The sequence below is a fragment of the Argiope bruennichi genome, chromosome 7, assembly GCF_947563725.1.
Source record: "Argiope bruennichi chromosome 7, qqArgBrue1.1, whole genome shotgun sequence".
Classification (NCBI taxonomy): domain Eukaryota; kingdom Metazoa; phylum Arthropoda; class Arachnida; order Araneae; family Araneidae; genus Argiope; species Argiope bruennichi.
The window spans coordinates 98,671,049-98,743,137 of NC_079157.1; the positions used below are offsets into that span (position 1 = coordinate 98,671,049).

General features: G+C 30.4%; 1 protein-coding gene and 1 long non-coding RNA gene across 9 annotated transcripts; one reads left to right on the top strand and one right to left on the bottom strand.

Annotated features, from left to right (window-relative positions):
• Positions 1-25,893: 25,893 nt before the first annotated feature.
• Positions 25,894-57,447, bottom strand: LOC129976066 (uncharacterized). 7 transcript variants are annotated; one of them, XR_008785073.1, is made up of 5 exons: positions 53,743-53,857; positions 37,713-37,815; positions 34,520-34,650; positions 28,435-28,666; positions 25,894-27,319 (listed from the first exon to the last, which is right to left on the bottom strand). XR_008785073.1 is itself a non-coding variant. In XM_056089434.1 (4 exons), the coding sequence occupies exons 2-4, from the start codon at positions 37,719-37,721 to the stop codon at positions 26,320-26,322; spliced, it is 333 nt and encodes a 110-aa protein (XP_055945409.1). In that variant the 5' UTR covers positions 37,722-37,815; positions 57,377-57,447; the 3' UTR covers positions 25,894-26,319. The 7 variants fall into 7 exon arrangements, 3 of the variants coding, with proteins under 3 accessions (XP_055945409.1, XP_055945408.1, XP_055945410.1); XR_008785075.1 differs by lacking the exon at positions 34,520-34,650; XM_056089434.1 differs by lacking the exons at positions 34,520-34,650; positions 53,743-53,857 and adding an exon at positions 57,377-57,447 and having other exon boundaries at positions 25,894-26,473; positions 28,435-28,604.
• A 9,919-nt stretch (positions 57,448-67,366) lies between these two features.
• LOC129976303 (uncharacterized) lies at positions 67,367-72,087 on the top strand. 2 transcript variants are annotated; one of them, XR_008785120.1, is made up of 3 exons: positions 67,367-68,000; positions 68,125-68,280; positions 71,083-72,087. It is a non-coding gene; the product is annotated as an uncharacterized LOC129976303 (long non-coding RNA). The 2 variants fall into 2 exon arrangements; XR_008785119.1 differs by having other exon boundaries at positions 68,125-68,255.
• The last annotated feature ends 2 nt before the right edge of the window (positions 72,088-72,089 follow it).

Here is a 72,089-nt window from a genome sequence, read left to right on the forward strand (position 1 = left end):
TCAAAACGAAGTCTGACATCGCCCCCTCGGTAATAGCTTATTATTGTATTTAAAGCAAGTGATCACTTAAAATAAACACTTCATTAAAGCAAAAATATTACGAACTCAAATTCATGAAGCCAATTTCATACAGAATAATTTTTAAAAAAAAATTTGAGTAAAGGAATTGGAATAGTACTCAATTTGATGGAGAGAGGAAATGACGAGCAAGCAGGAAGGATGACGCCGCAAAGAACAAATATCTGAAAAAAAATGAATTTTTATGAGTAAAAAGCAAATGCTTCTGATTTCAGGGGGGGGGGGAAATCAAAGCTAACGCTTAAATTATCTTGGATATAATAAAACAGAAAATAAAATTATAACACAAAATGATTAAAATGGAATTTATACGATCATGAGGCATTATTGCAAATTAAAGCGTTAGTGATGCAATTGTTTTATGCTATGTAATTAAATGAAATTTTATGATTTGAAAAGGTGCATTGATTCAAATAACCACCAAAGGCACAACTGAAATACTGATTAGAACTGATACTGATTATAAATCGAATATTAAAATCTGAACAGCAATTTAAATTTTTAGATAAATAGTTATTCGATGCACGAATAATAATTTGATATAGAAATATTTGCACTTAAAAGTTCAATCCCTACCTAAATAAATCTCGCTGTGATAAAAATTTATTTGTCCATATTGTTTTTGAAATTTTAGTTTGGTATGTTAAGATATTCCTGGATAGAATTTTAAAGTATACAATTGTAAGACTTTAACTGTGGATTTCATGAAACATCGTGTGGATCGTGCAATTTTTTTAACACTTTTCTTTTTTAATTCTTTCAACATTTGGCTAACAAGCGATATCTTAATACACTGATGTAAAAAGATTGGTAGATTCGGTGAAATTTCTACAACTTCCCAATATCCAATGTGACTGGTAAATGATTTTGGTGGAGGATTTTACTTACCAAACACATGCTCCATCTTTCACTTCCCTCAGTAACAAAAAGTAGAGAATCAAAATAATCGTTAAAAATTTTATCGCAAGCTTTAACTTCTTCGCTACATCAGCGAGAGGAAGTTTGATAATCTACCTCAAAATTAAAGTGCGCTAGACGTACATGCCCACTGAATATTTCATGAAATCTGGTTTCGAATCTGAAATTTTGGACTTTGGAAGGCGAGACCATGTCTAAAATAAAATATAAACAAAATACAAGGCGATTCCATTAGTGTCAACCATTATTTTGGATGTTGTTTCATTGCATTATTCCATACAAGTAAAAGTTAAACAATCCACAAAGTTTTCTTAAAGTGAGGTTTAGATTATCTGGATAAAAGACATAACAGGGCATTTAACCCTTTGCACACCGAAAGTAATTCGATGCATAATTCACTTAATACTAGGACCTTTTTAATGCTCTGAAAAATATGTTTTAATTTGAATTCCTCCGAAAAATTAATCAACATCTTAACTCTTAAGCAATTTTAACAATCAAAATTTAAAAATATTAAAACATCAAAATACTGCACTATCGAATGGTACCTGTGAGAAGCCATCCGATTGCAAAGGATTAATATAAACAATGGCAGATTTAAAACAAGGCAAACTAGGTAGGTGCCTAAAATCGACAGAATGAGAGAGCGAGCGAAAGTATATAAATTAAAAAACTAATTTTTCTTCTTGCTAAATAAATTGAAAAACTCTGCAAATGATAAAACATTAAGAGAATATACTTTATCAAATATAACTGATCAATTTCCCAAGTGTTTCATCCCATTCACTTAATTTTTATATTTATTAAAACCGAACACCTGCTTAAATAATATCGGGCTCAAACGCGGATGTCAAAGTCTGAAGTCATAATACATATATAAACAAGTAATATAAAAAAAATTTAAGTCGATTCCTACTTTCGCAAGAATTGAACTAGCGGTCCTCACCTTCACATGAAAAATACTGAAATCATTGCATTTTACCAATTGAGCTACTGCCTGGTGATTTCAATTTTCATTACAAACTGCTAAAACTATTTAAATTATTAAAAATTAAATTTAATAATTAATGAAATATTTTTAAAAAACTATTAACATCAAGTATCATCCATTACAAGTTTAAAAATTGTATTTGAACCTGAGTGGATGAATAAAAAGTATTTTATTAACGATTGAAGATTTGAACAAGATATATAAATATATATAGGGAGAGTGAACTAATAGTAGGAATTGAAAAAATACTATTCCTCAAACGGAGTGGATTTAAAAAATATCATCCTAAAATAAATCATTTGCATGTTAAAGATGAACTGAAGTGTGGAATTAAATTGACTACCTTAGTAAAAGAAAGGCTTCCTGGCGTACATTGCTTAAGGACGCCATATATCCAAATCCCACAGTTAAGGACAACATTGTGAAAAATCGCCAAAAACTGCGAATTTTTTTTTTATTTTTTTGTGAATAGTTAGAATGTGAGTATTCGTTTACAAAAGAAAAATATTTTTATATCTTTGTTCATTTGCCGGACATTAGTTATTTTTTTTATTAAGATTAGGATTCCACTCCCACTTGTTTAAATTTAAACAGTAGCAGTATGACAATTTCGTTTTCCTCCAAATGCTGGAATTTTAAAATACTCCATGTCCATCACATTATTAGTTACAATTCGGAAACTTTTGCATAAACAGATTACGAATCTTAGAATTTTTTTTTAGTAAAGGTTTTGAGAAATATTAGTACAATGTGTGTTTTTTTAAATTCAAAAGTGAAAGAATTTAAGTTTTGAAGTAAAAATTATGTTTTGAATAAAGTTAAGCAAGCAAAATATTTTGTAAAATTGTAAAAATGTAAATAAAATTGTAAAAAAATGAAAAATTGTAAAAATATTTTGTAAATTTCTAAAATGTAAAAATAGCCAAGAAAATCTGAAAAATAGATTTATGATCCATTTTAAATACGCAGGGAACAATGCAAGTTTCATAATATTTTTTCATTTCTTTTTTACCAAAAACTCGAAAAGTTAGTAGTGAATATAGGTGAAAATTTTGTAATAGCATTAGACTAATATAATAAAATTTCCATGAAAATTCAAAACAATCTCAGAAAACGTGAAATTTGATTTCGACGTACATCGTACTCTTAACCACATTTAAAACAGATGCCTTTAATAAAATTTATATTATATATATATATATATATATATATATATATATATATGCACATGAAAAGAAATGCGTTTCGCATTGATAAATGAGTCTGGATTGAAATCTAAGAATAAGGATTAATTGATCAATTGTTGCGAATTTGCCGAAACGGCCCCGATTTCTGACTAACTGGGATTGAAAGGACTAGTCGAATTTGAATTAAATATCCTGCTTTTTCTATTAGTTGGCAGCTCCTACCAAAACAAAATTGAATAAAGATTCTACGCTAATATTCATTTAATCACCTTATTCACTTTTCATAATATTTATAATGATTTTTCCACCAAATTACGTCAGAAGTGCTTTAATAACAAACAGAATTGCAATAAGAAAATCCTAGCATTTATAAAAAATGATTTAGAACAAAAGATGAATTGGAATCTTTCAAACCTTCAAACGGGAAAAAAAATATATTCTTGAAACATGACTAAAGGGTGTAAAGTGATCATATACGGCAAATTTTCAGCTTCAATATAAAACATTACCAATGTGCAAACCAAAAAGAAAATAAAAATCACTTTAACAAGTTATTTTTTGAATATCAAACTGACTCCAATAACGTCCAGTCATTGCCTTTCCAAATTCATAACATGCGAAACGCTGCAGCTGTGCTCCAAACCATCTGCAACTCAACTGAAAACGGGAATTGAAATGAGAATCAACACAGTACAAGGTCACAAATACAGCTATTGTTTGTAGTAACATAGAACGGACATCAAGGACCGCGAGTGCGCTATGTAGCAGCCAGAACACAAGCGGTTCGAAAAATTTATGATTTCCTTAAGTTTCAAAATTAACTTCAGAGAATGTTAATCTAGCTCAAAGAAATGGCGCTTATTAAGAATCTGCAGAAAACAAGTTAAAATTGAATTTGAAATCAGATTTAAAATTCCTACACCCTTCGAAAGAAAAATTTTAATTGTACGATAAATATAGGAAAAATGCAAGTGGAAGTAATATGGTGCGATTTGAAGTCGGAAATAAAATTGAGTGATATTCGTGAAAATGAGTTTCTCCAACAAGTGAAAATGCTAAAAAACTCCATAATTTCAACTATGGTAATAATTTCGTATGAATTCGTTTAGATGCCCGTAAAAAAGATTTAAAATTAATGACATTCACCTTATATTAGTTCGAGAAGAAACAAATGTAAACGAGATTACTTCAGAAAAGGATTAATAAGGAATTGACACCAAAGTTGCACAGTAAAAAAATTGAATCTTTTGCAGTCGGAAAAGTAATTCGATTCATAATTCACATAATAAAACGGTTTATTGCTCTGAAAAATAAATATACATGCAATTGTTTTAAGTTTAGTTCCCCGAAAAAATTAATCGACATCTTTTTTACCATTCTATAGACATTTTTAAACAATCAAAACTGAAAAATAAATAAATAAAACATCAAAAGGATGCACCGTCTTGAATGGTGAGCGAGACGCATCATCCGAGTGCAAAAGGTTAATCTTTACAATTTTTTTTTTTTTAATCTTACAAGTATAACGTGGAAAAGGTTTCATTTAATGTTTTGTTTTAACATTGTACGATCTTTTGCAGCAAATATTGCATAGAACACCGAGAGGAAAAAAATGAAAATGAATATCTTAAAATATTTCATAAATGCAATAATAGTTCTGTTTTTCGATATATGAAGTATTCTAATTTTTGTCTGCATTTAATTTCAAACTAATCTTAAATTACAAAGAAAAATTTCTATGAGATAATTTTAAAAAATTCATTTTATATTTGATTTCAGTTATTTCATTAAAATTTACATATAGATAATGTTGTAAATTAATTCTTTTGTGAATCTTTGTAAATGAAAAACTGATAAATAGCAAATGCATCTACTTTCACGACCTATTCTTATTAATTGCTTAAATATTTCGTTATAATTTCAATGATTCTATATTTAATTTACATATTTTTTTTCCATTACCCTACCTAATTTTCAGATAAGCACGATTTAATTCTAAAAACTTCCTAGGGGGCATAACAAATATCTGATGGTATTACTGCATTAGAGTAAAATGGGATATACTGCTGCAAACCACAACCTAAACTAGCCTGTTCTACGAGCTTACCAACTCTACATGGGAAATGATTTCTTGCATTGCTTCGCATCTCGTGTACCAATGCTACGGATAAATAACCATTCATGACAAAAAAAAACTGTAAAAGCAGTTTTAAGTGGTGAATAAATTGTATTTTTACATTATGTTCGATTTCCAAATTAAAATGAGCTGCTCTGCATGGCCAGCATCTGGCATTCGTTTGTTTAAAGTACGCAAAATATTATGTCTATATACGAATCATCACAATAGAAAGATGCTTTATTAAGATTCTATCCAAACTTCAGGTCGAGGTTACTTCCACTGGAGTTAACCATAGCGCAGCTGCTTTGCGTCAATAATTTGACGTGAGCAGATGGAACGTTATTCATTTTACAAAAGTGCTGCTTCAACAGTTTTTAGATTCAAAACTAAGCAGATGGGAAGCAAAAATTTCACCAGATTTTTCCCTCCAAGAAATGTTTTGTCAAATGGATTTTGGTACGTTATGATACAAAGCTGCTGCAGCAAAGGTTTTGAACTATGCAAGAAAACAAATTTATTTGCGATAATTTTATTTAAAAATGAAACAACGAACAGTTTAAATTCGTACAGTGATTCTAATAGTAATTTGTATCACAAAATATATACAAATTGTACTTTAGGGATAACACAATTAGTAGGACGACTATACTCTGCTTTTATAGAAAAAAAATTGAGATGCAGAATTCTTCAGAAATCGATCTTTTAAAATTAATTTTGTTGAAAAAGTTAAAAACTTTCAAATGTTTATTCACTTATATGTGAAAAAAAGTATCAATAAAATAAAGATGAAAACAAAAAGAAAACGAATTGCTGACATGCTGTTCAACTTAGATTTTGCATTTTACTAATTAAACTCTTAAGCAGAATGAATTTAAATACACTTTTAATTTTTCAGGATTAAAAGGGCACTTATTCAACACACTTAGTACGTGTTTTAATCGAATCTCACTTTACAAATTGTGTTTGCTCTTTTACATCATTTATCAACTGCCCATAATTGTCAAAATGTTTCAATGCATGGCGCAAATAAGATTGTAAAAATTAAGTTTTTCAGAAATTCATTTTTAAAATTTATATTTTTAACACATATTTATTCGACATTAAATAGAAAAATCCAAATGATTTTTTTCAGAAAACGCTTATTATCCAAGAAATTAGGAGAATTCTAAAATATCCAAATTTTTGATGAAAATCTAAATTTTTATGCAAGATCCCGTTTATATTTGTAGCACTTAATATAATATACCATAAAACATATAATACTACTATTAGACGTCATTAACCATTTCAATGGCTAACTCGAGGGTAAATGGTCAAGCAACGGGGGGTTCTTGCATGTGGAGCTAATTGATTAATCTCCGACATAGAAATACGGTATTTGATGCATTCGAAAAATATTTCTTTCAAGTGACGAATTATGTCTAAATTTTGAAACGGCACATTTTCGAATTTGCATTGCTATATGTATTAATCTGATTAAATATTATTAGAATATATATAAAGAACAATGGATAGTAATTGTGATGAACATTTCTTTTGCATCTGCCGGTGACAGTTCTACAATGGTACATGAATTGAATGGGACATTTCTGGGACGTCATTGTATATTAAGCGATTAAAATTATGGAATCCAAAACTTCATGACTAGAACAGTTTTAAATGCAGGAGTTCGGAATTTGATTAAACTATCAGTGTACCAAAAATATTAAATACGACTAATAGGATAGAAAAACTAAAAATTTAAGTACTTGTCGGTTTAACGGCGACCAAAAAGCACCAAGAAAAATTTTCGCCAAATTATAAAAATATACTCCAAAGCATATTAATTGGTAAAAGTGAATTATAGTGTGCACACTGCTGCGCAACAATGCCAAGTCACCAATAAAGATGGCGGATAAAATAAACAAATACTTCCGCGGAACAGTTATGGTTACCATTTTCCGCCATATAATTAGAACTTTTTACTGATAAGTATTTTTTTTTTCATTCTGCCCGGTGCCTTCTACAGATGCCGAAGGCACCGGGCAGAATTTTTTAACTTAAAAAAAACATCTTACGGCTTCGCTAGCAGTGGGAGTGGGAACCTAGTAACTTCGCTAGCACATTGAACTCAAGGACTGTGTGGATAATTATGTGCAGGAACAGTACATAACCAAAAGAAAAGAAAAAAAACTGAGAAAGTAGCAATCGGAACATTCTCCATACAAAATTTCAAACAAAAATCCTTTTCCAACTTCATCAACTAGTAAAATTATAAACAGTGGCTCAAAAAATTGAGAGTACGCCTTATTTTTATTTGATAAATCTGACTTTCAATATAAATAACTCATTACCGAGAAAAACAAGGATTTTTTTTTTTATTTTTACCCGTAACAAATGGTTTAATTTAAAGTAAAAATAAAGAAAAATCAATAAAAAACTTCTAAATTGAAAAATTTCGGAAGCATTTTAAATAAACATACTCAGATTTTTGCCTCAAAAAATTGAGAGTACACCACTGAAATTATTGCAATATCTCGCATAGAAACAAAGTGTCACTCTTAAGTTGTATGTCTTTTGGCTCCTATAATGGCCTCTAAACGTCGTGGTACCGCTTCGACCCATTTTTGGCGGTATCTGAAGATATTTCATCCCATTCTTCTTGCAACACTTGTTTTAAATAGGTTTTGCTTTTAATTTTGTGTTTTTGAGCCACTTTTTAGAGTATGGCCCACGAATATTTGATGGCATTGATGTCGGGGTACTGTGTGTAACTGCTGTTTGCAATAAAAATGACACCATATTTTGACATTACTTGCATTCTGTTTGGGTCTTGTCCTGCTGGGAAAGGGGATTTCCATTTAAACCCACATTTATAACACTTCCCTTTAAACTGCTGTGACCATATGGTTCTTCCAATATGCTGTAGAAACTTCTCAAATCATAGGCAAAAGTGTAAGTGCTGAAACTATGCGAAATGACAGACAAGCTGGATATAAAAGTCACATTGTTAGAGAGAAACCGTTCCTCAGCTTGCAAATTCTGATAAAGCATTTAAAGTTTGCAAAAACTCATTAATTGAAGAGAAATTACTTTTGAAAGTTATATCAATTAATGGAAGAAAACTCAGCATTTCTGGCAGTGACAGCCATCGTACTGTATGGAGAAAGCCTAATACTGCTTTGGATCCAAAAATTTACGTCCTATAGGTAAACATGCTGGTGATTAAATCATGAATTCGGGTTGCACGGCTTCATCCGGGGTTGGAAATTTAATTCTTATAGATGGCATTATAAACATGGTTTACTTGGATATACCTCGCAGCAATCTAAAGGAAAGTGCTAAAAATTTGGGTTTAGATGGGAATTTTATTTTACAGTAGGGCAACGATCCCAAACAGAATTCAAATAACGTCGAAATATGGTGTCTTTTCATTGCAAACAGCAGTTAAACACACTACAACAGTACCCCGACATCAATGCCATCAAATATTTGTGGGCCATACTCGAAAAAGTGGCTGAAAAACACAAAATTAAAAGCAAAACCTATTTAACCCTCTAAGGGTTCCACACGTATTTCGACGTAGCCCCATAGATGTCTTTAAAGCGCACTGCACGGATTTTAACGTAGGGTAACGAACGATTCAAATTCGTTTTGCACTGAAAATCACGTAGGGGTGTTACTGCACCGCAGATGGTGTCGACGTATTTTAACGTATTTCTTTCCCCCTACCAGTTTCGACATCTTGATGAATTGGAGGGGAGACAACACAATGAAGTTTTACGGCCATTTAAGGAAGTTACAGGATCTGAGAACCCGAAGATTCCTTTAGGCATAGGGCATTGTGATGGTGCCGGCGTTATGGAGGAATGAGGGGTGAAAAAGGAAAGGGCCCGCCCAAGAAAAGAGGAACAGGAATTTTTCCCCAATTGTGTCTCCCATAATGGCTCTATGTGGACTTAAATTTAAATTGCATTTTGTTTCAATAGTTTTTGTTTGATATCGATAGGGATAGGATTTCTTTGATCTAAGCGTTGCCACAAAGTTCCATTGAGTTATTTTTTTCTAAATGCAGTTTTATGCTTACTTGTGATTAAACATCACATTGAAGTACTAGCAACTCGAAAGGGATATATTTGAAAAATTGCCATCTATATATAGTTAAAATATTAAATATATTTTTCATTCTTAGTTCAACTGTTATTATGATTCAAATTTATATTTTTATGCTAATCTATACCTCCAATTATTTTTCACGAAGTAAACAGATGCAAATGAATTTTGCGTTTTTAAGCAGTCTAAATTTCACAGAATATAATAAAATATATTATTATATTGTTTCTCTTATCTTGTAAAAATTTGGAATAATGTGTCGTTTTTTATAATGCGACTCCTTTTCAAAGTTTTTTTTTAAAGAACTGAATAGAATAATTTCATTCAAATTCATAAAAGAAACAAAAACATTTTTTTAAGAATTATGTCTATTCAGAAAATTATTAATATTTAGTCTTAATATACCTTGATGTAGATGAAAGCAAATAGTAAAATAAATTTAATTCAGGGTTTGATTTATTTTGTTAGGAATATTAAGAAACGAATCGCATTGTAAAAGTCATAACATTGTAAACTATATGAAGATATTTTTTCAACAGTTTATCAAAGAAGATATATTTCTTAGATAAAATTATAGATCTCTAAAACACTTCTAAAAAAAATAAGTAGGTAGTTCAAAAATTCTGTTCTTATTTTACAGGTCTTTGAAGCAATATTTTTTTTTTTTTTTTTTTTTTTTTTTGTAGATAAGTTAATGAGCATTCTTCAATATAGAATAAAATCTGAGTGGATAAATGAGATAACTTTTGGTGAATCTTGCGCTAAGTACAGAATGAGTTTTAACTATACGTTTTTAAGGATGTTCTAATACAAAATGGTGCAGATAAATTCCTGAATGGTGCATGGATAATAAATTATTTTTGAATATTCAAAAGCTTAGCATTCATAGTTATGCCTTGAAATCACAACCTGCTATTTTCTCCTATCAAATAAATGACTTTGCTTTACTTTATTCAGATTTTGTTACTGATGCTGGTGTTACTTATGGAAGAAAACTTCATAAACTGCACACTAATGCAGGATCGACCTTAAAGGTTGTTGGGCCCAAACAGGAAAACAATTATTATTATTATTATTATTATTATTAAAAGCAATCCAAGGTTTACAATCAAGGTAAAGATCAATGTTAGCATCAGCATTCTTACTTTTTCCTATTCATATGCTTATGCAGTGTAGCGTTATCCATATTTCTTAGCACATTTTGAATAGAATCAAGTATGAATTTGGTGCGTCTTCCTATCCTTTCAGACTGGAGCAAAAATTCGACACATTCGCAATAACGATATCAAACCAACTTACCAAACTTCATTTATCTATTTTGTATGTGTGCGTGTGATTTCAAATAATTATTTAAACACTCATGTGTAATAAATCCTTTGTCAGAATACCTTTAAAAAAATTAATACAAATCTACATTTTGATAAAATTGCATGATACATTTAATTTATCTCGATGCTTCCGTTTTGGGATATCATGTACATGCATACATGACTTTTACATACACATTTCTCATCAGTCAGTTTATCTAATATTTGAAGATAAGATTACATATAAATTAATTACAATTAATTATAGAAAGGTTGCTATATGTTGATTTACGATAAAAAAAGAAATCGTTTCTCAAATTCTTTGACTGGAATGATTCCTAGTGAATGCTCAGCCTTTTTAACCCAAGCTATTGAATGGGGAGGTTAAAAAAAAGTTAATAAAGGGTTTTAAAGGGTTGAAAAAAGGGATTAAGCCATATCCAGTATGTTATATTAAACTGAAATTTGAGAAACAATTGTTTATTTTTTAAACCAATTATATAAATAATATTGTCAATCATATATTAATTTTGTTTTTATATGAGGGCTAATGACTATTGATATATCATCAATGATCACCTATCATATATATATAATATATATATATATATATATATATATATATATATATATATTCAGTTGATACGTCTATGGCGGAGTTACTTCCAAAACCTTTTGGTATTCTACTTGCCCCAGTCATTCGACCAAATCTGTCAATTTATATTTCATAATAAAACCATTGGCCATTAGATATATCATCAATGATCGTCTGCTCTATATAATTTTTCAATTTCGAAAAAAGAAAAAAACACCTTTTTTTAATGTATTTTCATTTTGAAATAAATAAATTCTTTCTTTCCACTATTTGGCTGCATGATTCATCAACAATTCAATCAAGTTTATTAATTTTTTCTACCGCTTGGAGATATATTTGATAAATTATAAAAATAAAGTATCAAGCGTTGTAGATGGGTACAATTTGTTTCAAACTTTTTTTTTTTTTTTTTGTAACCATGTTTCTCTGCGCGCTGGGGAACGTGAATACAGAATTTCTGCGAAACATGCGAATAACTTTGTATAATAAATTTTTCGAAAACCAGTTCTGTGATACTTGAAGTTTATAAATATTTTACTGAAGCAGATATGTATTGTAATGCTTAAAACTAGTTAAATGAATATTATAATTCGGTATAACTATACTGCATAATATTTTAATTATTCTAATAATTTATATATTAAAAATTTTCTGTTCTTTATATAATATATATTATAAAGTGACAAAAGAAAGCGACAGGAATTTGAGGTTGAGTTTTGAGGTTGAAATGGATTTCTCTTCATGATTCCTCTATGAGCTTATTCTGCGGCCATGAATTTATACTTTTGTTCCTTTTGCTTGGCTCCTTTTTAGTATTGGTTTCTATATAAGTATTTCCTCTTAAAAAAATTAAAATTACTGAATTTGTGTATTTTAGTAATGCGTTTATTATTCTTGTTGTCACGTGAAGTATTTCCTTTTAAAATATTTTCATTCTATTACTTTTTTTAATGGATTTTGCTGTTGAATTTTGTTCATAAGTGTCCTTATTGTGAGGATATAGAAACAACGCAAGAATAAGCAACACATTGAAAATATTTAAAAAGTATATCAACTTTTTTTATTGAAATGGCTGTTATTTAATTATATAAAGTTTTTATAAAGTAAAATGCGTTTTCCTGTATTAAATCCAACATCCTACACAACTGTGAAAAAGATTTCAATTTTTGGTTAGTTCTTTTGGAAGTTATCAAGAAGTACAGTAAGAAAAATGTTCTGTTGAGTAAAATGTTGAGTTGAGTAAAATGTTCGGTCTGTAGAAAAACGGCGGCCCAAACTCATAGCGGCACGGGTGGCATTTGAATCCGTATAGTGTGAGACGAGCCTTAGGGCCACGCGGATGGTTAATCGCGAGATGGTCTTTCTGATTTAAAGGGGGGGGGATCCATAAATCAATGGAATAGCTTACAAATTAGAAAGTAACTGCTTTATAAAGGCTTTTTTTTATCAAGATTTAATTTGATAAGTTTGTGAAATTAAGTCAGTAGATGTAATCGTTTAAACACTATTATTAATTTTCGACAAAAAATATGATTAAAAACTAAAATCAACTTTTGATAATAATATGACGTGATGTTCTAAGACTGGGCATATTTTGTAAGTATCAAATTTCGAGAATCTGTGAATTATTCTTTTCAATAACGAAATACAAAGAGTGATTATTTAGTTATGGTAAAAGATAGTTTCATACTTAATGAACTAAGGTATGCGATTAATATATTCCTTCTAATATTGAATGTGTTTATTTACTAAATGCGATCTTCAGATTTATTTTGAATTGCTCTGAATAATCATATCATAAATCACCATAGCATTCATGACATAAATCATCATAAAACAGATTTCAAAACAAACATCATAATATTGATTTATTTAGAGGAAAGAACAGGAGATGTAAATGTTATTTATGATTTTCAGGTATGTTAATTGCTGTAATATAATTTAGAATACGGTTTATTAAGTTATAATCAAAATAAGAAGTGTTTACGTCCTACGCGCAACTACTAAACCTTTTTTTACTAATAAAAAAAAAAGAAAGAAAAGAAAAAAACTTTATTTTTGTATATTTCAAAATCGATTCAAGGCTAATGTCAATGATTCTGGATACAACAAGGCTACTTTCATAAATGAAAGTAATTGCTTACACCGGTAATTACTTCTAAATAAGGAACCAGTTACCTCTTACGCTGGTTTTCGAGAGTTTTCAAACTATGCTGTCAAATATTTGTAAAATTTATACATCCCAATTTCACTGAAATACGAATATCACTATTTCTTCACTAAATCCATTTACTTATATAGTTTGATATTTTTACAATGTCTATGGAGGTAATCAAGAAAAGTAAAAACTTTTCTAGTAAGCAATTAAAACTTCCAAACTTTGTTTCAAATACAGTTCTAAGACATAAAATTTCTAAATTCAATTGTGGAATTGTTGCGGTTCCTACCAAAGCAAGACGCTTATTCTTTTATTGAATCCATCGTCTTGAATTATTGTTAAAAAAAAATGTTTTCGGTGATTGTTATCTTCACTCCTAGCAATCATTAGAAAGAGAAAGAAAATGGAATGTTGCAAAGATACGTTAATGCAACATATGCTTTACAAGTTTAATTTTACATATTTAAATCATCAATTACTTTTCCACAGTAAATTTTATAAAAATATGTAAGCACAATTGAAACTTTTGTCATTAAAATTTTTTTTTTGATAAAACTAGCAAAAATAGCAATGAATAAATAGTGTTTTCTTTTTTAGAATGTACGAAAATTAGAAAATTATTACGTCCATTGTATTTTTTTAAAGAACATCATAAATGTATCGAAATTTACGAGGAATGAAATACTCCTGTATAATATTTTAAAAGAATCATTTGTTTGTTCCTTTGAATATTTTTGAAGATAGCAATTTCTTTGAATATGCACACAAAATAGTGAAAAAAGGTGGGAAAAAAATAGCAAAAAAAAGTCGATAATTTTAATAAATTTCTAAAACATTTTAAAATCAATAGAAAAGTCTATAATTTCAAAAATAAATTTTAAATAAAGTCATTTAATCTGCATTTACCCTGATATATTTGATAAGGTTTTAATTGAAATTTTCATTATTTTGAAACATTTAAAAGCGAATATGCCATTATTTTTCAATAAAAAAGTGATTAAAAAAAGTATTGAACTTTAAAAAAATTGATGTGATATATTTTAGAGCCTGGGTCATTAATACATAAGTAGCAAATCATATGGCTCTAGATTTGTATATTTTTTAAGCTACTCAATCAATTTGCTGATTTGCATATTTTATTATAATAGAAGATAATGCTATTTTAATGATAAATCGGTTATATATTGTTATTTATACACATCTGATTGACATAACTATTTGTGATTAGTCCTAATTTTAGACAAATGCTATTCAAATATTGATTACTCAGTAAAAAATATTACAGTGATTTATTTGAAAGAATAATAAAGGAATATGAATGGAATTTGAATCCTCATTAATTACTTATTTCATATATATATATATATATATATATATATATATATATATATATATATATATATATATATATATATATATATATATATATATAATATAGTGAGACCGATGAGAGTTTCTGAGCTTAAAATACCTAGCAAAAATTAAGAGAAAACCCTTCTGCTTATATTTACTCTGTACAACTTTTTACAGAGCGATATTATCTACTATCGGGGTTAAAAAGCAACAAAACTGGATCCCCATACACTATTCCTAGAAACCATCTGACTTTTGTAGCCATAAACGAAAGCTATAAGATCTGACATGAATGAGCGGTAATTTGCGCATACCCCAGGGTGTGCAGACCACCCGTGAAGAAGAAGAGGGGAAAAAAAAAAGTGCTCGCGCTTGCTGTACATTTCTTTAGGAAAACCGAAACGATTGTGAGAGAGAATACTAGTCAAGTTTAGTTCCCTTTTTAGAGGTTTCAGACGTAGAATGAAAACGCTCAGAGGGTTAAAACAAGTTTTGCAAGAAGAATGGGATAAAATATCTTCAGATACCGCCAAAAATTGGTCGAAGCGGTACCACGACGTTTAGAGGCCATTATAGGAACCAAAAGACATGCAACTTTACAGTGACACTTTGTTTCTATGCGTGATATTGCAAAAATTTCATTGGTGTATTCTCAATTTTTTTAGGCAAAAATCCGAGTATGTTTATTTAAAATGCTTCCAAAATTTTTCAATTTAGAAGTTTTTCGTTGATTTTTCTTTATTTTTACTCTAAATTAAACCATTTGTTATGGGTAAAAATAAAAACATGTTTGCTCATCTCAGTAATGTGTTATTTATATTGAAAGTCAGATTTATCAAATAAAAGTAAGGTGTACTCTCAATTTTTTGAGCCACTGTAATATTATATATATATATATATATATATATATATATATATATATATATATATATATATATATATATTAAACTCACCCTTCACCCATTCTACAGGTTCAAAATACTCCCAATATAACAAATTATGAAAGGAACCAACCGTTAGAACTCCAATAAGAATTACGAGAACTGCGAAGAATTCCATTGCGGCTGTCTTTTAAAGTGAGAATGCAGACGATTTTTTAAAGCGCATACTGACAATTAAAAATTGCAAAAGAATAAATATTTTCTATTCGTATTCACATTAAAAATGAGAAAGAAGAAAATAACTTAATTATAAACTTAACTTTCTTGATTTAATAAACTTTTAATTATAATAAAGAACAAAATTAAAATCTTTAATCGATATTTTTTTTAATTTAACATTTTTCATAATATAGTTGTAGTTTATGTACAACTCAACCATTGAAAAAGTAGTAAACAAAACAGCAATAGGGTTGCTAGAAGAGCGTTACGATGGGTTGCAATATTGGCGACAAACTCGGGAGCACACTATTCTTCACTTTATCCTATTTTATATATTACAAAAAAATCGACAAAAGGACGAAGTTTTTTCTTGGTACTTTTTGGTCGCCGTTAAACCGAAAAGTACCTAAATTTTTATATTAGTATTTTTCGGATATCTATTTACTGACTTAAACAACGTAAAAGAATTTTTACGTCATTTAAAGCATTTTTGCAAATAGAAATGTAATTTTATCTTTAACGGTTCTCGGATATTGTCTAAAAATTCAGCGTTAGTAATTTTTCAATAATATATTAAGTAAAGTAATTTTCGACCTTACGATTCTTCATTTACTCAAACATAATTCCTGACGTCATTTCAAACATCCCCCGCCCTCTTCCATTGGGAAGTACGTATCCGTCGAGCGGTTCAGGAAGTACCCATTAGACATGATTAGAGTGGACCCTCTATATATTCGTGATATTTTTAGATAATATTTCAATTTCATCGACAATATATGAGAGTACAACAAGAACGGATTTACAAAAATGATAGCGAGAATTAACGAAAAGTATTTTTAAAATCAAATTCTCAATACAATGAGTTAACAGGCGGAACTAAAGAAAGAACAAGGTAGATTTTTTTTTTTTTTTTTGTCTGCCAAATTGTGCTAAATAAAAACTCGTCAAATATCAACTAAAGAATACATTTAAATTACCATATTTGGCAGATTATTGCTTTTCTTTTTTTTTAACAAAAAAGTGAAGTCTGGCAATTTTATCGTATTCTTAAGTTAGGTAGTTCCCCTTTTATAAGACTGACATCGATTAATTTCTACCAACAAATTCGTTGAGAATAATTTTACAATAAAATTGCCTCCAACTGAACACGTTTATACAAACAAAAACCCCGATGCGTACCTATGATTTTTACAAAAACAAAGTCGTATTCCCATTGTTCCAAAATGATTGCATTTTATGCAGTCTAAACGAATACTAAGTGAAAGTTTATTTTCGTACAGAATAAACACATTTCGGTACAATTTATAAATAATGCCATAATTCAATATCGGTATAACAGGAGAATCTAGTTCTAGAAATTTAAGAAAAAATTTAAACAATTCGCGCTTTAAATGTCTTAAAATGACATCTTGGCGATATTCGATACCTATGTCGCCAAATGGAGATTAACGGCAATCGAAAAATTCACTTTCAAAATAATTTCATTATAAAAACAACGGCATTGATTAAGAAAACATCGTCGATTGTTTTACATTTCATTTGCACTACATAAGAAAGTTAAAATTTGTGCTAATACATCATAACGGTTTTAATTTTTTTTTTTTTTAAATTACGAACTGTGACACAGTAATGAATTCTAAAAGTAAACAATTTTTTGAGCATAAAGCAATTGTTTGAAGAAGAGATAATGTTAAAAGAGAGGTAAGCAATAGAGTTATAAGAAGTTATTTATAGAAAATCAATCTAGTGAACAGTTATCTGGTATTATATTAAAATAATGCAAAATAATTATTATATTATCGATTATTATATTAATCGATTATACTTAATCGATGAATAATCCATGAAAGTATTCCTTCCTTTAAAGATACAACAGGTTTCAAAATAAGAAAACTTCGAACTTATTTCATATGTTAAAATATAACTGAAAAAGCATTCAAGGAATTTAAATCGAATCATAAAGCTTAATTTAATAATCATTGACAATTGACACATTGGATCACAATTAAATATTTAATTAAATACCTATGTGTATACACATAAATAGTATAAAATTTAAAAAAAGAATAATTAGCATTCAAATCTGCAATATTTTTTAATTTAACATTTTATTTAATATATTATGTATTTAACTTTAAAATTCATTTTCAATGCTACATAAAAATGTACAAATACTATCTTAAAATAGTTTAAAATAAATTTTCATTTTAATTTAAAATTTATAATAGTCATAGCAGAGTCGAAATATTTATAAATATCCTTGCATCTGTATGTCGATTAACAACAGCCTTTTCAAAAGGAATAATAACTCATATTTTGCTATTTTATAAAAATTTATATTTAATGCCGATTAACTAAAAATTGGGTTAAAGTGCAGAATCTACCACTGCTTGCAGCGATTTTTTGGGGGGGGGGTGGGGTGGGGGGTGCGTTTTTCAAAAAACATAACTGTGATAGTTAAAACTCTAGAAGATGCGAGAGCGTTCCATGTTAACGATTTTGAAAATCGCGCCAATCAGTGGGCAATTCTGCCCTTCAACGGAATTTGCACCTTAAAAAAAAATTATTTCCCGGATAAAAAAAACTTAATACACAAGCAAAATATTCATTTTGCATTTGAGGTTCTAGTGTAGATTTGGGTACCTCTTCGATTGGCGACAAATGTCAGCGATGAAGCACTACTTCTGGTTTCTACAATGTTTTGTTTTCATTAATGTTAATGTTGGGTTACCGACCGATAATCCGCTTTGCTCCAATCTTGGCGTCAAAAAAAATCGCCAAAAAATCAAGCGGCACCCAATTATAAACTTTAACAGCGTTTGATACTTAACATTACAAAATAATGCAGTAAAAGTTTATAATTGGGTGCTACTTGATTTTTTTGACGATTTTTTTTATGCCAAGATCGGAGCCAAGAGGATTTTTGATCGGTAACCCAACAGTAACTTTAATGAAAACAAAACATTGTAGAAACCAAAAGTAGTGCTTTATCGTGAAATTGAGAGGTACCCAAATCTGCACTAAAACCAATAAGGCATATTACTTCAATTATTAAAGAACATGGCAATAAAAATATTACTTAAATGAGTAAACATGAACTTACCGGAAATATAACAGAAAACTCCAAAACGACAGCAATTTAGAAATACTTGTAGCTCTATTATAGATACGCATTTGATATTTGTGTTTTCACTCTTTCATAGTCTTTGGGTTTCCATAAATTACCATTTTTTCTACCAATACTTTAGATCTTCAAACAGGAGACTCAAAGCTCCACTGACATCGTTAAATTGAATAAATTTGTAAATAAATGTATTATTTTACTTGAATTTTCACAAGATCTAAAATGTCGGAAAGGAGTAGAGGAATCCAATGTTCAATGAAAGAATACGTCTGAATCGAATGCAAAAAAAAAAGTAACATCACAATCGAGCACAAACAAATCGAACTTCGCAGTCACATGAAAAACGACGCCAGAGAATAGGAGAAAATGGAATGCGCGAGCATTCGTGACGTCAAAATACTGATTAGCATAATATTTTCAAAAAATTAGCAAATGGCTGTGAAGGGTTAGAAAACGTAGTAGATGTATAAAACTTACAGCCAATCAGGCACGTTTCGTGTTTTTCGAAGAATAATTTCTAATTTCAGAAACAAAAATCTTGTCGGTTTGGCAAAGCTTATTTGTATTGAATGAAAAGGTTTTCACATTTAATGAGAAATATATTTTAGGCTGATTAACAATTAAAATGCATTAGTCTATTTAATACGATAAAATCATTAGTAAAATCTTCATCTATGCAGATTCTTAATTCTTTTCAATTTAATTAGCTACGAAAAAAATGGAAAGATGTGATTAAAATGCGGAATTTTTGCATTAGCAATTGAGAAAGAGAATGCAGTTACATGAAATGTAAGTTATAGTGTTCCATATTAAATTAAGAGAATGGATCATTTTATCATTACGCACAATTTTTAAAAAAATTTCACATTGAATTATTATACAAGAAATATACATATCCAAATTAATTATTTGTCGTCAAATTGGTTATAAATTGTCCATTACTGAATACCAAAGGAATCATGTTTCGGATAAACCAAAAGTTTTGCTTCAAATTTCCATTATAAACAGTGATTGCCCAATTAAATGATTCATTCATGAGACTAGTTTTGCGTTTTCAAACTTTTCAAATTCTATGAGAAAGACGAATTCGATTAATTTATACTCAGTTTAATCTTGTTTTGATTTAGTTAGTCTAAAGCTCCATTCGAAAGTAATACATGAGGGCTATTGCGGGACAGACTTCCTAATTTTGAACCCACCAAAGGACAAAACATGCGCCTACACAACGGATCTTTAGTAGAATCTTGTTTCGAACGTGAAATCCTGCAGCCTCGAAGCTGAGATTTTATCATTAAATCATCGTAGACCGTTTGTACCGAGTTCAGTCGACAAGGATCGTACCCTGGAAACATTTTATTTTCCAAATTTTCTAACTATAGCAATGATGCTAAGATGACGGGCAGTAGTCTCGTCTTCATTAGCGGAAGAATGGGGGTTCGAGACCAGATTCCACCAGACGCACTATCTGCAATTGTGAGATTTTTTATACACCAAAAGTTTGAAAAATACGATAGGCTTCTTTCTCACTACAACGAAGGACCGCAGTGGCCTGGTGGTAAGATCTCGGCTCGTGAGCCGTAGGGTTTCAGTTTCAAGACCCGATTCCACCGAGGAACCGTCGTGTAAGGGAGTCACGTTAAATCCGTCAAGGACAAACGCCCTCCCGCTGGCGTGGTGTGGTGCGGAGAGGGGGGTGTCAGCTCAGGTTCGTCCTCGTCATTTGACCGCTGTTCAAAATTACGAGGTCCGTCCCAAAATAGCCCTAGTGTTGCTTTACGGGACGTTAATATAACTAAACTAAACTAAACAAAAACGCTACAGCGAATTATCTGAAACTGGTTTACTGCTGCTCCAACTTTAAAAAAAATAAAAATAAATAAAAAACTTTTTTTGTGTACAAAGTATACAAAGAGAAAGAATTGTAATTGTCAGAAAATTCTAACTGGAGATTCTAACGAATCTCCACTCTTCAGACTTTCCTGGGTCTGAAAACCCCCTTTTCAGCATTATTTATGTCTCTCTGTCAGGACAATAACTCAGAAATGTTTGGAACTGGACGGATGGAATTTGGTATATGAATCTACGACAGAATTTATAGATTTTTATCATAGTTTGAAGGAAATACATTATGAGAAAATCTGTCTGTCTGGCTTGTTATTTGAGTTCATGTGAACTCAATAACTACAAAAGCATCATAGGGAAAAATCATTCCATAGCAACGATTACACAGTATTTGTTCGTATTTATTTCCGCAATCCACAGATTGGAAACTCCTGTTTTTAGAGAAATCAAACCTGTTTACTATGCGACTCACTGCCATTTTGATAACCTCCATTACACGTTCAACAGAAAGAATTGAATTCTGGAAGCATTAAAAGCAATTTATTTGCTTTTTTTTTTATAAAATTAATCATTAAAATGAACTGCTTTACAATTTAAGTAAAATCTATTTGGTGATTTGTGAGACATGCATGATTTCGAAGAAAAACTGTTTGGCAATACAATACTCAGATCCGCTGGAGACTCCGGGGAGACGCAGATTTGGTTAACAGGTTTTCCAACATTTCTCCTCACCACATCTCGCTGGGGCTGAAGAAGGGGGCTTTTCGATCCAATCTGGTCCAAAACGAAGACTCATGAAATTATCTTGCTATTACCGGTGAAAATAATAGTGATTTTCAAAAAAACGTTCGTCTATACTTTTTATTTCAACAAAAAGTTAAAGCATAAAGTGGATTTTTGAAAATGCAAAGGCAAGTATGATTTAAACTTGACGATATTTTTTTCGAAACAATTTAATAACCAGAGGGAACAAGTTTAGTTTAGTTTAGTTTAGTTATATTAACGTAACGTTTTAAAGCAACACTAGTGCTATTTTAGGACGGACCTCGTCATTTTGAACCGCGGTCAGATGACGAGGACAACACCTGATTTGGCACCCCCTCTCCACACCAGCGGGAGGACTCCAGAGGGAACAAGAAAGCCCTCATAGACTCGCGGAGTTTGAACATTTTGTACTCCGTTGAGTACAAGTATCTATTTTCGATGCCTACCCTGTAACTAACTGGATCCAAAATTTGATACTGCTTAGATGAGTTAGTAAAATGAATGAATTTCAATTATGACCGCACAAAATGAAATTTATTTACAGTCATTAACAAAACAGAAACCAGTGGAAGTGGTATCCGCAAAAGTTTATCGCAAACTTTCTAATAATAATTTCGCCCCACCCACCACATAAAACTTGTAAATCTTAGGTAAGGCAGAGAACACATTGCATGGCATTGGCGTACAGTAGTAAGGAAATATTAACCTTTGGCTGGAATTTAGCATTTTTACTCAATATATCGTATTTGTCCTTGGAGAGTTTGTTTGGCGTTTATTCCTTGACATGTGATAATTAGTATCCAAAAGTAAAAGTTGTGCATTGAATGCATTTTTTTCTAACTGATTGAAATCAAAATTTGACAGTGTATACTTGTAGTTACAAAATCATACATCAAATTTGATATATTCAAGTCATTACCCCTTTTACATGCTTTTGAAAACACAGACCGACAGACGGTCAACACCTTACTTGGATTTAGTTCAAATTTGATAGATGCAGTCTATATTACAGATATTAAATCTGGGACCGAATTTTATCCATCTTGCTCTCTTTATTTTGTAGTTATAGTGTTGCCTTATATTTAAACAATCAAACATACAGACTTCCACTGAATCTATTTTGTTCAAAATCTGATAGAAATCTACGAGTTTGGTGAACACCATATACTAAATTTCATCGGTCCAGCTTAGAGCATTTTTAGTTATCTTTGTCACAGACAAACTGACTAAAAGACATTTACTAAAAATGTGTTTTTCGAATACCGGAAGGTCTGAAATGTGGAGATTCGTCAAGATCTCGAGTTCGAATATTTTGACACTAGCAATGCTTTCTCTGTACTTCATATACGAGAAAGTATAGAACTGCCAAAAACAGAAATACATAGTATTATTATACGGCCTTCAGAAATGGGTTTAAAAGTACGATATTAGACGAATTTTACAACAACACAACCACATTTATTATTACCCTTTGTTACCGAGTTAATAATTATTTCTATTGTATATATATTTAGAATTTATACGATTTTTATATCTGAGTGTGGAAATGTTAACCATTGTCATAAAAACACACACACACATAACGAGCTTAGTTTAGTTTAATTATATTAACGTCCCGTTGTAAAGCAACACTAGGGCTATTTTGGGACGGACCTCGTAATTTTGAACCGCAGTCAGATGACGAGGACGAGACCTGAGCTGACACCAATATTTACCCGGCCAATATTTATCTACATTTCGTATACGAGAAAGTAAAAGACATATAAACTGCAGTTTCACCAGAGGACCACCCTCCCCCCACTGTCTGCTGCTTTAAAGGATGATATTTTCAAGAGTTGCTACAGTCAGTTCCAAACATTATTAATGCTGTAAAATTTCCCCGTGAAATTTTACAGCACAAATCAAGGTAGAGCTTCTTAAAATTGCACAAAATAAATAAATGTGAATGTTATAAACCGTTTCGTATATATGGCTTTATGTATATTGCCAAAAAAGAAAACATATATTTTAGTAAATATTTTTTGACAACAAGTTTTAGTGAATCTATAATTAAATATAAAGAATGCAGACCAACTAGACTGTTTTATGAGTTATATTGTATTAAGTTTTGAATAACAGTTTTTATATGCACAAAGACAAATCTATGTATTGACAAAGTTTCATATTTTTTTTAAAAAAAGATTTAATAAGGTCTAAAAATTCAAATCATGATGACAAATTATTTGAAAATTGCAGTATTTCTTTACATATTTTTTAAAAAAAGTATATATTACAAATGGAAATCATACAAAATAACATTAGGAATGATGGATAATTACTTTATTGCAATATAAAAATATTCATACAAAACAACGTTAAATATATAGTTATAAAATATATATCTACATTTTAAAATTTAATTTAAAAAACAATCATAAAATTATTCTCCCGATTAACATTAACAGGCTAGATTTTTTTTGCATTCACAGTTTTATATAAAACATTCATTTAATGGGTGTTTCTTTAAAAATAAAACACACACACAACTGTTATGTCAAATTATACACAAATTCCGGAATATTAATTATTACACATGGAATACTTTATAAGTAACCATGTATTAATCTTAAGAAAATACTGAACATAAGCTCAAAATTAGCAGAGCATGACAGCAATTTCCTTTTCTGTAAAAATATTTCTATTTACAAATAAAAGAATGATAAATATTTTCAGAGATTTCGACATTTAGCAACAGACAATATTCAAAGAAATAAATATGAATACTATTGGCATAGAAATTGCCAATGAATATAATTGTGCATATTTTATTAGATTTGTTTAATATTCCAATCATCTCTACACAAACCCTTGAGTAAAATTTTTTCCCATCAAAAATGTACAAATATGTATAAACAAATAAAGAAATAAAAGAATTTTATAATTAAAAATAATAAAAAATTAATTTTTAAATTTAAACTTCTTTACCAGAGAAGCTACTTTTCAAATCAAAACAGAAGTAATTAATAATAACAAGAAGAAGAAATAAAAATGACAGTATTTCAAATATATCCTATTGTACCTATCCTATGTATCCTATTGTATATATCCAGTATTCCAAATATTTCCTATTAGCTCTTTGTAATGAAATTATATAATGATTTTATATTATATATATATATATATATATATATATATATATATATATATATATATATATATATATATATATATATATATATTCATTTACATTATATTTCAGAGATAATATACTTTCAAAAAGTCTTTATTAATCAAAGCTGTAAATTAGAGAGGTGAATAAAACCTTAAAGGTTTTTGACAAAAGATTTAAAATTATTATATGATAATTAAACTCTGACTTTATAATATGTTTTCCAAATACAACTCCATGCAATTATATAAATGCAGAGCAATTTGGAAATATCTATACGACTCAAATATGGAAAAGCAGAATATCTATCAATAAAGTGTAAAGTTAACACTGAAAGATCCAAAATAAAGGAAACATATTTTCCCCTACATAAATAAGAAAATAAATACTAGTTGTTTTCTGATATAGCAAAAGTTTTTTGAGTTTGCATAAAAGAAACTCAGATACCAGATGGAAGCGTCATGTCTTAATAACAAATATACATAAGTATTATACAAATTATGCATAAAAATAAAATAGTTGATTGAAAAAGAAAATGAAAATCAACATCATAAAACAGCAGTTAAAGGGAAAATGCAATTAATACAGAACTCTAGATAAGCAATCTGGTTACACACTGCAGATCTCCTTTCTGCAGAGAAAAATTATCCCAAAATAATAAGCACAGGATTCTGAAATAAACAGTGTCTATGATTCTGATTAAAAAAACGGCAGGAATTGGACATTTTTTCTCATTGGCAATCTCTACTAATATTTTATTCTAAATTAATTTTCTTCGCAGATTTTTATTTCCCATCATTGCACTTTTAATATGTTCTTCCTCCACTACTCTTAGATTTGTATTTAAAGCAATGTTCTTTTCTAAAATATGATATTCATATTAATAGTCAGAAAGTATAATAAAAATACTTTTCTTATACTGGAAATCTCTTTCAATGAATCTCATACATAATTAATTTATTTAATAATATTCTTTTTTTTTTCATATACACATTTTTAAAAATTTTTATGATCATTTGATGCATGTCATTTTTCAATAATATTTTCATTAATGTTTGATTAATAAATTCATATTCAATACTCGAAACATTTTTTAAATTTAATTAATTGGCCAATATGTGTAATATATAAATACAAAAGATGCATTCAAAAGCAAGTTTTTAAAAAATTCTGTAATCTAATATGACTTAATTAAAAGTTATATCTAGTATTATAATATCATATATTTCTGAAAATAATAAACAAAAGCCATCCATACGACATTGATGTTAACAAAATCTAATTCAAAAGTTATAGTCAAAATTAAGTTCCCTTATCTTACATTATCATGGATTGTTTGATACAAGCATAAATGAATTTCATCCTCAAGTATAAATTGGCATTTTTAGTAAAACATTTCTAGTATGATAATTTTTTTGTTTTTTATCAGTATCAACAACAAAAATCAATTTCACTGGAATGGCATTTCATATTCTTCAACTATCTGTCGAACAGATGTTGGTGCTAATTGCAGATTGTTAGAAATTGGATTCATTGGCAGATTCAATTGCAGACACCTATTATCACAGAACTATAAGCAGAATGAAAGAGAATTCCCGCCAAATGAAGTTTCAACCTTTTTTTTTTTTCTGGTTCGGAATCCAAAGGGCAACTTCCCAAAGCCCTGTCATCTTCTCCAGAACTGAGACTTTCACAACTGAAAAAAGAAGACATTTTTTTCCTTTCAACCAATACAATCAATGAACATAATTTTCTTATTAAGAAGAAAGACAATGCACACAAATTATAAACTAAAAGTTTAGATCAAAATGTGTTTTACTCTAATGGTGACAATACAAGTTGAAATTATACAGAAATTAATGAGAGGCAGCATTACTGGTAAAAGATATACAGTATGATCTCTTGTAACTATCTATATTAAAGACAAAAAAATTTTTAAAAATGCACTACAAAATGAGAAGGGTAATGATAACGAGTAAGGAACAGATTAAGATAATATGCAAACCAATTAAGTTACCTGGCAAGATTGTAAGCTTTCATAAAATTTGTCAGGAAATGTTAGTACAACATGTGAAGCATCACCATATACACAGGGAACTATATAAAATTTGGTCAATATTCATAATCACAATCTGAATGAAAATAATCATTATTTTAAGTTGCTCTAAGATTCGTTGAGCAATGAAGTTAAAACAAAACCTGATGACATTCTTTTACTAAAAAGATGGTAAAAGAGTATGGTTCTGAAATTTCTAAAAAGACGCAAGGAGTAAACAAAAATTACCGAGTTTATAAATGATTAATAATGCTATAAAAACTATTACTTAGTGATGTGCCTACTATAATTTTAAAAATATATGTTTAAATTTAAAAGGATCTTAAGTATAGCCTACAAAAACATCGACTTAAATTCATTTTACACACAAAACATTTTAAAATTATATATTGCAGTTAGATAATAAACAATAATGGATGTTCATGATTGAATCATTTCATTGTCCAAAATGCCCCGTTTGCTTTAGTTTCGATAACCAGGCTTGTACTGTAATGAAAAAGAAAAAAAATTAAAATGCATGAAACTTTTTAAAATTAAAACTTTTAAAATAAGGTATTTAAATTTTTTTTAAAGATATTTGACATATTCTAATATATAATTTTAATATATATGCATACAAAATTTCACACTCTGATATTGAGTTCAATATATATATATAAATCTATTGTATTCTTAAGATATGAAGCTAGATATTAAACCATTAAGAAAAGAAAATAAATTTCAGTAGAAACTGATTAATATTGTGACAATATTTTGGCAAGGAGTATGTTTTTTATATTTAGACTAGTCTCTTTTAGCAACCTACTGGTTCACCAAGTATATTTACCGAATTTAATCTCAGTTAAATTCTTAAGTGTAACTAAATGTTTATGAGTGCCTTAACAAAATAGTTTTAAGTATCAAACTGTAACAGACATTTAAATCATGATAATTTAATAAACTTACTCTTGTTCTGCTTATTGAGTACATAAACCTTCCAAAAGAGTCTAGTCTCATGATGTCATATGGCTATTAAATAAGCAAATGTCTGAATAATACTTTTTAATTGCATTTCATCTTTTGTGACAATGTCAGTTCATTTTCTTGGTTTCAACAAAAGCAATTAAATATCCAATGGATCAATTGAATAAGTTTGAATTTCATTGCAAAAATAAAAAGTACTGTTAAAATATAATGCAAAAAAATTTAGCTATCAAAATTAGTAGGAAAATTGCATGACAACTAAATTAGCATCATTCTAAAGACAGTAGTTTTTTTTTTTTAATTTTAAAATGATGATGTTTTGAGTAATAACATTTTTGGATGTTATTGTAGAAAAACACCAAAGTGCACATTCCCTCTGGAATATATATATATACAGACATTCCTTCAGAATATATGTATAAGCTAAACTTACAGAGTGCAAAAGACAAGCACATGTATGTACACTAACATGTTCTTTATTAGTAGTAGAGATAACTGCTTATCATATAACAATGCAAACTAAGTACCATACTCATTTTACAATTTCTTATATTTATACATTTATCCAACAAAATAAGACATCTAGTGTCCTAAAGAAACAATAACTTTCATACAATATTCACAAAAAAATTTCATACCTTAATACATCAGCTTGTGCAGATGATGAAGCCATAGACGGTTCTTTATGTGGAACTGAAATCCCTGAAACTCCAGCACTGCATCCAGGATCTCTGGAAGTTTCCAATGAAAAATTCTTATCATTGAGAAACATTTCACTCTGAGTAGACTTCTGAGGATCATCATACCACTGTAATTCAAAAGCAGGTAAATTTGTTGGCAAAGAAGAACTGTTTTTGTCATTGGAGGGCCCTGAAATATTAATTTCTTTTCATATGGCAATTCTTCTATTCAACTGTAAACATCACATACATTCCAACTGTAAGCATATGCAGAGAAATAAAATAAGAAAATAAATCATAAATATGGGTAGTAAACTTCCATCAATCAGCTAACATATTTTCCTAAAAACATAGAATCCTCTTTATTACAATAACTTTCCCCCAAATCGAATATGAAATACTGCCAGAATGACTCTCAATTGTAATGAAAATTCCATCAGTGTCAAAATTTTGATAGTTATCAAATCATGATTGAATAAACATATCAATAAAAGCATTCTTTATCATTATTACCAGATAAAATAATTTAAAGAAAAATATAAAATGAAATTGAGACAAAACATTTTTCAAAGGTATTGAGTTAGGAAAAATTATATAATTATTTAAATATATTAGAACATATGAAACATACAAATTAAAAAGTAATGGGGGAAAAGATCTTAACAATTATTCAGCTAAGGAGCTGGAATTTTAATTAAAAATTAGCTGAGCTTTGGCATTCCAAAAATATTATTGTACAAAAATAAATTTTACACCATTTCAAAATTTATTTTTATTATTCAGTATATATACTGCCGCATGATATTGATATTGCTTAAGCTATTAGAACTATTAAAAAAAAGACAGAAAGAAAGAAACCTAAATTCAAACAAATACGGAACGTTCTGATCCGTAAAATGTACCAAAAGGGTTAAGAATTAATTTATGAGCTGGCATTCAACTGTTAGATACAACAGTAGCAAATGTGTTCCAATACATCACAAATTTCACATACTAGCGATATGCAGGGTAGTTATAATAAAAGTTCTACTTTGAAATGATCATAAAAGGAAAACTACTGGACCAAATGTTACCAAACTTGGTAATAGTTTAAAGGAAGTCATGGAAATTTCTTTTCGTCCAAAAAAAAAAGTTCAACAACTCGCCACCAGGAGGGAAATAATGTTGCATGCAATATTGGTAAGCAAAATAGGGCATGAAGACATCGATTCAAAATGTGTTTAATCGTTTCTGAAACGTGCTAAAAAGCATGTTCAATGTGGCGTTCACCATTTTCTGAAAGCAAGTTAAATAGCATAACTGCATTCTCAACAGTTGCTCTTAGCATATCAGGAGGAAAGTTACGCACACTTCGGTGAATCGCATCTTTCATTTCAGCTAAATTGTTTAGATTATCAGCATAAAGTGCTTTTGAGATAACACATATTGAACATGCTTTGTAACACATTTCAGAAACAATAAAACACATTTTAAACCGGTGTTTTCATGTTCTAATTTGCTTAATATTATTGCATACAGCGCCATTTCACCACTATTAGTAAGTTTTTCAACGTTTTTAAGGCGAAAAAGAAATTCCCATAACCTTCTCTAATTTATTACAAAGTTTGATAACATTTGGTAAAGCAGTTTTCCTTTAATGACCATGCCAAGGTGGAACTTTAATTTTAACCACTCTGTATATTCAACTCGTGCAAAAGTTGACGGCTTAACTATGTCTGTAAATCTCTTCAAATAAAAAATCTTGTCTTATTAACACCATTTTATTTTCGTTGACATATTGCCATGTCTCGAACACAGAATACCATTCTTCAACTGAACGTTAAGATACAAAACGAATGAACAAAATTTATCATGTGATAGAATCGCCATCTATGGGCGAGATCCTGAAACAATGTCAAAATACACTTTTTAGACAGAATATGGTAATTATGTTTACTTATGTCTGCTTGTAATGAAGACAGGGAAATACTCTAATATAAGAAATAATTTAAAATAATTCGTCAAGCAATATAAAATTACAACTCATGCTTTTTATTAATTTACTAGAGTTTCTTTACTCGGGAGATAAAATTTTTATGTCCCGAATTAATATAATCAATCATAGTGTGATTAAGAGATTGAAAGGAATCAGAACTTTGCATTGATGCTTTTAATTTATTGCAGAGTTCTTTGACTGATAGATTGATTTACAAATATCATGTTTTGATGCCATAAATTATTAGCTGACTTCGTGAATGGGTTTTCTAAATTTAGCATGCCTGTAAAGATAAAACTTTTAAATCAATTTATTTCTCCCATTTTCATGCATTAAAATTCTAAATTGTTGCGCAATTGAATCGCTCAGAAGCGTACATTTTTAATATTTTAATAGCTATTAAATTATGATTATGTCCAATGCATATTGACTTTAAAAATAACGAAACAAAGAGTAAATTATTCTGTAATCAAATGTAATATTATTTACATTAAAATATTCGAAAACAGAAGATACCAAATAATGAATTTAAACATGATAGCTTCCAAAAGACTCAACAGTAAAATCTTTAAAAAAGAAAGAAATTGGGAGCTATCAATTGATGACGAACGCAATAATTTAGTTTAAAATTAAATGCGCATATGTGGTGACATCAGTTAATGAATCTGTGAAATAATTTTTAGATTCCACAATCTTGAAACTTCAAATTATAAAATATACTGAGAAACCTTAAATAATTAAAAATCTGAAAACCACATAATAAAATTTTAAAAGTTATAGTATAACTCATAAAAAGTTTTGAAAATCTTTTTAGGAGTTATAGTATATTGTTGGAAACAACTTTCTTTTGTAGAAATTCAGGCAATATTATGAAGATATTCTACAATACAATCATGAGGAAGAAATACATAGAATGTTAAAATATATTTCTGTTTAAAAATCCGATACACATTGAATTGTCTTTATAGAAATATCACGGCTTAGTTTCGTTTTTTTTTTTTAATTTGAGGCGTATATATATTTTGGATAAATATTTAAAGTTAGAATTTATGATCATTATAGAAAGAGAATTTTTTCTCGTAAAAGAATATTACTAATGATAATATATATATAAAATATTTGCCGCTCCAGTAAAATTTTATACTTGCTTTTCAAATTTGAAAATTTATAAAGCCACTATTTTCAAGTCTTAATAAGTTTAAACGTTAATAAGTCTTTAAAAACATAGAAGACAAAGAAAGGAACAGAAAACATCTATTAATGAGAACCTATTCTCGCAACTTTATAATAAGAAGTTAAAATATGCAGGGCAAGGTTTTTTTTTAAATTTTACTTTTAAATGTGATAACACTCTCTTTATAGGGAAAAAAAAATATAATAACTTTGCAATGTTTAGGAGTGCAGGTTGTATTTCGACTTCAAGATCACAGAATGAACCTCTCATACAAATGATTTTATATTTAGAGATGAGTAATGTGGTAAATTTGTAATTAGAATGGACACTTTTGTAGGGCATTTCCCTTTATCTTAATGTCACTTATATTCTTAAAGTCTAAAATACTCTAATATTTTTTCAAGGGGACCAGTTTTTCTAAAATTATGAAAATTCATACAAAATCACCCGATATGAGGTATTGACAAATTCTATCAAATATAATTTCATCTTTGCGTAGCATATATTTAAAACACGGGAAGAACATTTTTGCCGAACTTCATTTGTTCAAAATATTTGCATTGTTACATTTATATTTTAATGTACCTAATTAAATGCCGGTGTTATTTTCCGCTTTATATCAACAGAGAAAACAAAATGAACTGATTTCTATAGCTTTTTGCTTTGTAATGTTATATAAAAATACACAAGTGACCACCTAATCTTTCTGTTCAAAGTCAATTTAGTTCGATAAATTATCAGCCAGAGTTTATTTCAGTCAAACCATTTTTCTTTTTGAAGATTACACGTCGTGTAGTGAAAGCTTATAAGCCAGTTAACAGCTACGCTGCAGGAGCAATTCCTTTTGTATTGTGGTTATGTTACTGGGCTGCAAACCACAACGTCCCAAGTTCTATCCTCGCGAATCTCAATCAGTCACAGTTGTTATTTGTCGATTATTTTAGCTGTAGAACTATAAATGTTCTGCTATTACTTTTGAAAGAAATTTAATTACATTAATTAACTATTAAGATTCACTGTTTAACAGAATTTCTTCCTGAACTGGCCTTGCTATATCAGATGCTTAAATGCCAAGGCCGGCATTTGTGCTATTTTATCAAGCTAAATCATTTATTTAAACTATTATCGCTTAAATACAATAATTGGGTTGGTTGGTTGATTGATTAATTTAAATTTAGTGGCGCAAGAGCCAAAAATAGGCTACACTGCGCCAATCATATAGTTTAAGATGATACCACTTGATTAGTTAATAGCTAAAATAGAGAAAGTACATTAAAAAAATAATTCGTTAAGATAGCAGTGATCAAAACTTGAGAGGTATGTTAAGAAAAACAAATGAAATGTTGAAAAATATCTATAGAAAAAGATAGAAACCACTAGCCGTAAAAAGTTAAAAATATACTGATTGAGAGGTTCTCCCACTAATATATATATATATATATATATATTAAATCATATATATTAAATCCCGTATATTAAATCATGATGAGTTAAATTACGTTATACGATGAGAATTAATGGTGGAGCACACCCAGGATATGTGAGATTGCAAAATCTGCATTACATTATGCGCATCAGGGTGCTATTTCGTACAATAATTTTGGGAAATGGCCAAAGAGTTTCTTTAGAAATCTGTGATAGGGTTCTTATGAAGGTAGTACTTATATACCAGATATAAATATACCAGAATATATTAAAGTCCTCTAGAGTACAAATTCAAAACTAAGAACAAGGAAAACAAAAAAAAGTAATTAAGATTTATAATACAGTCTAATTTTTTTTAATTATATGGTCGGACATTTATTATAAAACAATTTAACATGTTAAACTCATAAAAAAAGCGCAAAATAAAATTTGCAAACTGTAATTAAGAATGGATACTATGAGAATAATATTCTAAAATTTCAACGCTACTTAATTTCATAAGAAGAAATTGGAGTACAGTACCTTTGCCCTTTAATTTTTTTTTTCTTCAAATGCAAAAAAAATATCTAGAGATCGCAGGTGCCCCCAAAGCTGTGAGAAAGCTACAATGCCTATTTCGCCAAGTTATGAATCAGTCAATATCAAGGGATAACGTATCTTTCGATCATTTCGAAACAGGTGTAATCAATATTAAATCTTGGATTATTCTGTTTAACATCATAACAAATTCTAAAGCAAATAAAAATGCTGAATGATATGCATAAATGTGTAGAAATAATTGGTAACAGTTTTAATCCTGTCGTGCCAAAATCCTATTTTCGTCTAAATTCATGATATTTTTTGCATCTTGGTTGATTATATTTTTATTGCTATGTGGTTTTCATTCTCTACATAGGACTGAGTAGTTAAAATTATGAAAAGTCAGCGATGCATTCCAAAAAAGAAAACAGGAAGTAGGAAATAGAGAGAGTGGGAAATCTTTCAAAGCTTGAATAGTTTCAGAGAAAAAGCTTAACAGAGAAAGTATTTTGATTTCCGAACCTTTCTCTCTCCGAGTGAAAAACACGATAAAAACGATACATAAAGAGCTAGAATGATGAAATTTGTTATCGAGATTTTAGCATCAAGCGTATGATTTTATATCATTTTGAGCGAAATTTCCAGAATAGCTACTATCTGTTGTTTTGTACATTCACATGCCTATAAGTATCAAAACTTATATAACAGCAAAATTTTCTATAATTTCATACTTATGCCGTTCAACGTATACATTTCTGACAATTTATAATGCAGAAGGATAATCAGCAGCAATACATTTAAGTACATTTTTATCAAGACTTAGTTCAAGTAGTAGTACATTTTTGCATCTCACAATTAGTTTTATGATTATTATGAAATACTAACTGCAATACAAATAGAAATTATTAAATACTTAAAAAATTCAGATATAATTTAAAAAGCAGACGTACCCTTAAATTAACGAATACTGGTTGCGGCAAAACAACCTGTTGCTGTTGCGCTGGCATGAGGGGTGGCTCATCCGCTAGTATCTGCATTTCTGCTTCTCCCACAGCAGCATGAATGCTTATTTCATCTGCCGCTAAATCCATGTCATGGATTTAATAATGTTAATTGCCCAAGGTTCAAATTTAAATTTTAAAACATATGGAACTATTAAAACAATTGTATTATTTAATGTAGACATAAAAAATACAATAATGTAAAATGAATACTAAAATTTAAGCCAATATTAAAAATGCTATATCCATAAATTCTGTAAATGCCAACAACCGAATCATTTTACGCCAATGAAAAATTTGGAAGATCGGGAATTTCTTTCCGTTGCTTTTCTTCCAAATAAAAATAGTACTCAAAATTATTGATGAAACTCATTTAATTCATTTGATATATATCAGAATATAATACATCAATAGTATATTGAACGTATCCAAAAATTTACGTATCATGGTAATTGCAAACAAGAGTATATCGAAAAAGCAAAGTGATCGGAGATGCATACAATAATCAGTACTATAAATTGAAAACTGTTCAATATATTTCATTTTTCTAATAAGCAAGTTAGCAACGTATGATAAAAAAACCGAATAGTTAAAAAATGTATTTTATTTTAAAGCAAGTAGCAATACGTTTATCTTTAAACAGATGCTTAAGTTTTGTATTATTATACGTATAGTGTGTCCCGTGCGATTCAAAATCAAAAAATTATTCGACGGGACGAAGAAAAATCCGCCAGATTTGAAGCCACGACTTGATTGATAGTTGCTCACTAACAGAGTTTTCAACATTAGTTTATTATTTAAATCAATATTTTTGCTTTTTTTTTCTCATCACTAATTTAATAGTACACTTTTACCTAAAATTTTAATAACTTTTAAAAATTCAAATACTTTTTATTTATAGTAATTTTTTTCGTTAATTTTAAGATTTATAATGTAATTTGTGACGAAATAAAAGAGTTAATAATAACATATTGATAATAGATTGAAAGAAATAAATTTGAAAAATAAAGAAGCGGATCAAATCAAATGATGATGATAATGATGTCGTGTCCGCGTTACCACAGAAAGTAGCTTCTGAGGGTAAAGACCCCTGAGCACCCGAGGGCAGAAGTCTGACTTCTAGCTGATATGAAGGTGAAACTCACACATTCGCTTGCACAACCCCTTTTTACAAGGGGGCACATTCACACACCTCACAGATAGAACACAGATGAAGAACAACCATGCCCGAACCGGGACTTGAACCTGGGACGCCCAGATCACGGGGAAGATGCGCTACCCCTATGCAAGGACGACGGCGATCAAATCAAATATTTACCTAGATAAGATGTTCAGGAATAAGAGCGATTCTCCTTTGAGGGTTTGTATGAGTGACTTAAAATCAACAATTGTAAAAAGAATAAATTGATACAGTTTCCAAGCTTATATTTAAAATGTTTGAAATTTGCTATTATCGTTATTTACATTACAAAATCCATATTTTTATGTAATTCAAGAATCACAGGAAACAATTTTAAATGAGAAGTAATCATATGTTGAAGTAAAATATAAAACTAGCTTTTACTAAGCCATTCCCCAAGTTTTAAGATATTTGACAACACATTCGTATAAAGTTTAATGATCGAGAAAGCATGAATATATCTTCTATAAATACTATCACATATTGATAACGTAAGAAAATTAGTTTTAAAAAGTAATAACTTTCTGCTGAGATCCAGTCATTTCAAAATAATGAGGAGGGGGCAGAGTAATATGATCGAATTTAAATTAATTTATCGTAGTTCAGATGTAACATACATACGGAATTTCTTTTCGGGAAAATACGAAAAATTTGATATAACAAATTATAACTATCATAGAATAACTAAGTTTACATTTCCTTGTTTCTCGCGATTGCATTAAACTTGCAATCGCGAGTTAAGTACCTGCAATCAATGGGAATATCGAAAATAGAAAATGCAAATGCGTGTTAGTTTCAATAATATAAAAAAGCGATTTGAAATCGCTAATCTGAAGAAACGTTTTTAGTCAGCTGTGCAATTTTCAAAATCTTTTTTTAAGATGCTGAATCAGACAGCGAAATTGTGATTTTAGAAATTTCATCAATGATTCAAAAATTTGTTACACAAAAGATATTTTTACACCTCTTTAAAGACCAATATTATCTATTTAATAATGGAGATTTCATTGCAGCATAATATTTTCTCCATATTTAAAAACCTTCAAAATTCATTTAAAAGCAAATTTGTAAACTTAGATTAAAACCTATTTATTGTTTCGTCAGATGGTAATATGATAGGTTTCTACTTATCGATGAGAATTTTTAACTATTCTGCCTTTGTTTTTTTCTTTACATTTTTTTTTTTATTTTTTAAATAGTTTCTGGTAAGATTTGTATTAATTACTTCTAAAATTTAGTTAATGATAGTAGAAAAACGATTACTAATAAAATCTTGTCATTAATAAAATTAATTAAAAATTCACCAAACCAAAAAAAAAAAAATTCTTAGAAAAACGATTTGCTCGTGTTGATTTTAAACTTGAATTTAACTTTCCGCCAATACAAATTCCATAGCCGCACGAATTGTTTTTCTTATTTTATTAGGTTTTGAATATTAACTTATATAAAATGTTTAGAGATATCTTTTATTGCAGAAAAAATATACTTAAGGCCTGTGTTAAAAGATTTTAGCAGATATGTGGAAATGATTAACAATTTATATTAAGAACAAATACCTGCTCCGTTTATTTTTATTTGTTAGAAAGTTGGTTAATCATCTGCCTTGTAACACTCATTAAAACATTTTAATGAAAGTTGTTACAAATCACTTAACTGAATTGAAATTTTATTATAATTGAAAGAATATCAGACTCCATAAAAGCATTGGATATTGTAATTTGAACAAGAATAGATTTTACATAAGAAATATTTTACTCCGAAATTACACCGGATACATCAGCTTGTTTCATATCAAATGAAGTTATGCATACGCAGGTGCAGGGAAATTATTGAATATTTTCGAAAAGGTCTTTTTCAAACTCTGGAAGGTTCGTAAAGGCAAATGATTTGGTAAATCAATAATACGCCTTTGTTATTTCGCATACTCTTAAGTAATGCAATGAAATCATAAAATCGAATAACCTCTTGCATCTGATCACTCCAGGCATCTTTCTCTTACTGACTCTTTTACAGCCATAATCTCTCTCTCCATTTCTTCCATCCTTCGAACGAGCCTTAAATGTTCCTGAAATCAAGAAAAGAATTATTTAAAAAAATTGTATTAAGAAAGCGCTAATTCAAATGATTTAATGAGTATAGATTTATAGGAAAATATTTCTAAACACTGAATTTGAAGTGCTCAATTATGTCAGGAAGCGTGTTTTATTTAAGGGATGGCATTTGAAGCGATATTGCTATTTTACCATGACACTTATGGAAAAGTTTACATTTTAGAATATTTTCTGCCTGATATATTAAATATTTAAGAAAACTTTTGCTTCGAGTTTGACCTTTCTTCAAACACTTCCAACAAAAGCAACTGACCAGAATTTTATATTATTTGTTATATACAATATTTGACATATTTGGCCAGACTGAAGCAACAGTTTTGGATTAATTTAAAGTTCTTGCAAGTTACCAAATTTAGAGAAAAATCAGATTTGTGAAATTAATGTGATTTTAAGCTTTGAAAAAATTCTGAATTTACGATGGTAATCTTTGTACTAATACTTTGGTTCAGTTTCCAAGCAGTATTCTAACCTAAAACTAATGGCAAATTTCAAATTGATATTTTTAGTATTTTATTAGTCTGTTTAGAAAATACATTTTTTCCCCAAAAAACACAATTAAGGGAAATGAATTTAAAGTGTTTTTTTTTTTTTTTTTTCAATTTTCAGATAAAAAGGATTTTTTTTTTCAAAATTCTTGCTACGGTATTATATTCCTTCTATTTCGAACAATCTGTTGAACAATTGATCAGAATATTTCGACACTTTCAGTTTTTAGCTTGGAATTAGAATTTTCAGTTTTTAGCTTGGAAGTATGTTCACTAATCTGGAAATATTGTTAACAATTAATGTTTATAATAATTAAATAATTTTGAAATTTGGCGGAATTCACAGCAACAGTAGAAAATTGAGATACTTTAGTCATTCAGAATTATCTAAATTTGCAGCAATATCATAAAACAATAAGATTCTTGATGTAAATATTCCGAGTGATATTCAGTAATTGGCAAATAAATAAGTTAAATAAATACATAGGAAAAACCATAGATTTGAGATATAAATGAAGGAAGGTAGTCGCTTGTTTCTTCTCGAAATAAGCGTACCCAACATGAGTCATGTGACTCGCGGTGAACTTAGTGCAAGAATACTTTTTTTTGCCGTCATATCGCAAATTTTGACCTATTCAAAAACTGTCGCGCAGCATTTCGCTTCCCAGAATTGGGTACGGTCGACATAACATTTCCTGAAAAAATTTTCTTTTGCATTTTTTTTCTTTAAAACTAAGCATATTGGTTTTCGAAAACAATGGCTTCTTTTTTCGCAACATCAGTAGGTCAATTTGTTGATTTAAATCATGTATACTTTTTTACTTTTTTTGCATTATTAAAAGTGATTTTCTTATTTATGCAAATATTTTAATTCTTTTATTTACTTAAAAACGTCTTTTAATTTCACATTATATGTCAAATACTTTCTATCATTGTCTCAAACAGATAAAAATTTAAAATCGGATTATAAAAGTGCGCCAAGTCTTTCTCAAAATGCTGTGCACATGCTTATATTAATATTTTCCATGTTATTAGATAGAAATTATGTAGAAATATATATTTTAATTATTATTAATTAAACTATATATTATGCACTTATTTCGCAATTTTGTTATCATTGCAATTATTTTTTTTACTATTAGGAAATATTTTCTGATATCATTTATCTGTTGATTCTTTGTATAAAGCGAAATACCTGTAAAAAGTACTTTAATATCCCAAAATTGTTTAAGAATTGATCACAGATTACTTAATTATTTTCGAAAAGAGAATCCTTAATTATCATAATTTTAAATATTCATTATAAAGACCATCGAAACCAATCAATGGTTAGAAGTATAGAGAAATTTTAGCTGGGAGGTCCAACCTATGATGCAAACTTTGTTTCCTGAAAGAGATGGAGTTTATCAGAATGATAATATGCCTATCCATACAGCGAGACTTGTCCAGTCATCGTTTGATGAGGATGAAGTTAAACTACTGCCTTGGCCCGCACAGTCACTCAATCTCAATATAATTGAACCATTATGGCATATTTTAGAGTGTTCAATGCGGAATCGATATCCTCGGCCGGCATATCTCCCAGAACTTTCACAACATCTCCAAGAAGAATGGTACAATATTCCTCTAAACCCTATTCAACATTTGTATGAATCGATTCCTAGGCGACTCCAAGCTGTACTACATGCCAAAGACTCTCCTACACCATATGTTCAGTCAGTGCATGACAATTCCATAAATGACGAAGCTGGAGTTGAACTTTCATGCGGTTTATTTTTACACATATATGGACACAGACATTTCTAAGCTACCATACAAACACATCACAACACAAAAGACGGGAGAGAGAGTATGTACATGTCGCCGGGTCGGCGTCTCGAGTACATCTGGTTAGGGGAACAGAATTTCCCCTTTTCTCCACCGGAGGGAGTCAAAACTCTAACATCCACCCCCCGGATGAAGACCTTCATAAAACTGCATACAATAGTTACAATAAAACAATAAATTCACAAAAATACAAATTATACAATCAGTATAAATACAAATACAATTCTGATAATTAAATTCCATTATATATACATTATAAACTAAAACAAATAACAATAACATTAATACACTTCATTTCCAGAGGGTAAAATAACTACATCACGAACATTTCGTTTTATTATATTGCCATTTGGTAATTTAATATTGACTACTCTAATTTGGTTGTCATTACCCGGGAAAACTTCAGTAATTCTTCCTAACAACCACTTTGTTCCAGGTAAATTTTCATTTTTTATCAGAACAAGTGTTCCGAGTTTTACATCATTCTTATTGAATTTCCATTTGTAACGTTGTTGTAAACTGCAAAGATAATCACGTTTCCATATTTTCCATATGCTTTGAGAAAATTTTGTAATTTTTTGCCATTTTGATAATCGATTTTCATTTAAGTTAATTACCAATGGTTCGACAATTCCATTAATTGGCCTGCCAATCAAAAAATGACCAGGTGACAAAGTTTCAAAATTGTCGAATTCTGGAGATAGTGGAGTAAGGGGTCTAGTATTTAGGACGCCTTCATTTTCAGCCAAAATTGTTAAGAATTCTTCCAGAGTTAGTTTTTGATTTACTAGTACGCGTTTTAAGTGAAATTTAAAGGATTTTACTCCGGCTTCCCAAATACCTCCGAAATTCGGGGATTTAGGTGGAATGAACTTCCATTCAATAGATTCTGAAATTAAAAATTCACTTAAACATTGATCAGGAGAGTTGACAAGATTATACAGCATTTTAAGTTCTTTGTTTGCACCGACAAATGTTTTGGAATTGTCGGTAAGAATTTTTGCACATTTACCTCTGCTTCCAAAGAAACGCTTTAAACTTGCAATAAAACAGTCAGATGTTTGATCTGTTACGAAATCAAGATGCAAGGCTTTAGTACATAAGCACACATAAATTACAACATAAACTTTTTTCAATATATCTTTTCTCTGATTTTTAAATTTTAAGAAGAATGGGCCAGCAAAGTCAATACCAGTAATGTTGAATACATGATTAGGGGTTACGCGATCAGCTGGTAAATCACCCATTAATTGGGAGGTTAAAACAGGTTTGTTTTTCACACAAGTAATGCAATTAAATATCACCCTTTTACAATTATGTTTACCATTGATTGGCCAAAATTTCTGACGTACTTGATACAACAAAGCCTGTGCTCCCAAATGTAAATATTTCTTATGATAATGCACTAAAATATTGTAAGTTAAAATATGATTCGATGGTAACACAATAGGATATTTTGAATAAACATTTAATTTGGAATTTTTTAACCTGCCTCCCGCTCTTAGAATATCATTTTCGTCCAAAAATACATTTAAAGTTGACAATTTACTTTTCCTTGAAACATTCTTACCTCTTTTCAAATCTCTAATTTCCTCCTTAAACTTACCACGTTGAACCATTCGGATTAATTGGTTTTCTGCCTGAATTCTTTCATCAGCCGTAATGGGCCCTGCAGTCCTTGACTGAGGGTACCTGCAATTAGCTGAAAATCTAAAAATATATGAAACAATACAAATCAGTTTTACATAGTCATTTGTGACTTTGAGAAGTTTGTCGAGAAAATCATCACAATTAGTTCCGGTTACAGTCATTACTAGGTTGCTCACTGGAACATAGTCCTTCTTTAGTTCGTTTGCTACTTCAACTTCGTTGAATTCACTGTTCACTGTGTTGTCAAGGCATAGATCTGGGTTAAACAACCAGTCTGGACCATGCCACCAAACATCATTTTGCGCTAACACTCGGATAGACAGTCCTCGGGTTAACTTGTCTGCGGGGTTCGTCTTTCCTCTGCAGTAATTCCACTGGTCTCGATTGGTTTTCTCCTGGATCTCCCGTACGCGATTTCTCACAAACTCCTTCCATCGTAGAGGGTCTCCTTTTATCCAATGAAGGCTAATTTGCGAATCCGACCAGAAGAAGATGTGATCAGATGTAATCCAGGGAAATGCTCGTTTTAAGTATTCTGCTAATCTGGCAGAAACAAGGGCTCCCATGAGTTCGAGTCTGGGCAGACTCATTTTTTTCAATGGAGCTAGGCGGCATTTCGCCACTATGAAACTGGAGTTCACCTTCCCGTTGGTCACTTTTCTGAAGTAGGCCACACAACCATAAGCCTTTGGGCTTGCATCGGAGAAAATGTGAATTTCAGCCATTGGAGTCTCTGCATCAAGGAAGTAAGGACGAGGCAAAGAAATCTGAGGGATAGTTTTTACCTCATCCAGCCATGACAGAAATGTCTCTTCAATGTCCGGTGATAGTGGTTCATCCCATTTCAGCTCCCGTTCCCAGGTGTTCTGTAATAACAACTTCATTCTGACAGTAAAAGGGGTTATCATCCCCAATGGATCAAACAGCATCCCACAGATGCTCAGGATCAAACGCTTCGAAAGATTACTGTCCTTCATCTTAGAAATTTGATGAATGTCTATTGTAAATTTATCGTTGATATTGTCCCAAATGAGTCCAAGAATTTTTAATGGCACACCTAATTCTTCGGATGTTTCACGACAGTCAATATTAGCTTGTTTCCAAGCTTCATTTAGAATTGGGGAGTTCGTAGCCCATCTTCGAAGATTCATGCTTGCCTGACTTAGAATGTAAATCATTTCTTTGCTCAATTTTATAGCTTCGGAAACGCTTGACGTGCCAGCTGCTAGGTCATCCACGTACAAATAGCTCAACATTTTACATGCTTTTTCATATTCACTTTCGAATTTTTCTAAATGCAGTTTAATAACTGCGGCAAGTAAGAATGGGCTGCATTTCACTCCAAAGGTGACTCTTTTATATTGGAATGTTTCAATATTGTGAGGGCTGAAACCGGGATTAGGACAATCCTCTTTTATCCATAAGAATTTTAAAAACTGCCTATCTTCCTCGCCTATCCCTACTTCTAAAAAAGCGCACTGAATATCTGCACTAAATGCAATTTTGTTTAACCTAAATCGTAACAAGATTTCAAGTAAATCAGGATTTAAGTTCGGTCCGCTCTCTAAACAATCTTTTAATGATAACGCGCATTTTCCCTTTGATGATGCGTCAAAGACAATCTTAACCTTTGTACTATCCTTCCGTTCTCGCACTACAGCATGATGTGGAAGAAAATAACCTGTGTTTATATTTTGGTCTAAATTCAAATCTACTCGTTCTATAATACCTTCTCTTAAGTGTTCTTTAATGATGCCTTCGTATTTAACAAATAATTCTTTGTTTTTATTTAATGTTTTGCTTAAACCGAATAAACGAAGTTTTGCAATTTCATAATTACTGCGTAATGCCTTATTATCCTCCTTCCATAACAAACGAGTTTCGTATCTTTTGTCTTTATACGTCGTATTTTGTTGAAACGATTTAAATGTTTCTTTATCTGAAAGAGACACTTCTTTATCCATATTTATCCCAATCGTTTCTAATAACCACAAATCTTTTACCCTATCAAAGCTCGATTCCTCACCCTCGACGATCAAATGGTTAGCAGATATCTCCTTACAATCAATTCCCATCTCCTTTCCCAGTAGCAAATATCCGAAAATACTATCAGCTGCAATCAATCTTTTACTAATCCTTATATTCCTTTCGCCTAAAATCTCTGAAATATAATCCGAACCAATCAAAACATCAATCCTCTCAGAAGTACTAAAATCTGCTAACTCAATTCCCTTTTCTAACGCTATGTTTCTAACAAACTGCGATGGAGTATGAATTTTCGCCGACGTAATCGAGTCATTAACAACCGCTTGTATTTTAACACACCGAGTCGGGTGTTGTACATTCCTTAACGTAATCTCCACTATATCGTAAGCACGACGCTCAGCGGTTTTACTTCCGAAAGTGTGAATAGCTAGAACTTCCCTGCCCACTGTTTTCAATCCCAATTCCTCTACCACCCCTCTCAAGATGAAGGATTTATTGGCCCCGCAATCCAACATGCAACGCAGGTGCGTCCTACTCCCCCTTCGTCCGGTCACCACAGCTGAAAATGTTTGTAATAAAACCGATCCAGGGACCCTATTTTTTCTTTTATTTTGTTCGGTGCTGAAAGATACCATGGTAGAAGCGGTATTATTTTCTTTGGGGACACAAGTCCCTTCTTCGACTGGAGGAAAAATATTCTTAGTTACGGTATCGAGTTGCGGTCTTTCGCAAATTAAGGAATTATGCGAAAAAGAACCACAGAGCTTACATTGATAGTTACTATTGCAGAATTTTCTTATGTGATTCTGAAAACATACAAAGCATTTTCCCTTAGAAATTAACGATTTTTTCTTTTCATTAACATTAACGGAACAATCATGGCTCATGTGTTTTTCAGTACAAAAGATACATTTTTGATTACTCATTCTGTCATCGGAAGAAGGATAATAGTTTCTTTTTGGATTAAATTTACGATTCGATTCAGATTTATGGTGAAATGAATTAGCGTGTGTCGTTAAGGCATTTGTATGCGAAGAATATCTATTTTTGTAACCTTGATCAGGTTTACTTCTAAATGAATACTCCTTTACATTAGAAATTTTAGGGTTTGCTAATAATAAAGAAGCTTCCCTGCACTCTACTTCTATTCTTAAGAATTCTACTAAATTAGTGATATCAAATAATTCACCTGCCCTACGGTGACGATTGTAGTTTAAATTTAATTCTTCGGGTAGCTTTTGTAATATTACAGGGCACAATAGGTTACTATAGGTACCTGTAGCTACATTTAATGATTGCAACGATCTAATTTGGGTTTCTATTGCATCATACATTTTTCTTAAGCCTGTTACATTTGAACAAGTTTTTACTGGATCAATCAATAAAAGTTTATGCATGTGAGAAGATATGATTATATCTGTTCGGCCAAATCTTTCTTTTAATAACTGTATCGAAGCATCATAATTTTGCTCAGTTAATGAAAATCCCGATACAGCATTTAAGGCAATTCCACGAAGATACGTTTTTAGATAAGTAAATTTCTCAATTTTTGTTAATGAATCATTTTTATGAATTGCGACTTCAAAGGAATTCCAAAAATCTATAAATTGACTGGAATCTCCCTCAAAAGTTTGTATATTTAATTTCGGTAAATTAACACTTTGATTTCTTAAGGGGATAACATTTTCCGCATTATTTGTAACTGGACTGTTTGTCCTTATTTGTGGAATATCCCTCAAATTTTCAATTTGCCTTTCTAGCTTAGATGTTAGTTCGATTGCTTTGTCTTTGTAATCTTCGCATAACTCAATTTCTCCTTCCATTTCGCTTAAATCTATAATTAATTGAATACTCTCATCCAAGCTAATTAAATCCTTCAATTTTTCCGTGAGCTGAGCTTTTAAACTCACAAGCTCATTAATTTTTTGTTTCTTTCGTATATTCATTACAAATTTCTTTGCTTAAGGAATTTGTTATTTTAGTTAAATGTTTAGTGAAAATAGTACGTAATCCTTTCCTTTTTTCCTTTAATCTATTTTAAACTAAATAATTCAAAAAAGCTTAGAACAAATAATAAATGTGCCCACCTCTGGTTTCAGCTCCTCACTGTGCTTCCTCCAAATTGTCACGCTTTCCAAAAAAATTTCCATTTCCAAATTTCAACGTATCACGTCCAGGGTACACCACGATGTTCAGTCAGTGCATGACAATTCCATAAATGACGAAGCTGGAGTTGAACTTTCATGCGGTTTATTTTCACACATATATGGACACGGACATTTCTAAGCTACCACACAAACACATCACAACACAAAAGACGGGAGAGAGAGTATGTACATGTCGCCGGGTCGGCGTCTCGAGTACATCTGGTTAGGGGAACAGAATTTCCCCTTTTCTCCACCGGAGGGAGTCAAAACTCTAACACCATACTAATAAAAGATTCTTTATAAATCTAAGGCGTTTCCATTATTTTGATAACCACCTGTATATATATTTATATCCTGATAAACCGCTTTGAAATTATTTCATATGGATTTTGAATTGAAATTTCATAATGGAAAGGAAATTTTGTGTAGCATCTACGGTTCTAGGTTGACAAGGCCATTCTGAAGCCTTGGAAAGGCAATGACGTTTACAGTAGAAAGCAAGAAAGGAATTAAACTAAGTACATCCAACATTTCTATTCAGCATTTATTTGAACGCGAAAGTATGATAGGTTATCTTACAAAAAATATCTGTGAAAAAAAATTTAAAATAGTTGAGAGTAACTATACTGTTATAAAGGAACATGTGGATCTTTGTGATCAGAAAACACTCGTTTTCCTCTCATTGATAAACATTTTATCCACACTTTTCTTCTATTATATTCTTGATGACAACAGGCTATTGCAATGTTATCAAAAATTATAATTTAGTCGATTAATATTGCTATATTTTTGATTCGTTACAACTGGAGACAACTGGTATGGAATTTGAGGAAAAATTCCATATTTTCATAATTATCTATTAAATGGTCAGTCTATTGAAATTATGATTGCATAATCCATAACTAGTATATCAACTAACAGTGAATCATGAAATTTGAGAACTTTCCATGGCGTGTACATTATCTATATAACAACGAGCAAAACAAATGAACTAAATTCCAAGCCGAAAAATCGAACTAATCGAACAGCCTCCATTCTAAGCATGATTTCAATAATTATTGTACAACATGAAAATATTTAAAATTATTTTAAAATTAATTACTTTAATATTAATTTAATATAATAAAAATTATTAATTAAAAAAAATTTAAAGAAATTATTATTTTTAAATAAATTAAAATAATAATTTATATCACAATAGCATCCGCCTGGAACTAAAATATGTCCTTGATATCGTGACTTCAGGGACACAACTAAAACATTTATTATATTATGTTTTCACCCCATTAAATGCGCAATGTTTTATAATGACGCTATTTAAGAAAGAAATCATTATTCAAAATATTCTCAAAAACTCTTTTAAAAAAAGTTGTTAAGAGTAAATTGATGCATGGTTGGGCAAAGTCAGTTAAATGCACACTTATGCAAATATCTTTCTGTGTTTATTTAATTCCATTACGTAAATATCATCAAAAAAAGTAATTTGAAAATAATTACTTTATAAAACATTATTTTGAAAGAATAAATATAAATATTTTTAATCTTAATTATGCGCATAAGTATTCAAAAGCATAATAAGAATGAAAAGAAAATAAACACAGTAATAGAGACAATTTTGGTGTTGAGCCTATTTTATTTTGAGGGTTGATGGTTTGCAAGTAGATTAAAATTAAATGCTATTGAATGCGCCTATTGATAAGAGTCCAAAATGAATTGTCTTCAAGCAACGATGATCGGATAAAGAAGCTTGATGCGATGTTAGGAGGCCAGCGATCTCTGCTTTCAGCGAAGTCTCTTGAAAATTAGATGAATATCTTTCATTATAGAAAGACAAAGTCACAAGTAGGGTGACCGCATGCGGTCTTCAAGTCAAGTCCAAATACAGGAAAGTCCATCATTAGGAAACAGTATCACAAATAGCAAAGCAATAAAAATGGTCCGCAGTGTAAATATATATATATACAAACAAAAAATATGTACAAAAAACTATATACAATATATACAAATGTTCAAGACTGGATTTCTTTTGAAGCTTGAGGAACTTTTACTTTATTTTTGAATCCGGAAGGTGAGAGGATTAGGTACAAAAGTCTGTTCGAAATGAGGAAGAGATTTCTTATAATAATCAGGCACTTTTCACAGTTCATAACCGTAGATTATACGACTATTATTTTTTCTAGTTGCATTTTATGAAGGTTGAAGAACACCTATTACTTTTGAATCTTGTTAAACGGAGGTCCACAAATGATGAAATAATTTTCAAAGATAGCTATTGTAGATTGTTCGCTGAAGTTTTTATATATGCATTCATTTCAAGTTTAAAAAAATGATTGGTGTTTCATAATCCAGTCTGCACAGGCAGTAAGTTCGTCTTGTTCAGTCATTTCCAAATGTGCCAGAGGATCATCGAAAATCATGTACTCGGAAAAAGGATTGAGGAAAGGGTTTAGCGTGATTTGGATGGTAGCTGGTTCTGGTTGAGGAAGGGTTAAAGCTTCGTCAATGTTAGAATTCGAGTCAGATTCTTTCTCGTTAAGTAGCAGAAGTGCTTCATCAATGGAGGTTCCAGCATCAATTTTAGCATTGTTTGGCTTGTGATCCATTAAAGTTTGACATCCGTTATCCCGTTTTTTAAATTCATTCATCAGACAATTTTTCAATATTAAAATATACGGAATAAAGTAAACGCAAGAAATCCAGTCACTCATTATAAAAACTCGAAAATAAATCCACATGAATGTGCCCACAGAAACATATTCTAGCACACCCATTTCTTACTACGGGAAACAGGTTATTCACCAATAAAAATACATTCTTAAAAGAGCTCAAAATCAAACTCAACACCTCGAGCAGGTTCAATTACAGAAATGACCCATTTAACAAAAACACTGCTTAAAAGAATCTCACTGTTTAAAATTACATTGTTTCTGTAAAGTTAAGTAAACACTGTGATATTATTTTTATTGTTACACTATACCAGAAACCGTAATATTCTATTTTAAGCGCTGTTGTAACTTGTTTTGTTGTAGAATAAAGCAGTTGTTTATTGTTAAAAGTAGAGATTTAATTATTGCAAAAATAGCCCTTTAATTTTAAAAATCAAATATATAACACCTTTTTTTATAATCATAATTTTTAATTGAAATACTTTGTATATATATATATAAATAATTTACAGATTTAACAGATGGCATACGCTTTTGTGATTCAAAATTCCAGTGAGGGCAAATGGGGAGGGGGATAAAGTGAATTCTGAAATATTTCCTTTCCATTTCTGAACATTGCATAATTTTTAATATAAATTTGTGACTCATTAGCTGTATTCCTAAATGCGAAATAAAAAAAAATTCGTTACGAATTATAATAAGGTTTAAATAAGGAATCTAATAATCTATATTACGAGTGAATAATTAAGTGAGTATTATTCTAGGGCAAGATCACTTCTCTGGATATTTTGCGCCGATACCAGATGAAAACTTTAAAGCTAAGGTTTAAAACTATACAAAAATAAAATAAATTTGTGATAACATATTAAAAAGGATATGATCCTAACTTCAGGAAAGGGGTCCTAAATTAAGAGAAATGATAAGAAGAAATCAAATTTCTTTGATAAAATCAGCCTCCTTTAAATACTGAAAAATATTAAAATGTAGTTTATGTTCATTTAAAAGCAGGAGACAACAAAAAACTGATTCAAAATGTTTAAGACCCAATGAGTCCAGTAATATACATTCAATAAAAAAATATCAGATAATTAAACCATCACTACGTAGGCGGCAAGTTGGTGGTGGCTGCTGAAAGAGTTTTTTTTTCGGTCTTGAGGTTTCTATCACCTAAGCAATTCTGAAAAAGCCACTTACGAATACAAGACCGCCCAACATTATAATGAATGACATATTTGTATAATTCGTTCACTGATTTTTAGCATTGTCCAATGTTTTATTTCCTTGAATACCCACATGAGAAGGAATCTAAAAGAGAAGAATTTCAAAAACATTTCGAAATAGATCCGTAAGCAAATTCCTAATATCGGAAATGTAGGCATGACTTTTCAATGGAGACTGGAAGGGATCGGAATAAATCATCGCCTTTTTAAACATATTACTCGCAATATACTGTATAGAACGATATATATACGCTATATATAAGGTAAAAACTGAAGTAAATTCGTTTGACTGATAACAATACTGTCACAAACATACGCACAGCCTCCATGAGACTGCTTTGGAACCATCCGTGTACATAGGAAAGTAGTTGTTGTACAATGTACATGTCCATGAACAGAAGAAGGTGCCCTAAATATGAAATGAGGAATAGTTATCTATTTTTGAAACGGATGAAGAATAAAAAAGATATCATTTTGATACTAAGATTGTATTCGAAAAGAACTTTCGTCATAAATTTAAATACCAAGGAAATATTTAAGTAATAGCTTCTAAATACGTATTTTCAGCTGAGAGACGAAAGACCTGCAGATTTTAAATAGTGAAACATTCCTATATTTTAAGTACACAATTTTTATTTTATTGAGAATAATTAATATGCTCTCACAGCAGTGCTCTAAAGGCGTAGTTTGAACCATCTTCATGAGCATTATTTTTACCGAAATCTGGAAATGACTCCTTCATTGCAGTCCTCGCAAAGTTAATAAATAGGAATAGAATAAGTATTAAACCTCTTTATTGAATCTATTTTTTTATATTTCAAAATTTCAAATGAAATTAGCACAGCGACCTTATGATGATACATTCTAATTCAAAAAAATCAATTAAAGCGGAAAAATTCAAACAAATATTCCCGTGATTTCACACACTTTTTTGGAATATAACCACCTTTCAAATGCTCTGCAAAATACATATCCTCAAGGACTATGGCACCTTAAATGAAAAAACTTAAATCGCCTCATTAAAATGAAGCCTTTTGCTAATCATGTACCTATTTCTTCTGAAAATCAGCGGAAATTGCTTCACCGAATTTTTGCCTACTCTCCAACAACGATTTCATCTCTTCCGCATAACATTATGGACTTCCGGTAAGGTCGCCATTTCTTTGGGTAGTTTAGTTACGAAATATAGATCTTTGGTCTAAATCAAGGGTTTCTATTAAATGTATAGTCCGATTAATCATTTTGGGCGAATTTCTCCCAACAGATTCGAACCAAGATTTGATATGGAACTGCAATTATAGTCGTAAGATCATAATTGTATTTAGATGCAAACTAAATGACAGACGTTCAACTCTTGGATTTGATCGGTTGAATATGCTATAAGAATCTGGATTTCAGATATTAAATCAGTACTCATTTTTATTTAATGTTTTACGTTTTGTAGTTATCTAGTCCTATTGTACTCCAACCGCTAGACAGACACATTTTTTTCCCATTTAAATTCGTTATAAATTTTATAAATATCTGCAAGCTCATCTAAAGTGTCTTTACCAAATGTAACGAGTCCAGTTGAAAACTTTTTATTATTGCCTTCAAATAACATCTAAATACGTTTATTGAACTCAAGGAAGTTTTAAATGTTGGATTCATCAGAACCTCGGATCGAATTTTTATTTATTTATTACAGTACTTTCTCCGTACTTCGTATATGGAAAGTAATTATTTGAAAACGAATTCATTTTTATGTAACATGCAACAGCGTTTCTTCACGGCTTGAAAAAACATCTGCGGAGGTCAATTTCTTCATCAAACTGCGACTTGAATCTAATAGCGTTTTCTTTCCATTTTACTTTATATAAGTAATGATTCTTACAATAACGATTGAAGAATATTTCAATATTTCTCACTTTTTCAGGTAATATCTTGGTCTTTTGAGGCAAAAAAGGAGATGAACGGTATTCTTTTAATATCGAATGTGCTGCGTTTAAGAAAATTTTGAAGGGGAAAAATCTTACGAGATTGTGCAAAAAAAATTAAATATTTAAGTAAATGAAAGTGCTCTCTAAAAATGAAAAAAATTAGCGACTGAACTAATCTATATTATATATGACTACAGAAAAATTTGATATCTGAAGACGGAAGTATATCTCTGAAAACAGTTATTGAAACGAGACTGAGCTGTCATACATTTTATTCTTCAGGCTTGGGATCAGAGAAAAACTAATATTTATATTTTCAGATTAGCACCATTTAAATAAAGCCAAGCATCATTTTCATTTAAGAAAAGAAATAAAATTCGAGATATTTAACTTTGTAAAAAAATTCTTTGTAACAGACCTGGTAACTCCGAGATTTAATCCATTAATTATTTGAATGATTGATTCCAGAAAAATAACTCTATCAATTACTTAGTAATCGGTGTATTATTAAGTACCTTATTTAACTGAATCACGCTAGATGCTAATGGTTATTTGACCATTAAATAAAGTGTTTCATTAAAATCAACCTACTAACTGCGTCGGTACACAACATTAAGCAGGAATAAATCATTTGGAATTTCCAAAAAAACTAACATTTATACTTTAGATTATTGAATTAAAGAACCAAATACGAGTTTTATTCTTCAACTAGTTTATTAACTATTAAAATGGAACTAAATTGAAATCATGTTAAGTATGCAGATAATACTTAAAATCCCACTTCCAAAAAGACAGTTTTTATGTCATGAATTTAAAATATTTCTACGGATTTAAATGATATTGACGAGTCGTAACCAGAAATTTTTATAACCACGTGATATTTCCAAGTACTTTTTATTCCAAGTAGAATGTCTTGATATTTTTATGAAAAAATGATAATTATTTTCCTATCACACTTAGAGATTCTAGATCGCTGTTAAATATTGAAAGTAAAGTAAAATTCTCAGATGAAACATTAATTATGAGAAAAATGAATTATCTACAAATTTCTGTAGCATTTCCATAGTTATGATACAAAAGAAATTTACAGGAATTACAGAAATTTTCAGTAGAATGCTTTTTGGGACCCTTAAATAAAGGCAACTCTTGCAGTTTAAATCACATTCCAACAAAAAAAAAAATTGCATCTAAATCTCAGATTAAAAATCTCGAATATCCTTCAAAGAATATAAATATTACATTTTTCCAAATTTTTGAAAAAAATTCATACATTCAAAAACGGAATTTCGTTTTCAAATATTAACGACTGAACTTCCCAATAAAAGCAATTCAATCTTATTAGGTGAAATGAAGATTTGGATATATTAACATAGTCGCAAACATATCTTGAGTATTGTTTATGTACGTTTATTAACACTTTCAATAAAATAATAAGCCTACATAAGAAATTGAAATGCAAAGCAGATGGTATAGATAATATTTCCTATATCGTATTATTGTATGTTAAAAGAAATAAATATGAAGGCATTACACATTCTAAAATTATAAACAGATTAACTCATTCTAAAAGTTGAGATTCTTAGAAACAGGATAGTTTACGTCTGAAATTCATTCGTTGCTCGTCTTAATGATCCAGCATAGTTTAAGCAGTCATTGCAAGAATTATTAATCAAAAAATCATTTATAAATTAAAAATAATCCACAACCATGAAATTAAAATAAATGTTCTTAGTTAAAAACTCAACAGAAACTCATTTTATTATAATCGAATTGAAAAGTTTGCATTTTGAAAATAGTAATTTATCAAAACATGCAATACAGAAACCTTAAACAGGTGGCACAACATTCAGTTTTTTACTTGGATAATTTAATTCTCAAATATACTCATTAAAGTTTTATTTTAATAACGTTATCGATTTTAAAACTTTTTGATATACATATCATCTACATATACTGCGAAAAGATTTTGAAATTTACTTACATGGAATTGTAAACTTTTTTGACAGAACTCAAATATACAGATAGAAATTTTTAATACTATATTTCAAACGCTTTGAGAAGTAGTCGCTTATAAGAATTCCAAGAAAAAGGTTATAAGTGGGAAACGATAAAGTGACGAAATGGCACTTGTATACTAGAATGTCACGTGATTCAAAAAAAGATTCTGGCGGGAAATATCAGCAAATGGAAGTAAAAGTGACAGTTTTCAGATGATAAAATGATAATAATTTCCCTGTAATTGAATTAAAAAAATGTTTGCCTCAGAATCTGAATCTGGATGAATCTGAATAACTTTCAAAATTTACTTCAAATATTCTCTGAAAGCGAAACTATTTCCTCTTAGATTTTTTTTTATTATTATTATTATGGTGTTTGATAATAAAGTCTACGTTTCGCGATAAAAATACCCCCCACCCCCTTTCATGATATAGAAAGTTGTGAAATGAAAATTCACAATTTTATAGTAAAAATAATTCTTATATTTGAACGACATAGAAGCTGCCTTAAAAGATGCATCTCCAACAATTCTAACAAGATTCAAAATGATTGATGCTCAAAATCCACTCTGACAAAAAATAATCGATATTGAGAGGGCTGAAACTAATATCCAAAACAATGAAATCCGATAATAATTTTCAGGCATAATATTTTTAAAAATATTTTGTTATTCGGCACTTTTAAGATAGCCTTTTTAAAAAACGGTAATCTGTTCGATATTTTGTAAAAAGAAGAAATGAGTCATATCAAATTTAACTAACCTTCCCGTGGGAAATTTGAATCGTATATGGATAATTATTGCATAATACCTAACATTTAAATGATAACATTTCATCTTCGTTATCATAGAATGATAAGTGCGATTCCGTTTATGATCCTGATAAGTCCTGTTCTCCCTAAGTTAAGAGTCTTCCTCTTGTGTAGGATTCAATTTCGGCTAAAAGGATGCGTGGATCCTGTCTGCCGAACAGTATTCATGATTATGAGGTCCAAACAAAACTTTTCATGCCTTCAAACTGGAGGGAAGATTAATTTCCCATCAAGTCTAGTATTTACTGAAGAGTCATTATTTTTGTTCTGTATCGAAATTTTGAAAAATAACAATAAATGTAAATTCTCAAGAATAAAACACTTTTTTTCGCGAGATAGAATATATTTTCAAATTTTTTTTCTTTCCTTTTTGCTTATAATAATCACTGAGGCGGGAGTGTGCGATATTATAGTATTAATACCCTTCAATATTTATAAGAACCTGTGGCGAATTGAGATGCGCGGGAATAGAACCTGGGACCTTGTGGTTCGCAGTTCAGTAACATGACAATGATTCAAAAGCAATTGCCCGTGCAGCGTAGTTGTTAACTGGCTTATAAGCTATTCAGTATAGACTCTTCCCCCTCCTGTGAGTCGGAGGTGAGACAAACGATATGGGTTTTGATGCATTTAGCTATTGATTCTAATGCGCCTGTACCCATTTGAGTAGTGCCAAGCGTTATGGCGAGCGTATGTGGGGAGTGGTTGCTAATGCTGTTGCTGCGTCAAGTGAGTCTGGCGACTTTGGGTTGCTGCGGCCTTTTTGTGTTGCTGCGTCAAGTGAGTCTGGCGACTTTGTGTTGCTGCGCCATGTGAATCTGGTGACTTTGGTTTACTGTGAGTAGATGGCGCCTTAACAGCTGTACGAAGGTTGAAGGTTCATCGTGCGAGGTCACCAATGTGGCGGATTGATATGAGCGAGGATAAAACCTGGAACCTTGTGGTTCGCAGTCCAGTAACATGACCATGATACAAAAGCAATTGCTCGTGCAGCGTAGTTGTTAAATGGCTTATAAGCTTTCACCACAAACCCATTTTGGATAGTTGAATAGTTCAAAAAATTCCTGCACGCAAATAGAAATTCTGCAATCAGCCCCTGAATAGCAGACTTGAAATAAAATATTGGAATGATTTTAAACATTTTTATTTACACAATTACTCATTATAAAATGTTGAAATTCTACTGCATTAAAATCACGCAATTAATAACTTTCAGCGAAATTTCCAGGGAGGAACGTCAATCTCATTATCAGACCAAAATTATAAACACAGTTCTAAAATAAGGCTCGTATTGCATTAAAATGGTACTTCATATAATTAAATTAAGGAACAGAAAAGTTAAAATAACGTCTCGTCAGTTCTATATTTTGACATTTCTTATATTTTCGATCAAATAGTGGCGGTCTTCGGCTTCCTGCTTTTTTTATTGGAAATATTATATGGCTTAGTATTAATTAAATCTCTTTTGTATGATTTATTACAAAATGTTTGTTTAGGGGGTTTAGAATTTTACTCTCTTGCCTAGTTTTACGCCATTTTTATATGAATATTCAATTTATAATCCTTTGATCTTTAAAATCGGATTCATACCTGTGTATCCATTCTGGAAACAGGAAAAAGAAAACAAATAATAAAGTCCACTAGGACGAAAACTGCATAACCAGCTCTTTGAAGTATTTAAAAAAGTTTTTCCGGAGCATGTCAGAAAATATTAGTTAGGATTGGGAGCCAAACAGTATCATGGTTAGGGATTGCAATACCGGTATACCGAATACCGGTATTTTGAGCCATTTGTACAATTTTGTAATACCGGTATTCACAAGTTTAAATACCGGTTTTTCGGTATTTACTAGAAATTTTTTAAATTGTCTCCACTATATGTTCAGGGATCGCCAACATAGCAAATTAGTATACGTTTTTGTTTTTATGTCACCCTAACGGGCGAAATTAATTAACTAATTAATGGCTTAATTAATTGCTTAAATCTAAACTAGCGAAACATGGATTATCCCTGAAAGAAGAAATTCTATCCATAATGACTGATGAAGCAACAGTAATGAAAAAAGTTGGAAAGTTTATTGGTGCAAATCAGCAATTGTGCTATGCTCATGGAATTCAGTTACGAGTAACAGATGTATTATACCAAAAAAATTAAAGAACAGAAGAATCCAAATACTGTGGATATAGAAACTTCGGAATCCAACTTTGAAGAGAGTAAGAGTGAGAGTGATATTGACAATGAAGATAATGACAATGTAATTTTTGAAGAAGATATTGCTAATGAGGATGAAATATTAAACCATCAAGAATTGCTTCCTATAATTTATAAAATTCGAAAAAATTTTAAGATATTTAAACTTTCCCTATAAAAGATGACATATTACTAAAATACATACTAACTGAAAATAAATCAGAATATATGTTAATATTAGATTTTAAAACACGTTGGAACCGTTTACTCCGAACAGCATACATCACACTAGAATACCTCACATCACTATCTGAAGATTATATATTACATTGAAAAATCGCATAGAAGAAAGGCATATCGAAATAAAAAATGTCTTATGGTATTTACATAATTATAATGATTTTAAAAATGAAAATGAAAAAGAAAAAAAGAAATTAACCAATTTTATTAACTTTATAGTAAATTTTCTTAGAATTTTTTACCCACAAACCTATCCACATTCAAAAGAATTCGGTTCAGTTATCGAAGATTATGATGACATTAATGCCGATAGTGAAAAGGAATTGTCTCTTGAACAAAAATTAGAATTAGCGATAAATAAGAAAATTCAACAAACCAAAATACAAAACAGAAATCAGCTGTATCCAAAAACATCCGATAAGAAATCGATTTATTTGAAGATGACGGATTTAGAGGTAAATACTTGGAAAAAGTATATCGCACATTGCTAACAATACCACTAACTATCGTAGATGCCGAAAGAGCGTTTTCGACAGCTGGTAATTTTTTGCACAAAATTACTTTTCAGGCGTAATGACAGTACAATGCATGCATTATGTTTTTTAAGATCACATTTCAAAAATTTGTATTAGTACCACAGACTGAAAAGTGATATTTACAATTTTTTGTGATTTAAATAAGTATGTCGTTCCTTTACTTTTTTGTGATTCTTTATATACTGTTATAATTTATAAGTTACAAATTATTTTTTGTGATATTTACCCTTTTAATAAAACAGGCAAATAAAACAAAGAAGTACCTGTGTTTTCTTTCTTTTTCTAAAATTTCCAATACCGGTATTAAAACCGGAATCCCGGTATTAAGATTTAAAAAATACCGAATACAGGTATTGAAATTTTGGTCCGGTATTGCAATCCCTAATCATGGTGTATCTTCATTGACGCCTATGCTACTGAGCCATCACTTTTCGATGTCCTTTATGTGAAAATTCGCTTATATCACCTACAATGATCACCTATGATTGCTAACCATTTTACAGGCCACCTTTGTACCACTTTGCCCTCATTTTCTATAAAATCCGAAAGATTTCTTTTCAAATATATCGAAATTATTGTTGCTTATTTAATAATATTTATGTTTACTGCGTTTGCCTCTTTCGGGTTCAAATTTGGATACCTATTTTCGTAGTCCTTCTTTAATATCGGCTTGTTGAGTAGCCACCTTGCATTTCTCTTTCGAAGAAGAGAAGGATTTATGAGACATTTCAAGACTCTCAAAAACCGATAAACACTCAGAAGATTTGCTAGTTTCCATTTTGTTGTTCCTTGTATAAGGTTGAAGACTAATTTTGTAAATTATATTAAACGTTTGAATATATTCGAACTCTAAAGATAATACAAATTATTAATGTCCCATGTATTGCTGAATATTTTAAATATTCCTAAGTCTTCAGTACCAGCAGGTACCATTTTTAAAACCTGTTCACTATTGATGCTGGACTAAATGGTAATGGGTAAGTTGTGTTTTTTTTATCGAGTTCATATGAATATAACTGCTGTTAAGAACCGAGATTTCAAATGTGTGGTACAATTTATATAATTATTGAGTAAACCATTACTAATGCCATTTACTAGATGAATGAATTAATCAATTTGAAATGTGAAAATTCTTCATTAGCTTTATGGAATTTAATTGCTATCAAGTATAATAATATTATATTGTTTAAATTTTTGTTGAATTAGTTTCTGGAATCGGGAATTTCAACTGAAAATTCGACAATAATATTTTACTATGGGAAATTCGGGCTTTTCAGTTTTTCCAAGGAATATTTCATTCAAAATGCTATAAAAAATGGAGAATGTTCGAGATTCATCTTATAAATAAGTGTACAAAAAATTTATAGAAAAGAAAATTTTAGAACTTTCTTTTTACAAAAAATAACGCATATGAAAAAGCGCAAGACTTGTCAGAATTCTTAGTTTTCATGAAACGGAAGAAATCTGAATGGAAAGTAAAAAAAAAAAAAAATCATTCAAACTAGTTTTGTGTAGAACTGTTATTGAAGCTCATGAATCCTTCCAAATGCCTACTTTTTACTAAAAAAAATAATTTATTTTCATGACTTAGAATATGATTTAGATTTTTTAAAAAATGAGCATAATTCAGTTCATCATTTCACCATTGTCCTAGTAATTTTTCTTGTTTATTTACTTTTTAGTAAATAATTCCTATTCTTTTCAAAGTTAAAAAAAAAATCTATGGCGTCGCAGATAATAGTAATTTAACTTTTCAAAATTAATTTGCTTTGGCACATTATTGCCTCTCGTTCAATACAAGTTTAAAAAAAGTGCACTGTAAAATCCTTCTGAATTTAGGTAAAGCGCATTTCAAGTCTTTTGAATTTCGAATACATCTGTTTTTTGAGAAAAATAAAAACTACTGTATGTCTTTCTCAAGATAAAATTAGCAATAATGATAGGTTCTTGTATCAGGGATTTGATATCCACCAGCATCCAAATGAATTTGCTAGTGTCAGCCTAGTATCAAATTGATATAAAATTAGCAAGGCAACGTTTCCCTTAACTGTAAATAACATAGGTGATAATTATCTGTATTTCTACTACTAATAAAGTAAGCAGAATTAGTATTACATAATATAAGCGTTGCTACTATTTTTTAAAACTAAATTTGAAAAAATGAAATACATTGAAAAAATTTAGTATCACTGAAAAAAAAATTTGATTTCGTATAAAAATAAGTTTGTCGTATGTTCCAGAATGGCTGAAGAATTTTTTTTTTTCATTAGAAGTAAATTCGGGAATGAATTTAAATTTTAATTAAAAATGTAAAATTTTGGGGGAAATGATTCTTTTTGTGAATGCCACTCCTCATTGAGTTACTACTAGCCAAATTTAATAGTTTTAATAGTTAAAAATTAATGTCTGCACGAAGAGCATTACATTCAGTGCATAATGAGTGTCATCACACCTTGCAATGTATGGAAAGCTTGCTGGCTTAATTGGAAAATTTCTTAAAAGATCAGCATAATATGAGATGTTAATTTTGACAGTCCCTGCCTCTAATAGCACGGAACTATTAATACGTTCTATGCAATAGGGATTAGAAGTGATAGATACTCGACTTGGCTGTGATGCTATGACTGGCGAGTAGAGGTTTCTTGAAATACATGATTTCAAAGAATATCAATATTTATAAATTTTTACCATTTACTGTTGTTAATACAAAGGTGTGGGAAAAAAGTAATACTGTGTAAAACTTATCGAAATGTTTTGTTTAAAATATAAACCCATGATTTTTTGCATTTGCATTCTATAGTTGCTGTACTTTTTGATAGCACATTATGCAAAACCGTCAGAAAGCTCTAGTTTCGTGGCGTGGTTTTCTTAAAAAGCTTACAATTGAACAAATAGAAATCTCCATTTCATTACCATAACATTTTGTAAACACTTTCAAAGCGGTGGGCGTAACCGATAAATATTGTGAAATAAAATTATGATTATATACCACAGCTTACTTGTTGTACATAATAGTATATAATATTTATCGCATAAAAAAGCTCACTGTGGTGACACAGAAAAACCCTGTTAAACTCGTAACGCTTTCAAAATGCTAAGAAGCCTTTTTAAATGTACATGAGCGAAAATATTTGTAGTAATGCCAATGAAAGTTATATTTCCTTCATTTTACGTAAAATGTTATTAAACGCATAGGACTGTAACATCTGTATGTTGGGGCAAGATCATGTTTTCTGCCATGCAGTGAGATGTTCATAGATTTTAATATTCTATTGCCTTTTTAACACAGAAATTGCATTCTCATTTGGTTCAGCTTGGTCAGCTCTAGCCCTTGTGCAATGAGAAATTATTCATTCTGTTCTAACATTTCCTATGTTATTGTAAAGCTAAATAAAGCAACTCAAGGATGAATTTTTACTATTGTAAACAGTGATTTGGTGATCTAGATAAGACAGTGCAATTTCGATTTGTCAAATGCAATTCATTCTAAATTTTGTTTGTAATGCGAAATAATCGTTAAGCGTAGAAGAATTTTTGATATCACATTTTATAATGATTCATATCTCCCAATTCGAAAAAAATGGAAGAAAAAAATTATTTTTTGCAGCTTGTTTATAATTTGCGTAAATATTACAAATCGCATTTTCTCTTGCAGCTCATCATTCCGCAAAAAAGTGTCGATTTCTTTTTGAAAATACAATACTGGATCGAAGCTGGTTTCGGAAAAGAACCCCATCTGAATCGCACCACACTGAACCAAGCCATTTTTAGATGGAAGAGGAAGATATTTTCTTTTGGATTTCCCCTCTGTCGCATTAGATTAACCCGGTATGTCTATATAATAGTGGTCTCTTTCCCGCTTAGAGATTTCATGCATCGAATATTCAGAAATTATGAATGTTTCTTCCCTATTCTTTCAAAATACTAGAGGTTCAGATTTTGTTGCCTTCCAAGAGTTTACAAATCGAGAAAATTTAATTCCAATCAAGATAATTTTAAAAGAACTCTAAAGGCAATTTGAATACGGAGCAATCGAATTCTTTCAGAAATGAATGAAGCGCAGAGCAGAGTAGAGTAACCTGGAAATAATTACAAGTTCCTCGAAGTTAAAAACAAAAATTAAATATTTTTCTGATACAATATTTATTATTAAAATCATTAAAGTGAATTTTCCAAAATCACGCAAAACGTTATTCAATTTTATTCTAGTATTTTTCGCTATTTTTTTTTTCTTATTTAGCGATCAAATACCCTCTAAATATTGATTCTTCATAAAGGGCTTTCCTTTAAACCCGGTATAGTTTCATTTGGGTATATTTCTAATTAATACTGAAAATTTCCTCGAGCTTTTTTCCAATTCCTGTAGTTTGTACCTAATATTAAAACGTGATCTAGTTTTACTGATTATATGCTGTTATTCAAACTTTTGCTTATGAATTGTGATATGGAAAATCGCGGATTGAGTAGTAAAAATTATTTATCTGGAGAAATTTACTGTCAAAGTAAGATTAAATTGTACTTAATCGAAAGGGGAAATTTGGTGTTGCGCCTAAAATTTAATTTTATAGTTGATACTTGATGTTAGGGCCAAAGCAGAATTTTATCGAATCCAAGATGAATTGTTTTGTAAGAAAAGGAATAAAATGTTGGTATATATTTTAAAACTCGAAGCATTAAGACTTAATTTCCTGCACTATAGAACTGAAGAATTTCGAATTCTTTTATGTTTAGAGAAATGATTTAATGTTAAATGCTTAAGAACATTTCGAGAATTCAAGGTTAAAATATGTGTGTTGTAAACGAAACTTTTCTTCTGGATGGTAAAAATGTAAAAGCAAGTTGGAAAAGATTTTTTTTAGTTTTGAAAAAATTTTTACCCGATTTTTTAAAATTTTTTTAAATTATTAATTTCTGAGTGATAAGTCAATTTTTTTGTATTGAAATTCTGATTTCACTAACATTTCATAGGATATTAAATGGCATTACTTTGTAGTAGTTGTCATTGAGTAAGAATGAAGTGCTTTTCATTAATTTGTATTTCGAATCCATAGTGCCTATTAAAACTGCCGATCGTTACCTTCAACATTCTCTTGCTGTTCGAACTAATTCTTTCTCTTTAAATTTCTTTAATGTTTCTTTACTATTGTTTCACATTAAAATAAATTCCTTAAATTCCTTTTAGTTAGTAGTGGAGGTTCCCCCATTGATTTTGATATCATTCGTGTAGGCTTATATTAATGAAAGAAATCTAAATTGCATTAACATATTTGATATTTTTGAATTTTTATATACTACATTTAGTGCTATTTGGTTAGTATTATCCGCTTTTATTTCATTGGGTTTGTCTTTATTCACTTAAATCATGAATTCTCAGACATGCTATTACTTGAAATTAGATGTTTTAACATTTCAGTGGGTGTATTTTTATCGTTTTCCGCCTGAAAATTACTTCATTAGATTAACGTTAAAATTCAAAATGTCATTAGCTGAAATTTAAAAAAATATTTTCAGTCTTGTATCCATCTAAATGCCACTAATATTTGAAATATTTTCAGTTCGTATATTTGAAGATGTAATTTAAAGAAACGCCAAGGAAAATGTTAATAATAGTGTTCCATGCTTTACATCAGATTCGTGCATCCAAACACGTATTTTTAAATTTAAGAATCGAATCATTCGTGCATTATCTTAAACAGCAATTTAAAGTTTGATTTATTCATAATGTAATTGGATTGCAATGAATCGAATTTTTCTGAGTTCAGAAACATAATCGGGAATGGGCAGAGATCAGATTTGGACAAGCTGCATTGTACTTCGAGAGAAATCTAATATTAAAATTCATAAATTGTCAGGGAAAGCAGTACGGAATATAGGAAATATTTTTATGGAATTTCGAAAGTGAATACTTTCTCATTCGCAAATGACAAATCCAATTTTATTCACTATTTCCCTGCTTTAATAAATATGTCGCTCATCAAAACCATCATAAAAAAAAAAAAAAAACTGTGCTCGGTATTTTTTAAATTCTATTTTCGTGTTAATTTCAATGTAAAATGTTTGATCTGCTTGACGCAATGAGGAGTATTGTCGTAAGTTTGAAATGCATAATGCGAATGAAAAAATTGCCTAGTGATGAAAATTTTTCGCGTCTCATGTTATACGTAGATTAATGTACTTTCTTTCGGTATTGCATGTGAAGCCTAATCTCTGCAATGGTGCATTATGCAGTGAATGAAGTATGCAATGAATACAACATAGTAGAATGTGGAAGGAGTCAATGGGAGATACGAAAGCGTAGTAAGTCATTTCGCCATCAATAGAAATGAACTCGTCCAGTTTTCGGATGATGTATGTAAAATTGAGAATCGGAAATTTATGGAGTTATCGGAGTGAATAATTATGCCTGTGAGGGTATGGGAACTGTGGCCAGGGCCTGGTGTTACCAGTACGTGTTGCTATGAGTAAATCAGGGAGCGGAGGAGTAGCTGGGGGCTTAGGTAGTGTATGAATTCTGGTTTCGGAGTACGGGTGTTGACAGCGTAGGTGTGTGTGTGAGGATTGCAATCAATTTCGAGGGTCGTGCTAGAAGAGAGTTGGGTAATGTGTGTGGAATGCAATGTCGAGGGTGGTGTTGGAAGCGGCGTGGGTAATGAGTGTAAGAGTGGATTGTAATTTCGAGGGTAGTGTTGGAAGCGGCGTGGGTAATGAGTGTGGATTGTAATTGCGAGGGTGGTGTTGGAAGCGGCGTGGGTAATGAGTGTGGATTGTAATTTCGAGGGTGGTGTTGGAAGCGGCGTGGGTAATGAGTGTGGATTGTAATTTCGAGGGTGGTGTTGGAAGCGGTGTGGGTAATGTGTGTGAGTGTGGATTGTAATCTCGAGGGTGGTGTTGGAAGCGGTGTGGGTAATGTGTGTGAGTGTGGATTGTAATCTCGAGGGTGGTGTTGGAAGCGGTGTGGGTAATGTGTGTGAGTGTGGATTGTAATCTCGAGGGTGGTGTTGGAAGCGGTGTGGGTAATGTGTGTGAGTGTGGATTGTAATGTCGAGGGTGGTGTTGGAAGCGGTGTGGGTAATGTGCGTGAGTGTGGATTGTAATGTCGAGGGTGGTGTTGGAAGCGGTGTGGGTAATGTGCGTGAGTGTGGATTGTAATGTCGAGGGTGGTGTTGGAAGCGGTGTGGGTAATGTGCGTGAGTGTGGATTGTAATGTCGAGGGTGGTGTTGGAAGCGGTGTGGGTAATGTGCGTGAGTGTGGATTGTAATGTCGAGGGTGGTGTTGGAAGCGGTGTGGGTAATGTGTGTGAGTGTGGATTGTAATGTCGAGGGTGGTGTTGGAAGCGGTGTGGGTAATGTGTGTGAGTGTGGATTGTAATGTCGAGGGTGGTGTTGGAAGCGGTGTGGGTAATGTGTGTGAGTGTGGATTGTAATGTCGAGGGTGGTGTTGGAAGCGGTGTGGGTAATGTGTGTGAGTGTGGATTGTAATGTCGAGGGTGGTGTTGGAAGCGGTGTGGGTAATGTGTGTGAGTGTGGATTGTAATGTCGAGGGTGGTGTTGGAAGCGGTGTGGGTAATGTGTGTGAGTGTGGATTGTAATGTCGAGGGTGGTGTTGGAAGCGGTGTGGGTAATGTGTGTGAGTGTGGATTGTAATGTCGAGGGTGGTGTTGGAAGCGGTGTGGGTAATGTGTGTGAGTGTGGATTGTAATGTCGAGGGTGGTGTTGGAAGCGGTGTGGGTAATGTGTGTGAGTGTGGATTGTAATTTCGAAAGTTTTGGCGCAGTGTAAAAATGTATTAGTGTGTGTGTGTGTGTGTTAGGATTGTGGAAATGGAAAATGTTATATGAAAAAATGGTGCCGCAATTGTGTACTTCATAACAATAAATTACTTCATCTATGTTAGTATAGCTTAGTTTCATATTACGAACAATATATCGGCAGAAAGTTGGATAAATCGAAGTAGAAAAGTAATGCAAAAAAGGGCTTAATAGAATGCTTAGCTTTTTCTAAATGTTAAACCCAGTTCATTTCTGAAGGCCTTTGTTGATAGTTTAAAAAAAAGTTGGAATTTAAATTCCACCAATCCAGCATTTATGGATTTTTTTTTTTTTTTTTTATTGATACATGGGTGATTAATTATGCCGAGTTCCCAGTTTGTCTTGGAATATTCTGAAGTCAGAAGAAATATTGAACATTAAATTAACAGATAAATCTACTGAACTAATGAAATTTGCTTCATGACATTATTTCAGAAAATCTCTCATAATGAGAACTCGCAGCTCAAAACAACAAATGCAAATCATAAAGATTGTAACCAATAAATGTAGGAAATTTTTGGCGTTTAGTAGAATAGACACATAACATTTTAATGCTTACTTTCTGAGGAGCAGAAATAAATTAAATTCATACTTCGTTAAATTTGAAATTTGACAGACAGGAGTACTTAAAAATCAGGTTTTTTTTCCCATAAAATTTCAAATGTTAGTAAAATTAAAATATTTATTTTATGGACTCTTTTAGAAAATCTGTAAATTTCTTCGAATAATATTCACTTTTTCTCATTTAGGAGGACCGCTTAACTGGAATTAAGCCTAAGTCAAAATTTCTATAATTTCGAGTAAAAGTTGACTTTAATTGTCTTTTAAATTTCAACTCGTAGTTCATGTTATATAAAACAATAATAGCTCCTTTTCCATAAAGTTTAATTATGAAACATTTCATTCTTTTAACCATCCTTCTTTCTCCGTCTTCTTTTACCGCTATTTGGTATCTCTCTCTGTATATGTATGTATATAATATGCAATATTATTTTGTTTGAAGCAGATTGCAAGTTTCACAAGCAGTGAAGAGACTTTGTATTTTTGATTTCGTTTTAATCTCTCCAGGGATACAGGCATGATTTATTTACAAGAAGGCGCGGCGCGACACAAAAGCAGTAGTAAGAAAAAAGGGACGAAACAAATGATCACTAGTCTTAAACAACATGGGACTTCCGGGCACGCGCCAATTCAATACACGTGGTGATCTTTGACGAGGGCTCCGAAAGGATCACTTTCACTTGATACTTAGATTGATTGCGCTGTAATTTTTATACAACTTCATACGTGGAATGAGATCAGGAAATAAGAGCATATTTCACTATGGGCTAAAGTAAGATAAGGTATTGGAAATTAATTTGGTTAAATTAAGAGTTAATTAAGAGAGAAAATATCATATATATTATTCTTCTAATTGATGTTACAATTTCGCATCCCATAAAAAATTAGTTTTTATTGAGGCTTGTATTATAGATCAACCCTAAACTGATAAGATATTTCTGAAGTTGAAGGCATGTCATTTCTTCTGAATAAAATATACTAGCTCAGCTTATTTGAACTTCATTTCCTCCCAGAATTTAGAAACAATTTAGTTCGCTCCATATCACAACAAAAAGAAAGTTTGAATAACCTCATATATCGAATGCAGTGTGTGTGTGGGGGGGAGGATTTCAATAACTTTCAATGAAAATAAGTAATTGGCTAGAGCATCGACAGAAAAACTTGGGTAACTGAGCTTTAGAGATAAAAATTTAAAAAAAAAACTTTAAATGCAGCTATTCTAAACTGATTTAAACAAATCTCGTATTGCACTTCTTTGAACTTCGATATGTAAAAAAAAAATCTTTTCATAGAACTTCTTAAAAATATAAAATGTTTTAAGACAAAGACGTTTTTTGAGAATAACTTTGCTTATTGTAAACAAAAAAAGCATGATTTGATCACTTTCCTGCAATTCACCTTCGAAAATTTAAAAACGGTAATTTTTACTTTCTGAATTGAATTACAATTATGTTCTGAACTTTAAATTTCAGCGCAGATGATCCTACAAAAGTATCTTACACCAGAATAATATCCATATCTATTTAAAAACGTTAATCGCTAATAATTAGTTGCTGCTAAACTATTTTTAAACTATTTGAAATTTTCTAAGATGAATTAAAATATACACGCTTGATGGAAGCTTAGATAGAATGAGGAAGACACATTAATAATCTCTGGATATTCAATACACGCATCTTCTAAACGATGCGAGTGCCACAATTATATGGATTTTACCTGGTACAGGCTAATATGATAGAGGCAAGAACCATTGCGATTGTTTTCTTGTGCCTTTTCTACAAATGTACCAAATGAATTAATGTTAAGTTGGCATGTTCAATGTTAAAAATGATTGGAACAGTAGATTTTGTATTTAAACTGTTTGACTAAAACCACATAGTTTCTGTTGGATTCATTAAATTTTTTTAATCATTTGAGTGAAATGGAAAGTCACAGAAATCATTAAAGGAGCATATTAGCCGTTTAATGGGAACAATTGCACAACGTCATTCCACATAAGAAGAGGGAATGCCTTTACAGCTGTTGACAAGGAGTACGGATAGCAGCTGTCCAGATGGCCTGAAAGCATTTTACTGTTTCACACAAAGTAATATCGGTAAGTTATGCTATTTATGATAATTGTTATATCGGAATGAAGATTAAATAAAATCATTTGATTTACTCAAATGGTAAATGGAACTATAAAAATGTACTCATTTTATTTCATTATTTATTCATAGGCTGGATGACACTTAATAGATACCAGTTTGCATGATAAAGGTATGCCACCAACCACCGTATTTTCTCAGTTTCATACACGTGCCATCTGTCTATATCACTTTTGCTGGAAGCGAGGCAGTATTCGCTTAAGGTACGTCCATGTATCCAAAGGCACAGTAAGTACTCGAATTTTATTAATGAAACTGATAAATGATATGGCATTTGGAAGCTAATTTGTTCATCTAGAAAGCAAGTTTTTGGAGGATACAAAAAAGATGCGAAAGATAATTATTTAGAAGCATTTATCAAAATATTTCATTCAGATTCCTCCCAGTATAACAACTACAAGAATTATAATATGAAATACGTGTCATGCCATGAGACAAATTTCTGTAGTTGGGTTTCCAAGCGTTTACTTGCCTGAGAAGGGAGTCTGCTTGGAATGGTCATCTATATGTCATCGTGGCTAGAAAAATATTGCTTGACCGGGAACCATGTCTGATAATCGGTTCCATAACCTATGGAAAGGTAAAAAAATATTTGTAGGTGATTTTGTATTGTTTCTGTAGAGGCCAAAGTGAACCTTTCTTGCTGGAATGACCAAACGTAACACTATTAAGTAAAAAAATTATATTTTCTTTTTGATTTGTCGTAACAGTAAATGTTTTTTATTGTTAAGATCATCAAATTCTTCTTTAAGCATCTAATTAAGAAATTTTAAAAAATTAAAATTGATTTGTTCTTAAATGAAATTTCATATTTTATCTCAATGCATATTGTGGTTCTTTTTTTCTAGAAGAGCATTCTAACGAAGAAAATTCGTTTTCGTATAAACCTTATAATATGAAGTATAATCAATAATTGTGATTGAAGAGTAATTAATAAACTGGATGCACCATTTATTTTCTCTAAATAAATACGCTATCTCTCGAAAAAAAATTAAATTCTTTTTTAGAACGAATGAAATGAAATGGTTAGATGAAATGTTTTACTAGTGTATTTCAAATACGAAAAGATTTAGTTTTAAAGGAAAAAATGACCTGATGAAATTTCTAAAAAAATTCCTAGTTAAGAAACGGTTTATTTCATTCTATAAATAAAATCTTAAGCAAATTCTTTTCACGATTTTGAATTACCGGTGTAGATTGAAAGAGCAAAATTGTAATTGCATATACTCCTGCATTTCACGGTATTCTTGATGGATGGTTTCATATATGTGGATCTAAATTAATTTTCTGATATTGACATGATTTGACCAAATGACCGTGGCTCAACAGGAAATACATGGAACTTTCAAGCGGATTTTGGTATTTGGACACTTTTAAAATTAAATTATGGTCGGATATCCAAGAGATATAATTGATAGTTTTAAAAGCTAGAAATATTAAAGTTCAAAATGCATCGTCTTTTAATACTCGCAAATTACCAAAACTTAAATTCAATCTGCACAGTGGATTGAAAGTGAAAGGTTTATAATCTCTCCATATACCAGACAAGTGGTTTCAAAGAAACGAGGTCAGAATCATGTGAATTTAACGTGTAATCTGTGATAGGAGAAAATAACCATGAAGATTTCTTCTTATACTGTTTTCAACTATGGAACCAATGTTAATTTGGACGATTTTTTGGTGTAATGCCTGCAAGAATTTGTGAGATAACATCCGTTTGCACCGCTTTAGTAATATCTAAATACTATGCGAGTGAAACAGAACGTCTTATAAATCAAAAACGATGTCAACTTGTCTGCATTTGATTCTACAGCAGCGCTGTGTGCAAAGATTACAACTGATGTCATTTATTTGAACAATGACACTCTCCATCTATGAAATGAATGGCCTTTTCACTTCCAGCTACAAATTGTATATACAGAGGATGTCTGGATGCCCAGGAAAGAACAGTACTGAAGTGATTTCGGTAAGTGGTGCAAATTAAGATAATTGTCGAATCGAAATGAAGATTGTATCCGATCATTTGACTCGACTGTTAAATAACTAAAAGTGTACCTTTTCATTTTGTTGGTTATATTAATAGGTTTGACAATTTACCGATTCCACTGTTCTGAAAAAAACCATTGGCACTCGGTATCACACAAATTTTTCGATTCCATACTGACTCCCTCAATAGACATTAATTGTGGTTAATTCATGGAAAACATTCTCTTAAGATGACATTCAAAGACATGCTAAGTTCCTGAATCATAACAGAAATTTCAAAGATCTGACATTCGAGAATCATTTTATTTGAGACTTTCAAGAGAGATGCTGCATGGCCAGAAACCTTTTCAATCCTACTTTGTAAGAAATAAGTAAAAATTGTTTCCATGTAATTTTGTTTCGTGTCTCCTTTCATTAATTCCTTTTTAGAATGAAAAACATATTGCAGTTAATATTTAAAATGTTATCGTAGTAATCGGTACATACTGATATCAGTAAGCTCATTTTCAAGTATTTAAATAAACCAGAAAATTTCATCTACAAGTCTACGAAAGAAATATTTTTCAAGCGAAACTTTAAACCATGTTTTTTTGTCCTATGGACGAAGGCGTCTGCTTCGAGAGCCTAAGAGGGTTTTGTGAACGTTTTTGAGGACTTGGCAAAAATAACCTACTGTATTCAAAAATGTAACCAATGACTGCGGTTATTGTATGATTGTTTGAGCATTCATTATTCGCGTCACTTCTAATCCTCAGAGAATAAAAATTTTCGAAAAACTCAAGAACGAAATATTTATTTAGCTAATGATTTAAATGCAATGTTAAAACAGTAAATTTCAAAAAGCGAAAAGGTAAGTAAGGCAAAGTGTTAGCAAATCTACATTTAAAAATTTTTATTTTCACTTCTATGAATAACGAAATTGAAAGCAAATTCTTTTATCGAACAACTGAATAATTGATTTAAAGAGCAAAATTAAGTCGTTTCTACTCCAGATATTCTTGATATTTTCAGATGTGTATTAATTCAGATATTTAATCTTTCCAGATATTGACATACTTTCACCGAAATGATCGCAGTACAATGGATGGCATCCGGAATTTTTAGCAAGCGCATATTGGAACTCGGAGCCTTTAAAATGAAATATTGCATGAAGATCCAACAGATGCAGTTTGTAGAATTATAAATATTAGACCAAACCTAAAATGCATATTTGGTACCAAAATATTGTCAATGATCTGCATAGTTGAAATGCGAGTGCATATGGGGTTAACATTACTTGAGGACATCAATACATCTCTAAAATGTTTTATTCTTCCATTTTTAAGGTTTTGAATATTTATATATTTTTGGAGAATTGTTTCAACGAATGCAGTAATTCATTTCGAACTTGGAAAAGGTTGAAGTGCATGAAATGTACATCATTCAAAGCCTGTTTGGCATATGAATCAATATTTCTAAAGTTTTGGAAATTGTTAAGCTTTTGGTTCATTATATTTCCTTCAAAGTTGATGTTTATATTCTACTCTTTTAGAAACAAGTATTTTTTTAAATATTCTAGACATGTGAAACATTTTTATGGATAAATTAAAATTTGTAAGTGTGTTTGATTTTTCTAAGTTATCTAAAACCAATTTCCAACAAGACCGAAAGAAGAATTTTTCTCTCAGGATGTATAAAATTGACTTGAAAATTTCATTTGTAACCATACTCTTATTAAAAGTTGGTAAGTTAAACTTTTTTTTACTGACCCAGCAATATAGCCAGGGATCGCAGCAACTGTCACATAATTGTAATTACTTGAAATAAAAAAAATACGTAACTACTTAATTTGCATTTGACATTTCTCCGTCATTGTCAACGGAGAATGTATCTTCATGATTGGATGATTTATTAAGATTATTTTTCATCGATTGCCTTATTATGATTCTAAAAATTTAATGTTTTTGTTATTGTCAATTGATTAGATGTTATTCCTTCTCATCAGCATTATTGTTTGCAGATAGTTTTAAATTTATTGACAGATTTTACAAAATATTCTTCGTTTTCATTTT

Bases quoted from the DNA above. Each gene is read 5' to 3' on its own strand.
- LOC129976066 (XM_056089434.1), bottom strand. The intron at 26,474-28,434 runs GTATGAAATTTT...TTCTTTTTTCAG, and splicing joins GCACAAGCTGATGTATTAAG to TTGTGAAAGTCTCAGTTCTG.